At 40.7% G+C, this 60,948-nt stretch overlaps 2 protein-coding genes across 2 annotated transcripts; one reads left to right on the top strand and one right to left on the bottom strand.

The window, feature by feature from the left end:
• Positions 1-37,905: 37,905 nt before the first annotated feature.
• LOC311040634 (putative ATP-dependent RNA helicase DDX4) lies at positions 37,906-43,387 on the bottom strand (the record flags this gene model as incomplete). The annotated part of the gene is made up of 17 exons (XM_084050963.1): positions 37,906-38,184; positions 39,031-39,138; positions 39,233-39,503; positions 39,581-39,680; positions 39,836-39,981; positions 40,071-40,237; positions 40,435-40,564; positions 40,741-40,895; positions 41,063-41,215; positions 41,305-41,447; positions 41,530-41,569; positions 41,770-41,796; positions 42,130-42,174; positions 42,356-42,406; positions 42,520-42,636; positions 42,800-42,856; positions 43,367-43,387. The coding sequence occupies 17 exons, from the start codon at positions 43,385-43,387 to the stop codon at positions 37,906-37,908; spliced, it is 2,010 nt and encodes a 669-aa protein (XP_083907089.1).
• An 8,214-nt stretch (positions 43,388-51,601) lies between these two features.
• Positions 51,602-55,255, top strand: LOC311040635 (G2/mitotic-specific cyclin-B2-like; the record flags this gene model as incomplete). The annotated part of the gene is made up of 9 exons (XM_084050964.1): positions 51,602-51,667; positions 52,012-52,122; positions 52,300-52,641; positions 52,757-52,957; positions 53,217-53,375; positions 53,478-53,723; positions 54,254-54,394; positions 54,538-54,648; positions 55,148-55,255. 9 exons carry the CDS (start codon positions 51,602-51,604, stop codon positions 55,253-55,255), a joined length of 1,485 nt encoding a protein of 494 aa, XP_083907090.1.
• Positions 55,256-60,948: the final 5,693 nt, after the last annotated feature.

A 60,948-nucleotide genomic window follows, 5' to 3' on the forward strand; every position in this document is an offset into this window, starting at 1 on the left:
CTTCTGCATTATGTGGATGCAGTAAAGGATGCAGTCAAGTCTGTTAAGATTAGGCTGCACAGTAAAAATGTTGAATAAGATCTGAGTGTAAAATTGGATACAATAAGATTGGGGCCAATTGTAAAATGTATTTGTAACGTTTTCCTATACAACCAACCGACTCCTTGGTTTTGGCATTTTAATATAATAAACAATTCTAAACACTAGCTACCATTAAAATATGTTCACTGAGATGGATAAGACCATAATATTGAATTTAATGCAGGGTGCATTGGTGGAGGCAATAATAAGTCACATTATAGCTGCAAGTGGCAATTGGAATAAAATATCTTTCATACAAAGTCAAAGAGTGCAAAGACTAAAAATGAAGAAAATAGACGTGAATAAAACTCAACAATTTATTTTATAATTCAAACATCATGAAATAGCATTATATACAAAGTTAAGATGATTTATAACAATATAAAAGTGGTAAAAAACTTTATTGACCAGCAGATCATTGTATGAACTTCAGTAGAATCACGTCCCTAAATTACATTGACATTTATAAAAGTGGGTGTTAACACTTCTTCCTTATTTATTTTTTTAAACTTTCTTTTTATTCTTTTTTTTAGAGCAAGGTAGGAACACTTCTTCCTTATTAATGTATATTGTGTCATACGACCTGCACATAAGTCAGTCACCATAGTTCAGCCTTATTTTTATGATTCTCGAATATTTAATGTTTAATCATAGTGGCAATTCATAGATTGTCGACCTCTCGTGGTAGTATCCTCGTGGTAGAGGTGAAGGTCAGCTCAATGTTCAGACCCACAAACTGTTAGAATCCTCTGCTCTGAAAACTGGTCCCACACACTGACCTTATCGAAGTCAGTGCAGCTTCTGAGATTATTGTGGGGGTCTGGATCTCCACAAAGCCCTTGTTGAAGAGCAGGCACACTCCTGATGGCTGGCGAGAGATGGCCTTGGCTTGTTCATGTGAGAACGCAGGATGTTAGCCTGCTTTTTGAAGCTTCTTTAAGTCTGCACCGTCACAGATCCCACTACCCCTCTCCAGGTTGTCCTTTGCCTTGGCCAGTGCCAGGTTGTAGTTGTGTATGAAGTCTTGCAGCTGCTGCTCTTCTCTGTTTCTCCACTGTGGTGTAGAGCTGCTGCATCTGACACACAAAATGCGTTCTGTCTCAGATCCCACTTCTGCCTCTCCAGCTTGTCCTTTTCCTCCACCAGGGGTATGAAGTCTCGCAGCTGCTCATCTTTACTCTCCAGTGTGATGTCCACTGTGATGCACTTATTCCTCATCTGACACACCTTTTCCTCAACTTGTAGAGTTTCCATGGCTTGGCTTTCATGGCTTGCAGCTTTCTCCAGGGCTTTCTTTGGTTGAGAAAGCTCTGTTGTCTTTATCTCGTTGTTGTTTCTCATTTTGTGCTTCTGCTGCTGCTCTGTAGAGAAAGACGTTTGTGACAACACCTCCTTTTCTCTGATAATCAGTCGGAGTCTCTCCTCTTCTTCCGCCCATTTATTCCTCTCCTTCTTCATCTGTTCCTCTACAGATCTTTTCTCTGCTTCATCCGACCTCTTTTCCATTTCCATGGCTTTAATCTTCCTTCTCATGCTGAAGATCTTGGCATCGGTGGTCAGCATCTCTTTCTCCATGTCTTTAATCTTGTCTGCTTGCCTTTCAAACATTTTGACTCTCATCTCCTCCCACGGGTCGGTTGTTGCATGAGCTGATACAGTGAGCTTGGATACTTCTTCCTCAGTGCGCTTGGATACTTCTTCCTCACCACTGAACGCATGTTCTCTTGCAATGTGCCCTCTCCTCCATCCAGCAGCAGCATGCCTGAATCTGTTCACCAGATGCAGGGATGCAGGGATGCTGATGTTGCAGGCTATCCTATTTTTTGCAAACCTCCGAGGAGTTTTCTCTGAGGTGAAGGTGCCTGCAGCTTCAGCCTGTGGTTCATCCTGAGCTGGAGGTGATGGAGGTGGTGTAGTGATGTTTTGAATCTCCTCTGAGGTGAAGGTGCTTGCAGCTTCAGCCTGTGGTTCATCCTGAGCTGGAGGTGATGGAGGTGGTGTAGTGATGTTTTGAATATCCTCAGAGGTAAAGGTGCTTGCAGCTTCAGCCTGTGGTTCATCCTGAGCTGAAGGTGATGGAGGTGGTGTAGTAGTGATGTTTTGAATCTCCTCAGAGGTGAAGGTGCTTGCAGCTTCAGCCTGTGGTTCATCCTGAGCTGAAGGTGATGGAGGTGGTGTAGTAGTGATGTTTTGAATCTCCTCAGAGGTGAAGGTGCTTGCAGCTTCAGCCTGTGGTTCATCCTGAGCTGAAGGTGATGGAGGTGGTGTAGTAGTGATGTTTTGAATCTCTTCTGAGGTGAAGGTGCTTGCAGCTTCAGCCTGTGGTTCATCCTGAGCTGAAGGTGATGGAGGTGGCGTAGTGATGTTTTGAATCTCCTCTGAGGTGAAGGTGCTTGTAGCTTCAGCCTGTGGTTCATCCTGAGCTGAAGGTGAGGTGGTGATATTTGAATCAGCTGTACTCTTTGATTTGCCAAAGAAACGCTTCACCGCCTTCAGGAAACGGGCTGCTTTTCCTGTCCTCCCCTTGCTGGATCCAGGAGCAGCGACAGTGCTGTTCTCCATTCTGAAGGATTCCATGTCAGTTGTTTCTACCATTATGGACATCTGTTAGGCAAGTGTTGGTAAAACTCCTAATGACACTATTCTGCTCTCTAGTACTAGTAGTCACGATCGGATTTCCAGTTTCACACTGGCAGCTGTCTGTCTGTGCCAGCCTTTTATAGTCCAAATCTGGTCCAATTTCAACAAAGTACGCCATCGCTGCTACCATGGTTACAGCAAGCTCCACCTTTCTGTCAACGCAGCAACGTCACCGCTACCGCTATGTCACAAGACACCACGTGACAACCAACACGCGACGCTCGCGCTGGTCCAAATAACGCGTTACCATGGTTACAGCAAGCAAGGTCACTCAATCACCTGGATTCAACGCTACGTGGACGTGGTACGTACGTCACAAGAGACCACGTGTCAACCAACAACGTTTGAATGTTCTGCAGAACGGTAGTAGTGGAGTAAAAGTACAATATTTGCCAATGAGATGTAGTACTTGTGGAGTAGAAGTAAAAGTATTAAATATTGGAGATACTCTAGTAAAGTAAAAAAATACCTCAACATTTAACAGTACTTGAGTAAATGCACTTAGTTACTTTACACCACTGATATAACGCAACTTACGCAAGTGGTTTTCATCATTTTTCATCATCAAGGGTTAAAACAAGGTGCCCGAAATACCCTGAAATCTATCCCCAGACATCAGATTAACATCGAGATCATGGTAAGGAAACAACACAATGCAGGCATTGCAAGACCATTGTGACCAGTTGTTAATATTTAACTTATTTATGGACGTGAATTTTTTTTTTTATGGAATGGACGTCGGCACAGCCAGAATCCGTACCGTTTCCAGTGGTGGAAAAAGTACTACATTTTTTAAATAAGTAAAAGTAGTAATATTGCAATATAAAAATACTCTGTTACAAGTAAAAGTCCAATTGTGTTCAAAATGTTACTTGAGTAAAAGTACAAAAGTATTGGCATCAAAATATACTTAAAGTACCAAAAGTAAAAATACTAAAATGTTTGAAAATAGTAGATCTACAAGCTCACACAACGCCTTGTGAGCTTTTCAAATAGCCTATGTATAAAATAGTGCTGAAGTGGTTAATGTATGTTTTATGATATAATCATTTATATCTGCAAAGTAACTAACTTAAGTTTTCAAATAATTGTAGTGGAGTAAAAGTACAATATTTGCCTCGAGATGTAGTGGTGTAGAAGTAAAAGTACTGAAAATGTAAAATATTCCAGTAAAGTAAAAAATACCTCAAAATGTTACTTAAGTACAGTATCTTGAGTAAATGTACTTAGTTACTTTACACCACTGACCATTTCTCGTGTAGAATGGGCACCCTTCGTGGACTGCTTGTGGGCATGAGGAGGGTGGGCAAGCAGCTTATCAAGTCGCAGGTATGCAATGTCCCCACGAGCGCCACCACGGGTAGCTTTCATGGCAGGCAAAAGTTCCTTACGTCGAAGCCTCACTGCCTCGGTGTAATCCTCCTTGATAAACATATAATTCGATTTTTGTTTTGTTTTGCCTTCTCCACAATGGCAAGCTTGTCCTGGAATTTGAGTAGTTTGACGACAATCGGTCTTGCTCAATATCTCCATTTGTTGATCGTTTCCCCCATCCTACTCACGTTCCATCTCCATGGCACGGTGGTCAAGTAGCTTTCTCTGACTGAGATTAGTTTCCGTACCTTCTCCTCGGACCCCGACCAGTTTCTGGGATACCATGGTCCCCCATGGTGAGGAGCTTCCTCACGGGAGGTTTCAGTCAGTGTTGCCATGTCCGTTTATTATAAGCGACCTTTTTAAATGCTTTTATTCCGTTAAATTGCTTGTAAATATTAGTAGGTTGAAGATTTTTAAATAGCCCATGTATAGCCCATGTTTAAAGTGCTCTCGTGGCCGCTTCTTTTGGGCTTGTCTTCCTAGACATAGTTGCTTATTTCTCTTTCAATCTGGCAACACTGGTTTCAGTGTGGAGGGAGGGGAGCTGGGGAGCGACAGGGGGTCTAGTAAAGTTCCTTCATAGATAGGAGGAGGGAGCATTGCAGTGGTGACAAAAGTGGGCTAAAAGTATCAAAAACTGCAATGTAGAAATACTCAAAATTTACTTGAGTAAAAGTACAAAAGTATTGGTATCAAAATGTACTCGTTAGTAGTACCAGAAGATGTTGGACAGTGCTTTGTGACCTGAGCTGATAAGTTCAGCATGTATGTGAGTTACTGCAAGAACAAACCTGTCTCCAGTCAACTTATTCTGGAACAGGCTGGAAGCTACTTTGACCACATCCGTCAATTAAAGCATTGGTTCTCAAAGTGGGGTCCGGGGACCCCCAGGGGTACTTGAGGGAGTTCCAGGGGGTCCCCAGCTAAATGATGGATAGTTATATTATACCATATGGACCCTTATGGGTCTGTAACTCAGAGAGTGTACAAATGGAACCAAATGGACCCGTTAGGGTCCATTTGATTCCTTTTGTACACTCTGAGTTAAATTAACATTGATTTTACAATATAAATTGGAGTCCCAGAGATAGAAATGCCATTCAATGGGGCTCCTTAACCTAATGCATGTCAAACTGGGGGTCCTTGAAATTAAAATGGTTGAGAATCACTGCTAGAGCCGTACAAATCTTCTCTTATGGGGTCATATCTGGCATATCTTTTCAAATGGGGGTCCGCAGGCTAATAAGTGTCAATTTGGGGGTCCTTGACATAAAAAAGTTTGAGAACCACTGAATTAAAGACACTTTGACCACATCCGTCAAAAGACATGGTCTGGGCCTGGCCAGTTACATTACATTAAATTACATTACATTACATCTGTTACAATTCCAAACATGCAAACATGACCCGCTTACATTACTATGTCTATATTATAGTAGCTTAATGACTAGTATTTAAATATTATTGTCTTTTTTAGGTCCAATGTATTTGTATTTAAGTTCATAAAGTTGACATAAGTATAACTAAATGCATTTGAAATTAAATTAAAAAAATGTAACTTTTCAGGATTCAAATAAATAGCTAAAATAAATCAGGATTCCAATTCAACAGTAGAAAAAATAGCTGATCTAGACGCGTTTTGAGCTTGTAGACTATTTATGCTACTTGTGTGACATATGGCCCGACAGTATATGCATTGTGGCCCTCTGGAGTGAGTGTGGAAGCTGTGAGTACCTTTTCCACCACTGGTTAAATAAACAGATTGACAAATATATCCTACAGAAGACAACATTTTTTAAAGCAGCATGTTCACAGGCCTGGATTACAAGTAGAATGAATGGCGATATACATGGCTCTGTCGGCAGACAGATATTGCAGCACAAGGCAACTTTTTCTCTGTCAATACAAGTAGTCAGATACACACACGCTATATATCATATGCATCTATATATGTATAGCATATGTGTGTGTATGTATATATAGTGTGTGTACACACACACACACATAGATATGCACAATAGTGTATGCACATATGATACGTATACATATCATATGCATGATATGTAGCATAATATCTATCTATCTATCTATATATGTGTATGACGTCACCCCATTGAAAGTAATAGCTAAAAAGATGGCGCCACCTGTCCATTGAACTCCCATTGAATACTCAAGCTATATTGTGATGTGATCATGTTCAATCTTTTTTTTTTTTTAAGTGTGCTGCTTGGCTCTGTAATACAAACATAAGGTTTTCACATAGCAGCTCTTAGACACTTCACAAGCATGCCATAAAAAACATGACTGTAAAATCCTTTCTTAATTTAAGAGGAAACAAGAGCAGACTAAGTACAAAGCCAACTCAGGTATGTTTTACTAAGTATAGAGGGTTTAAGTGGTTCACTTTTTCACTGTGAAACACAGCTGACCCTCTTCTGTTCCTCTGCTCGTGTCTGTATAGCCTTGAATCGGCCTCCTGCGGTTAACTGTCCTCGGTTAACAGTTTCACACCACCCTGGCTGGCAACCCCCTGCGAAGATATCTGAACTACCGTGACATTACAACCTATGGGGACACCTGACCCTGACTCAATAGACAGAGACACCTCTACTAGGCGCCATGTCCTCCTGATGGGGGCTCCTCAATGGCAGGTGAGCCAGTAGTAGCACTGGCAACACATAGTGGGGAGTGTTAATTGACATGAGGGGTAAAAAGAATTGTTGCTCTAAATAAAATGTATTGTATGATTCCATCATACATGTGACAATGGCTTTGTTCCACAACACAGACACCGTCTCATCTTTCTTACTGCTTAACAACCCAGGTAATTAAAAGTCACGTTCACCACTTAAACTGTATAAATTAACACCATAGGTATTAGATAAATACAAAAAAAAAAACACCACTTCAGTATTACCAAGAAATATTATTTTTTGAACCTTGAAAACCTTTTGTAAATCGCTAATGTTTGTTTACAATTTAACAGCCTTGCTCCACCCCTGCTTAAATAATTTGTAAAACTGCAATGCTAGCTCAACAAGATCCTCGACTAGAGGGCAGACTATTGTCGGACTTTTTTATTGCTTTGTTTTGCTTTTTACCTGTACAGCACTTTGGTTGACCTGGTCATGTTAAATGTGCTATATAAATAAACTTTGATTTGATTGTCAATATTCAGGGTTAGGGTGTAGGTAGGCCATGGTGTAGTCTGTCTGCATTATTTGCGTTTCAATAAAAGGTTACCATTTATGTACCTAAGGGTTTCTGCGGCTCTGCCTCCTTTACTGGTGTTCACTGTATACGTGCTGCCTTTACTGGTGTTCACTGTATACATGCTGTTCTGTGGCCAGGATCTCTACATTCTCTTATGAGACAAGGTTTCTTACAGAGTTTTTGTTGAAGATGATCTTTGATAAATATGTGTGAATGAGGTAGATTTGTTTCCCATGTATGAGAGGTTTTGTTCAAATACTGAATATTCTTTCCTTCTTTTGATCGATGGTTGGTGTCATTGAAGTCTGGCAACTAAGCTACCAGGAAGGGTTGTCTCGAAATATCTAGACATACACTTTTTCAAAACAACTAGACTACTAGGGTAGCTAATGAATTTTAACATCACCACTTGGATTTTTTCCACACACAGACACACACACACACACACACACACACACACACACACACACACACACACACACACACACACACACACACACACACACACACACACACACACACACACACACACACAGTAGTGCAACAAACACAACAAGCATCTCCACTGTTTAAACACCTAAATTACTGGATATACTGTAATTCCAACATTTTGCTGGTATTGCCACCCCGTATGCTGACTACGGTCTTAGGTTTCTTAGCACCATCTAATCTGACTAAATCTGTAAAATCACAACTCATTACATCACTGAATATACTTTTACCATTAATACATAACAATCAACAGGCCACACCATCATCCATGGAGCCACCACAGGACAAACTACTAAAGGGCTCATCCTCAAACACTCTTTTGCGATGTCACTGAAAATCATTTGAGATACTTCCCATGGTCAAAATAACTTCTGCAACACTCCCTTTGTCATTTCATTGTCCCTGTGATTAGAGATTAGGATTCAGCCAAGCTGATTCCTTAATTCCAGCAACATTTCTCCCATTCCGACCTTCAGGGCAGGTCTTGGCAATGTTTTAAAAGTCTCACTGCACACCCTCAATGCCTGCATCACATCAAACTGCCTTAAGGGAACCGTCTGCTAACCTAACATTAATCAAAAACAAACCTCATCAGCACCATAATCTGAGCAACTTGCTGCCCATTCCCTACTAGTCAACATGCCATCACATTATTAATTTCTTGCCTTTTTACTACCGTTCCTAGCCATCTTGACTTCTGTTTCAGCTAGCGAAGAAAGCTGCAGGACTCTAGTTCACTTCTAACACCGATGGAGCTATCACACTGCAAGAAGTCTGCAAGAATAGGGATGCCATGGTTAAAGTGGTTGAGTACACAGGCATATATGCATACCCTTTTTGCATCTTCGTTAACTTTAACAAGGCAACCAACTAAAGACTGTCAGGTTTTCTAAAACATTTTAACGTCCAAAGAACTAGCTGCTAGATGGCCACAGCAGGCATATTGAATTTCAAATAAATACACTGAAAATAAATTGAATTCTGCATGTGTTTTTTTTAAAGAAAGATTTTCAAACAAAGTTTTTCAAACTAAAATACAGCAAACAAAATGCAAAAACAACTTATTGTGAAAACAACAGAACAGCTTCATGCATTAAACTTAACACCATGCAAATTATTAAACTTAACACCATGCAAATTAATGTTTTAACAAACTAAAAATAAAAATGAAGATTGCTGGATAGTGGCAATCTATTCCCAGTCATCATCTCCAGCCTGAGCAGCCATTTGTGGCTGGCTGATTGCAGTTTTGTCAGTGTTGAAAGTTCCCCCCTAAGGACCAAAAAAACAAACAAAAAAACACATGTGAGAATGTTGACTTCACACATTGTCCCACATAGGAAAAGCTAAGCTTAGCTCTATTGCACTCGTTGTAGTGACTTACAGACACATTACTGTAGTGAGATCTTTGAGGCAATCCCAGTATCTGTAACATAATCTTGTAAATATACTTAATCATTCTAAAGCTGCTAGATAATGTAATTTGGGATGTATTTTTCTAAACCGACCATGCTGGTCACTGTATGACCAGCATGCAATCTGTATGTTCGCATCCAGCCTTGTCGAGCTTGCCTTGCTAGTTGCTATCAATCGTGACTCCTATTTTCCAGCTACATGTATATGACCTCTGCACATATACATATACGCTTAATTATTTTTAAATAAAAAAAACTTTAGCACATGCTGTGAAAGAAGTCTACAATTGACAACAATTACCTTCCTAGAGTCGGAGGAAGCAAAGGTGTTCCCTCCTGGGTTGAATGCTGTAGTTCCAGTGGCGCCCATCGCTGAATCCTCAAGCCATGAGGGAACCTCCTGCTGGGCCTATCAATCACAGTCAAACCAAAGGAACCATTAGGTTTTAATGTTGTGCTTTAAAAGGTGTTGTCAGAGCAGTCCTGCTCAGGATCATAAAAGGAAATGGCCTTTCCAGTGTTGCCACAACGACCGGTCCTCCCAATGCGGTGGACGTATTCGTCAATGCCTTTGGGGAGGTCAAAGTTGACCACGTGCTGCACATCTTGTATATCCAGACCTCGTGCAGCCACAGAGGTAGCCACCAGCACGGGACATTTTCCAGAGCGGAAGTCGTGTAGTGCCTGCTCTCGCTCACGCTGCTCACGGTCGCTGTCAGAAGACACGGTACAGGTTCAAATTCTGGAAAAAAGAAAAGAACCGAACCATTCTATCAAGCTCCCACTTACCCGTGGATGCTAGTAGTAGGAACCTTCTCCTGACACAAGAATGTTGCAATGAAATCAGCTTGTCTCTTTGTCTCCACGAACACAGTTCCTGCATCACAATATTGTGTTGTTAGTTACAGAGAAGAAAGCTTAAGACTTTTCCCCACAATAGCTGCCATTGTTTCTTTTTCAAGCATGTTCAGGTTATTTATTTCAAATGGCTAAACTGCTGAGACTTGGAGGTAGTGAGGTTAGAGACGTTACCTGTGGTCTTGAGGACATCAATTAGTTGTCCTCTCTTTGAAAACTTGGTGACCTCAATCAACTTCTGCTCCACGTCACTGCACGCTCCGCCCACCACACCCACAGCCAGGAACAAGTAGTCAGCCTTCAGGAAGTCAGCAGACAGCCTGTAACATCCACCACCATGCAGATAAATGTATATAGTAAGTGTATATAGCCTACAGCATTGGTTCTCAAAGTGGGGTCCGGGGACCCCCAGGGGTCCTTGAGGGAGTTCCAGGGGGTCCCCAGCTAAATGATAGATTAGGCACCAAATGGACCCTTATGGGTCTGTAACTCTGAGAGTGTCCTAACGGGTCCATTTGGTTCCATTTGTACACTCTCAGAGTTACAATGACATAGATTTTACAATATAAATTGCGGTCCAAGTGATAGAAATGCCATTAAATGGGGTTCTGTAGCCCTAATGCATGTCAAACTGGTGATCCTTGAAATTAAAATGGTTGAGTATCACTGCTAAAGCCGTAAAAAAAATCTTCTCTTATGGGGGTCCCTGGCATATCATTTGAAATGGGGGTCCGCGGGCTAATAAGTGTCAATTTGGGAGTCCTTGACATGAAAAAGTTTGAGAACCACTGGCCTACAGGCAGTGTTCATCAACAAATTAGAATACTTTGAGTAATGTCAAAGAATTCGCATGTCTCAGTAAAGCATCCATAGACCGCCTCCAATTAATCCAAAATGCTGCTGCCAGACTGCTAACCAGGTCCAGGCGAAGGTGTCACATCACTCCAATTCTGGCCTCCCTGCATTGGCTTCCTGTTGCCTTCAGGGTTAATTTCAAGGTCCTTATACTTACGTATAGAGCTCTGCATGGTCAAGCACCAGCATATTTAACCAACCTGCTAGAACGACATGTGCCGAGTAGGACCCTTAAGGTCAGCCGACCAGGGTCTGTTGGTCATCCCCCGAACCAACTTTATAACCAGGACAGAGCTTTTCAGGCCGTTGCTCCCAGACTCTGGAATGCTCTACCACAGGCACTGAGAGCTGCAGCGTCTGTAGGCATCTTTAAGAACCACTTGAAAACCTTTCTGTTTGGTCATGCTTTTTTCGGAATATCTTTGATTTTCTTTTTTATTTTATTTCTTGTAATATGTCTTCTGTTTTTGCATTATATTGTACTGTTTTGCTGCTGTTTTTGGTTACATTTGTTGGTATGTAAAGCACTTTGTGAGTTTTCTCTGTGAGAAGTGCTATATAAATAAAACTTACTTACTTACTTAAAACACAGCTTTACCTTCATGAGACATCCAGCAAAGTGAGAAGAGGTCTGAGCTACAAGGCTCTTTCTGAATTAGCCATCAGCAACCACAGTGAGTGCAGCATGGACTTCCTAGAGAAGACAGAAGACGAGGTCAGAATAAGAATCAACTTTATTATCATCTCATCACAGGTTTACAGGTGCAAAGGAAGTGGGTGAAAATTGTTTTGTTTTATCTTCAAGTTCAAGAGCTTATGTCAATCATTCACACATTCTGTGTTTACTTCTTGCCTGGAGATGTCTATCATGCTGCTGCAATGCCTGTTAGGGGAGACATGTTGATCACCAAGGACGTTCACCCAGAGCGAGGCATAGCCATTGCACTCAGGCCACGCTGACCACTGTGAATCCCTCAAATAGAGGGATCTTGACTGCATCATTTCTGGCTCTTCCCCTTTATTTGTTCGGGTGGCCATTGCTGAGTGGGTTGAGAGGCCGACTGTAAATCAGAAAGTCCCCCGTTCGCCCCCTGGCCCTGGTGTACACTACAGCAGGGGTCTTCAACAGGGGGTCCGGGACCCCAAGGGGGTCCTCAGAGCTGCTATAGGGGGTCCGCCAAATTTTTGTGTGATAGGATTTCGTTTTTACATTAACCACTTGAACCCTAGAATTCCTTTTCTGAGGGGAACATTAGCCGAAAATAGCAGATCTACAAGCTCTCAACGCCTTGCAGCGAGAGGTGTTGTTGAGAGCTTGTAGATCGGCTATGTTTGGCAAAGAGGCTATAGGTGTAGCGGGAAAAAAGAGCAGACTAAGTAAAATCTGTAATCTGAAACACAATTTTATACAACATAGAGTAGGGGGTCCCTGCTTCATCTCTTTCTCAGCTAGGGGGTCCTTGGCCTGAAAACGTTGAAGACCCCTGCACTACAGTATGTGTCGAAGTGTCCCTGAGCAAGACAATTAAACCCTAGCTGCTCCTCAGGCGCTGTATTAATAGCACCCACTGCTCCTAATAGCTAGGATAGGACTTTTCCCAATTCCACTCTGGACCTCTTCAGGCACGTTTGCTTCTTTATAATATAGTTTTACACTAGCATTCTGGCTGTAAGAGTGATGTGAAGACAGCATGCTATAAGTTTCCTCCACTCACTTTAATGACTCCAGTTTCCTTATCCTTGCACTGGACTAAGGTCACACATCCTCCTCTTCTAAGCTGGTCACGATGCCTTCTACTGACACTAGGTGGGAGTAAAGCGCTATAGTAAGGAATATTCCCCCTTATTGGAGAGGGTTTCCAAAGGGAAACAGTCAGATAACAGATATACAATTGTAATATATGGCATTTAACCACAGTGATGTCAGTCTATGGACCAACTTTCCACCCAATATGAAAGCAATACTTACCTGTCAGTTCATGAGACATCTTCCTCTAAATCATCACCTTCACTTTGGTTCAGCTAGAGCAGCTCTCCTCAAAGCATCCGTGACGTCCACCCTCCACACCGGAGGTGTTTGTCTTCCTGAGGGTAGGGAGTGGACTCTCCACCTCTCTGCTACTCTCCATGTCGGGGGTCATATAGCCGTTCACTAGGTGGGCATCCAGAACCTCCACCGTACCTGAAGAAAACATCTGCTTCACAATGTTCATTCAGAAAACATTGAAGTTGAGGCATAAAGACAAAAAGAAAAACATGGAAGATGACTAGAGGCATTTAACACTCATATTAATATTTCAGACTTATTTTACTTATTTTTTGAGTTTGGCACTTAAATTGATTTTGTATGGATATGCCTTGAGAGTCTGACTTGCCCTTTGGTAGCTGAAGTATTTGTTATATAGATTAAAGGATAAAAGCAATTAGAATACATAGTATGAACAAACTTTTCTGTTTGTATGTGCTTCTCACTCACAAATAAATGTATATTGTAGTCTCCATGCAGATAACATAATTTACCCTCCTTGGTGATTAGATCTAACATGACAGATAAGGCATCAGAGAAGTTATCAATGTCAGTATCAGGGGACCACACACAACCAATAATCACATTTTTACCACCAAAATAAAAGCAAGATGAGAGTTCCACAAAGACAGACTCTATACTACCCTGCCGCTCTATTAGTGAATTGAATACTATTATGTAAAAACCAAAAAAAGCGATACACCACCTATTTTCTCCCTATGAAAGTGAACACCAGTATAGTTATTCAGTGTATAGAGGGACTCTAGTTCTTTGGGCAGCCAGGTTTTAGTAAGTGCAATACGAAGTTATGTATCAAGTCAACAAAAAATATTTAATTTCCCTATCCTATTTCTTGTAAGTCTTGCAAGACTCTTGTCCTTTGTGTTTTCATTTGAGGGGGAAAAAACTAAAGTAACTTTTTCTGTTTTCTTGATTGGGCTATATATGAGGCAATGCAATGGTATATGTTTTTGATATGCATGCAAGAAATGCTTCAGTCAAAATCCAATAAACAAATGTTTAAAAAATAAAAAATATATTTAATTTCCCATGGTTTTGGGGGAGACTAGGTATATGTAGGTGAAAAGAGGAAAATAACTCAGTTAGAACTCAGCTAGTATTCAGTTTATAGACCCATTTAGGGCTTGATTAAACTTTTTTTGATTCAGCATCAAAGCAGCAACTATAACCAGTGGTGGAAGAAGTACTCACATGTTCTACTTAAGTAAAAGTATCAATACTCTGTTACAACTTGTACACTTTTGGACACAGGCCTGTTACTTGTAACTTACAAGTAAAAGGCCTGTGTTCAAAATGTTACTTGAGTAAAAGTACAAAATTATTGGCAACAAAATATACTTAAAGTACCAAAAGTAAAAGTACTAAAATATTTGAAAATAGCAGATCTACAAGCTCACAGTGAGCTTGTAGATCAGCTATTTTAAAATAGCCTATAATATAGGGCTAAAGTGGTTAATGTATGTTTTATAATATAAAAATGTCTATTTGTTACTATTTGCAAAGTAACTAGTAACTAAAGTTTCAAATAATGTTTGCTTGGAACGTGTGACAGGTGGTAATTGGTCTAAACAAAGTCTTTTAAAAAAGGTGTGGCATCAACTTCCACTTGAGTAGACTGTAAAGTAATTAAATTCAACACTGACCTTTTGATTTCTTGCAAAGCTTGACCTATTCATGCACTATGAAATCTGCGTGTAGTTTCTAAGCTGTAGTTGTAAATTTGATGCATACAGTACATATATCAGTGTACAATAGCATTACAGTTTCTTCTTTATCTTCATCTTGAGTTAGGGCTTATTCTACCATCATGACATTCTGCTGGACTGTTGACCAGCCCTATTAACCTGTGGTAGGATATATAGTTCATGTAAAGATTATACTGCCATCTAGTGATGATGATGATTCATTCATTCAGTACTTTACTGAACCAAATGTGTGTGAATGAAGCCATTCCAGTCTTCAGGTTTTTGCTCATGAATAACAATTTGAGTCTAGGAAGGAAAGATTATCACGCTGCTATTGTGCTCATTCGCCTTTGACAGTGAGACATAATGTATATACTGTAGGTATAGGAGACTATTTGAATGAAACAAATACAGATCGTACAGTTCCTACAGGGACAATATGAACACTTTACTGTTTAAAAGTGTGAACAGATCTGTTTAAAAGTGTGAACAGATTGGTAGTAAGTCTGTCTGAAATCTATACATAGTTTCTTTTCATCATCTTGCTGACAAGACACCTTCTGCATTATGTGGATGCAGTAAAGGATGCAGTCAAGTCTGTTAAGATTAGGCTGCACAGTAAAATGTTGAATAAGATCTGAGTGTAAAATTAGATACAATAAGATTGGGGCCAATTGTAAAATGTATTTGTAACGTTTTCCTATACAACCAACCGACTCCTTGGTTTTGGCATTTTAATATAATAAACAATTCTGAACACTAGCTACCATTAAAATATGTTCACTGAGATGGATAAGACCATAATATTGAATTTAATGCAGGGTGCATTGGTGGAGGCAATAATAAGTCACATTATAGCTGCAAGTGGCAATTGGAATAAAATATCTTTCATACAAAGTCAAAGAGTGCAAAGACTAAAAATGAAGAAAATAGACGTGAATAAAACTCAACAATTTATTTTATAATTCAAACATCATGAAATAGCATTATATACAAAGTTAAGATGATTTATAACAATATAAAAGTGGTAAAAAACAGATTAGATTTATTGACCAGCAGATCATTGTATGTGCTTCAGTAGAATCACGTCCCTAAATTACATTGACATTTATAAAAGTGGGTGTTAACACTTCTTCCTTATTTATTTTTTTAAACTTTCTTTTTATTCTTTTTTTTAGAGCAAGGTAGGAACACTTCTTCCTTATTAATGTATTTTGTGTCATACGACCTGCACATAAGTCAGTCACCATAGTTCAGCCTTATTTTTATGATTATTGAATATTAATGTTTAATCATAGTGGCAATTCATAGATTGTCGACCTCTCGTGGTAGTATCCTCGTTGTAGAGGTGAAGGTCAGCTCAATGTTCAGACCCACAAACTGTTAGAATCCTCTGCTCTGAAAACTGGTCCCACACACTGACCTTATCGAAGTCAGATCTCCACAAAGCCCTTGTTGAAGAGCAGGCACACTCCTGATTGCTGGCGAGAGATGGCCTTGGCTTGTTCATGTGAGAACGCAGGATGTTAGCCTGCTTTTTGAAGCTTCTTTAAGTCTGCACCGTCACAGATCCCACTACCCCTCTCCAGGTTGTCCTTTGCCTTGGCCAGTGCCAGTTTGTAGTTGTGTATGAAGTCTTGCAGCTGCTGCTCTTCTCTGTTTCTCCACTGTGGTGTAGAGCTGCTGCATCTGACACACAAAATGCGTTCTGTCTCAGATCCCACTTCTGCCTCTCCAGCTTGTCCTTTTCCTCCACCAGGGGTATGAAGTCTCGCAGCTGCTCATCTTTACTCTCCAGTGTGATGTCCACTGTGATGCACTTATTCCTCATCTGACACACCTTTTCCTCAACTTGTAGAGTTTCCATGGCTTGGCTTTCATGGCTTGCAGCTTTCTCCAGGGCTTTCTTTGGTTGAGAAAGCTCTGTTGTCTTTATCTCGTTGTTGTTTCTCATTTTGTGCTTCTGCTGCTGCTCTGTAGAGAAAGACGTTTGTGACAACACCTCCTTTTCTCTGATGATCAGTCGGAGTCTCTCCTCTTCTTCCGCCCATTTATTCCTCTCCTTCTTCATCTGTTCCTCTACAGATCTTTTCTCTGCTTAATCCGACCTCTTTTCCATTTCCATGGCTTTAATCTTCCTTCTCATGCTGAAGATCTTGGCATCGGCGGTCAGCATCTCTTTCTCCATGTCTTTAATCTTGTCTGCTTGCCTTTCAAACATTTTGACTCTCATCTCCTCCCACGGGTCGGTTGTTGCATGAGCTGATACAGTGAGCTTGGATACTTCTTCCTCAGTGCGCTTGGATACTTCTTCCTCACCACTGAACACATTTTCTCTTGCAATGTGCCCTCTCCTCCATCCAGCAGCAGCATGCCTGAATCTGTTCACCAGATGCAGGGATGCAGGGATGCTGATGTTGCAGGCTATCCTATTTTTTGCAAACCTCCGAGGAGTTTTCTCTGAGGTGAAGGTGCCTGCAGCTTCAGCCTGTGGTTCATCCTGAGCTGGAGGTGATGGAGGTGGTGTAGTGATGTTTTGAATATCCTCTGAGGTGAAGGTGCTTGCAGCTTCAGCCTGTGGTTCATCCTGAGCTGGAGGTGATGGAGGTGGTGTAGTAGTGATGTTTTGAATCTCCTCAGAGGTGAAGGTGCTTGCAGCTTCAGCCTGTGGTTCATCCTGAGCTGGAGGTGATGGAGGTGGTGTAGTAGTGATGTTTTGAATCTCCTCAGAGGTGAAGGTGCTTGCAGCTTCAGCCTGTGGTTCATCCTGAGCTGAAGGTGATGGAGGTGGTGTAGTAGTGATGTTTTGAATCTCCTCTGAGGTGAAGGTGCTTGCAGCTTCAGCCTGTGGTTCATCCTGAGCTGAAGGTGATGGAGGTGGCGTAGTGATGTTTTGAATCTCCTCTGAGGTGAAGGTGCTTGTAGCTTCAGCCTGTGGTTCATCCTGAGCTGAAGGTGAGGTGGTGATATTTGAATCAGCTGTACTCTTTGATTTGCCAAAGAAACGCTTCACCGCCTTCAGGAAACGGGCTGCTTTTCCTGTCCTCCCCTTGCTGGATCCAGGAGCAGTGACAGTGCTGTTCTCCATTCTGAAGGATTCCATGTCAGTTGTTTCTACCATTATGGACATCTGTTAGGCAAGTGTTGGTAAAACTCCTAATGACACTATTCTGCTCTCTAGTACTAGTAGTCACGATCGGATTTCCAGTTTCACACTGGCAGCTGTCTGTCTGTGCCAGCCTTTTATAGTCCAAATCTGGTCCAATTTCAACAAAGTACGCCATCGCTGCTACCATGGTTACAGCTAGCTCCACCTTTCTGTCAACGCAGCAACGTCACCGCTACCGCTATGTCACAAGACACCACGTGACAACCAACACGCGACGCTCGCGCTGGTCCAAATAACGCGTTACCATGGTTACAGCAAGCTCCGTCAGCGTAGCAAGGTCACTCAATCACCTGGGTTCAACGCTACGTGGACGTGGTACGTACGTCACAAGAGACCACGTGTCAACCAACAACGTTTGAATGCTCTGCCCCTAAAACCGAAATAAAGTTTAAAAAAAAATTAACTTTATCCGCGGGAAACCCGAAAAAAATCGCGCGCGCGTGCATGTGTCCCGTTTCTCCAGTTCTGGATGTTGGCAACCCTAGTTCTGCAGAACGGTAGTGGAGTAAAAGTACAATATTTGCCAATGAGATGTAGTACTTGTGGAGTAGAAGTAAAAGTATTAAATATTGGAAATACTCTAGTAAAGTAAAAAATACCTCAACATTTAACAGTACTTGAGTAAATGCACTTAGTTACTTTACACCACTGATATAACGCAAGTGGTTTTCATCATTTTTCATCATCAAGCGTTAAAACAAGGTGCCCGAAAATACCCTGAAATCTATCCCCAGACATCAGATTAACATCGAGATCATGGTAAGGAAACAACACAATGCAGGCATTGCAAGACCATTGTGACCAGTTGTTAATATTTAACTTATTTATGGACGTGCATTTTTTTTGTTTATGGAATGGACGTCGGCACAGCCAGAATCCGTACCGTTTCCAGTGGTGGAAAAAGTACTACATTTTTTAAATAAGTAAAAGTAGTAATATTGCAATATAAAAATACTCTGTTACAAGTAAAAGTCCAATTGTGTTCAAAATGTTACTTGAGTAAAAGTACAAAAGTATTGGCATCAAAATATACTTAAAGTACCAAAAGTAAAAGTACTAAAATGTTTGAAAATAGCAGATCTACAAGCTCACACAACGCTTTTCAAATAGCCTATGTATAAAATAGTGCTGAAGTGGTTAATGTATGTTTTATGATATAACAATTTATATATGCAAAGTAACTAACTTAAGTTTTCAAATAATTGTAGTGGAGTAAAAGTACAATATTTGCCTCGAGATGTAGTGGTGTAGAAGTAAAAGTACTGAAAATGTAAAATATTCCAGTAAAGTAAAAAATACCTCAAAATGTTACTTAAGTACAGTATCTTGAGTAAATGTACTTAGTTACTTTACACCACTGACCATTTCTCGTGTAGAATGGGCACCCTTCGTGGACTGCTTGTGGGCAGGAGGAGGGTGGGCAAGCAGCTTATCAAGTCGCAGGTATGCAATGTCCCCACCACGAGCGCCACCACGGGTAGCTTTCATGGCAGGCAAAAGTTCCTTACGTCGAAGCCTCACTGCCTCGGTGTAATCCTCCTTGATAAACATATAATTCGATTTTTGTTTTGTTTTGCCTTCTCCACAATGGCAAGCTTGTCCTGGAATTTGAGTAGTTTGACGACAATCGGTCTTGGTCAATATCTCCATTTGTTGATCGTTTCCCCCATCCTACTCACGTTCCATCTCCATGGCACGGTGGTCAAGTAGCTTTCTCTGACTGAGATTTTTTCCGTACGAGATAGTTTCCGTACCTTCTCCTCGGACCCCGACCAGTTTCTGGGATACCATGGTCCCCCATGGTGAGGAGCTTCCTCACGGGAGGTTTCAGTCAGTGTTGCCATGTCCGTTTATTATAAGCGACCCTTTTAAATGCTTTTATTCCGTTAAATTGCTTGTAAATATTAGTAGGTTGAAGATTTTTAAATAGCCCATGTATAGCCCATGTTTAAAGTGCTCTCGTGGCCGCTTCTTTTGGGCTTGTCTTCCTAGACATGGTTGCTTATTTCTCTTTCAATCTGGCAACACTGGTTTCAGTGTGGAGGGAGGGGAGCTGGGGAGCGACAGGGGGTCTAGTTGCAGACTGCTCTTAGAACACATTTGGGCCCTTATAAGTCACATCTGCGGGTCTAGTTCCTTCATAGATAGGAGGAGGGAGCATTGCAGTGGTGACAAAAGTGGGCTAAAAGTATCAAAAACTGCAATGTAGAAATACTCAAAATGTACTTGAGTAAAAGTACAAAAGTATTGGTATCAAAATGTACTCGTTAGTAAGGAGTCGTTACGCAGACTGTCGGTAGCTGACAGTTGGTCAACTGTCAGCTACCAGAAGATGTTGGACAGTGCTTTGTGACCTGGGTTGATAAGTTCAGCATGTATGTGAGTTACTGCAAGAACAAACCTGTCTCCAGTCAACTTATTCTGGAACAGGCTGGAAGCTACTTTGACCACATCCGTCAATTAAAGCATTGGTTCTCAAAGTGGGGTCCGGGGACCCCCAGGGGTACTTGAGGGAGTTCCAGGGGGTCCCCAGCTAAATGATGGATAGTTAACCATATGGACCCTTATGGGTCTGTAACTCAGAGAGTGTACAAATGGAACCAAATGGACCCTAACGGGTCCATTTGATTCCTTTTGTACACTCTGAGTTAAATTAACATTGATTTTACAATATAAATTGGAGTCCCAGAGAAATGCCCCATAGAAATGCCATTCAATGGGGCTCCTTAACCTAATGCATGTCAAACTGGGGGTCCTTGAAATTAAAATGGTTGAGAATCACTGCTAGAGCCGTAAAAATCTTCCCTTATGGGGTCATATCTGGCATATCTTTTCAAATGGGGGTCCGCAGGCTAATAAGTGTCAATTTGGGGGTCCTTGACATTAAAAAGTTTGAGAACCACTTAAGACACTTTGACCACATCCGTCAAAAGACATGGTCTGGGCCTGGCCAGTTAGATTACATTAAATTACATTACATTACATTACATCTGTTACAATTTCAAACATGACCCGCTTACATTACTATGTCTATATTATAGTAGCTTAATGACTAGTATTTAAATATAAGGCTGCTGTGAAAAAGGTCTATTGTTGAACATCTTTAACTTGCAAGGACTTAAAGCTATCACATAATATGTGAGAAATACAAACTGCCACAAAATAAACTTACTCTATAAAATATTATATATAAAATATACTAGCATTTTAATTTATTCATGGCTTGTAGCCTTTTGCAAAGCATCCCATGCTGGCTAGAGAGTGGAAAAGTTACAGAGCAATCAGATTCTCAACTGTCACATGCCCCAAACCTCAAGGAAACAGTACCAGATCTTAAGAATTCTGAAATCAGAGTTTTACCAGGGGTTGAAAGATGTAGTGTGCCACCATGTGGCCAGTGTGGGTATTGCCAAAACCAATGACTATAAACCTATAAACACAATGTTGGAGTTGACTTGTCGTCTCACTCGTCTTAGCACAAAACATTACTCCTGTCCATCTGGGTCTCTCAAAGAGCACTTCTCAGTACACCACCACGTACTTGAGTTCAGAGTAGATGAGGGGGAACATGGCTGTGAAAGCACGGTACAGGATGGCTCCGCTTTTGTAAGGCTCAAGGTTTTGTGTTCCAGGACTCAGACTTGAAGTTGAAGTAAATAGCATGCAAGGCCACAGCAAACAAGTGTCCGATAAGAGTCATCGGTTTGGGCGACAACCTGGTAAAGGTAAAGAAAAAATCATGGTGTCATTCATTAGAATTTTGATGCAAACTACGTAACTGACCTGATAGGAGGGGGAGGCAGGGGGCAAGAGGAGTCAGAGCAGGGACAGTGCATTATAAACTTATGGGGGTTTTCTTTTGTGTGTGTGCCTGATAATTAATTATTTCTTGGCTTTAGTATTACAGAATTGTTGGATTGAATATAATATATAGTCTGCACACACAGGTATATAAAAAGTAAGCATAAGCAGTTTGAGTTAGATCATTTCAAATACTTATAGCGAACAGTGTTACATCCCCTGTTTCTCTACTGTTGTGTCATGTAATAGCTAAGCTATGTAAAAACTGATTTGAATAAAACCCTGAACGATATCCTGGTGCAACAATCATGCGCTAAAATTAGCGCATGATGGAGATTTGAGTTAGTACACAGACACCCAGACACGCACAGATGGAATTAAAAACTTTAAGGTTTAACTTTGAATCTGACTCATAACCTGTGCTGAATGCTACCCCCTCTTTGACTCTTCTACACAGAAAATCCTGTGTAGAAGTGTGGGTATTATACAATATACACACATACACGCATTGATGCGTCTGGTGTAGCCCCAGCATTTGGGTTCGTATTGAGTCAGTTAGTTTGCATTCACATGGATTTCCATGAGCAGCTGAAAGTTGCATCTCTTTTACCTAGCAGCTGAGGGTACACCCTCTCAGTGTGTATAGAGCAGTGGTTCTCAAACTTTTTCATGTCAAGGACCCCCAAATTGACACTTATTAGCCTGCGGACCCCCATTTGAAAAGATATGCCAGATATGACCCCATAAGAGAAGATTTTTACGGCTCTAGCAGTGATTCTCAACCATTTTAATTTCAAGGACCCCCAGTTTGGTTAAGGAGCCCCATTGAATGGCATTTCTATCTCTGGGACTCCAATTTATATTGTAAAATCAATGTTAATTTAACTCTGAGTTACAGACCCATAAGGGTCCATATGGTTAACTATCCATCATTTAGCTGGGGACCCCCTGGAACTCCCTCAAGTACCCCTGGGGGTCCCCGGACCCCACTTTGAGAACAAATGGTATAGAGTGAGGTTTCGTGGCATCTCCCGCCTGACTTCAAATAATGCTCTGGTGTCAGAGGAAGATATCTGGTAGATAAGATCCAGGACTAACTCAGCATAGAGGACTTTGAACTGGGGAGCATCCTTGGGGCCAGAAAATAGAGCAGGTGGTTTGTGTCTACATTTGTATGTAAAGTGTATATAGCCTACAGCATTGGTTCTCAAAGTGGGGTCCGGGGACCCCCAGGGGTCCTTGAGGGAGTTCCAGGGGGTCCCCAGCTAAATGATAGATGAGGCACCAAATGGACCCTTATGGGTCTGTAACTCTGAGAGTGTACAAATGGAACCAAATGGACCCTAACGGGTCCATTTGGTTCCATTTGTACACTCTCAGAGTTACAATGACATAGATTTTACAATATAAATTGCGGTCCAAGTGATAGAAATGCCATTAAATGGGGTTCTGTAGCCCTAATGCATGTCAAACGATGTCAAATGATCCTTGAAATTAAAATGGTTGAGTATCACTGCTAAAGCCGTAAAAAAAATCTTCTCTTATGGGGGTCCCTGGCATATCATTTGAAATGGGGGTCCGCGGGCTAATAAGTGTCAATTTGGGGGTCCTTGACATGAAAAAGTTTGAGAACCACTGGCCTACAGGCAGTGTTCATCAACAAATTAGAATACTTTGAGTAAAACACAGCTTTACCTTCATGAGACATCCAGCAAAGTGAGAAGAGGTCTGAGCTACAAGGCTCTTTCTGAATTAGCCATCAGCAACCACAGTGAGTGCAGCATGGACTTCCTAGAGAAGACAGAAGACGAGGTCAGAATAAGAATCAACTTTATTATCATCTCATCACAGGTTTACAGGTGCAAAGGAAGTGGGTGAAAATTGTTTTGTTTTATCTTCAAGTTCAAGAGCTTATGTCAATCATTCATACATTCTGTGTTTACTTCTTGCCTGGAGATGTCTATCATGCTGCTGCAATGCCTGTTAGGGGAGACATGTTGATCACCAAGGACGTTCACCAAGAGCGAGGCATAGCCATTGCACTCAGGCCACGCTGACCACTGTGAATCCCTCAAATAGAGGGATCTTGACTGCATCATTTCTGGCTCTTCCCCTTTATTTGTTCGGGTGGCCATTGCTGAGTGGGTTGAGAGGCCGACTGTAAATCAGAAAGTCCCCCGTTCGCCCCCTGGCCCTGGTGTACACTACAGCAGGGGTCTTCAACAGGGGGTCCGCCAAATTTTTGTGTGATAGGATTTCTTTTTTTTTACATTAACCACTTGAACCCTAGAATTCCTTTTCTGAGGGGAACATTAGCCGAAAATAGCAGATCTACAAGCTCTCAACGCCTCGCAGCGCGAGGTGTTGAGAGCTTGTAGATCGGCCATGTTTGGCAAAGAGGCTATAGGTGTAGCGGGAAAAAAGAGCAGACTAAGTAAAATCTGTAATCTGAAACACAATTTTATACAATATAGAGTAGGGGGTCCCTGCTTCATCTCTTTCTCAGCTAGGGGGTCCTGAAGGTGAACGTTGAAGACCCCTGCACTACAGTATGTGTCGAAGTGTCCCTGAGCAAGACAATTAAACCCTAGCTGCTCCTCAGGCGCTGTATTAATAGCACCCACTGCTCCTAATAGCTAGGATAGGACTTTTCCCAATTCCACTCTGGACCTCTTCAGGCACGTTTGCTTCTTTATAATATAGTTTTACACTAGCATTCTGGCTGTAAGAGTGATGTAATGACAGCATGCTATAAGTTTCCTCCACTCACTTTAATGACTCCAGTTTCCTTATCCTTGCACTGGACTAAGGTCACACATCCTCCTCTTCTAAGCTGGTCACGATGCCTTCTACTGACACTAGGTGGGAGTAAAGCGCTATAGTAAGGAATATTCCCCCTTATTGGAGAAGGTTTCCAAAGGGAAACAGATAACAGATATACAATTGTAATATACTGTATGGCATTTAACCACAGTGATGTCAGTCTATGGACCAACTTTCCACCCAATATGAAAGAAATACTTACCTGTCAGTTCATGAGACATCTTCCTCTAAATCATCACCTTCACTTTGGTTCAGCTAGAGCAGCTCTCCTCAAAGCATCCGTGACGTCCACCCTCCACACCGGAGGTGTCTTCCTGAGGGTAGGGAGTGGACTCTCCACCTCTCTGCTACTCTCCATGTCGGGGGTCATATAGCCGTTCACTAGGTGGGCATCCAGAACCTCCACCGTACCTGAAGAAAACATCTGCTTCACAATGTTCATTCAGAAAACATTGAAGTTGAGGCATAAAGACAAAAAGAAAAACATGGAAGATGACTAGAGGCATTTAACACTCATATTAATATTTCAGATTTTATAGCGATGGAATATGACTTATTTTATTCTATAATCTTGAGTTTGGCACTTAAATTGATTTTGTATGGATATGCCTTGAGAGTCTGACTTGCCCTTTGGTAGCTGAAGTATTTGTTATATAGATTAAAGGATAAAAGCAATTAGAATACATAGTATGAACAAACTTTTCTGTTTGTATGTGCTTCTCACTCACAAATAAATGTATATTGTAGTCTCCATGCAGATAACATAATTTACCCTCCTTGGTGATTAGATCTAACATGACAGATAAGGCATCAGAGAAGTTTTCAATGTCAGTATCAGGGGACCACACACAACCAATAATCACATTTTTACCACCAAAATAAAAGCAAGATGAGAGTTCCACAAAGACAGACTCTATACTAGCCTGCCGCTCTATTAGTGAATTGAATACTATTATGTAAAAACCCAAAAAAGCGATACACCACCTCTTTTCTCCCTATGAAAGTGAACACCAGTATAGTTATTCAGTCAGTGTATAGAGGGACTCTAGTTCTTTGGGCAGCCAGGTTTCAGTAATGCAATACGAAGTTATGTATCAAGTCAACAAAAAATATTTAATTTCCCTATCCTATTTCTTGTAAGTCTTGCAAGACTCTTGTCCTTTGTGTTTTCATTTGAGGGGGAAAAAACGAAAGTAACTTTTTCTCTTTTCTTGATTGGGCTATATATGAGGCAATGCAATGGTATATGTTTTTGATATGCATGCAAGAAATGCTTCAGTCAAAATCCAATAAACAAATGTTTAAAAAATAAAAAATATATTTAATTTCCCATGGTTTTGGGGGAGACTAGGTATATGTAGGTGAAAAGAGGAAAATAACTCAGTTAGTATTCAGTTTAAAGACCCATTTAGGGCTTGATTAAACTTTTTTTGATTCAGCATCAAAGCAGCAACTATAACCAGTGGTGGAAGAAAAGAAAAGTACTAAAATATTTGAAAATAGCAGATCTACAAGCTCACAGTGAGCTTGTAGATCGGCTATTTTAAAATAGCCTATAATATAGGGCTAAAGTGGTGGATAATGTATGTTTTATAATATAAAAAATGTATATTTGTTACTATTTGCCAAGTAATTAGTAACTAAAGTTTCAAATAATGTTTGCTTGGAACGTGTGACAGGTGGTAATTGGTCTAAACAAAGTCTTTTAAAAAGGTGTGGCATCTACTTTGTGGCATCAACTTCCACTTGAGTAGATTGTAAAGTAATTAAATTCAACACTGACCTTTTGATTTCTTGCAAAGCTTGACCTATTCATGCACTATGAAATCTGCGTGTAGTTTCTAAGCCCAGTTTATGACATTGTAAATTTGATGCATACATATATCAGTGTACAATAGCATTAAAGTTTCTTCTTTATCTTCATCTTGAGTTAGGGCTTATTCTACCGTCATGACATTCTGCTGGACTGTTGACCAGCCCTGCAACATGCACCTATTAACCTGTGGTAGGATATATAGTTCATGTAAAGATTATACTGCCATCTAGTGATGATGATGATTCATTCATTCAGTACTTTACTGAACCAAATGTGTGTGAATGAAGCCATTCCAGTCTTCAGGTTTTTGCTCATGAATAACAATTTGAGTCTAGGAAGGAAAGATTATCTAGCTGCTATTTGAATGAAACAAATACAGATCGTACAGTTCCTACAGGGACAATATGAACACTTTACTGTTTAAAAGTGTGAACAGATTGGTAGTAAGTCTGTCTGAAATCTATATATAGTTTCTTTTCATCATCTTGCTGACAAGACACCTTCTGCATTATGTGGATGCAGTAAAGGATGCAGTCAAGTCTGTTAAGATTAGGCTGCACAGTAAAATGTTGAATAAGATCTGAGTGTAAAATTGGATACAATAAGATTGGGGCCAATTGTAAAATGTATTTGTAACGTTTTCCTATACAACCAACCGACTCCTTGGTTTTGGCATTTTAATATAATAAACAATTCTGAACACTAGCTACCATATTGAATTTAATGCAGGGTGCATTGGTGGAGGCAATAATAAGTCACATTATAGCTGCAAGTGGCAATTGGAATAAAATATCTTTCATACAAAGTCAAATAGTGCAAAGACTAAAAATGAAGAAAATAGACGTGAATAAAACTCAACAATTTATTTTATAATTCAAACATCATGAAATAGCATTATATACAAAGTTAAGATGATTTATAACAATATAAAAGTGGTAAAAAACAGGTTAGATTTATTGACCAGCAGATCATTGTATGTGCTTCAGTAGAATCACGTCCCTAAATTACATTGACATTTATAAAAGTGGGTGTTAACACTTCTTCCTTATTTATTTTTTTAAACTTTCTTTTTATTCTTTTTTTTAGAGCAAGGTAGGAACACTTCTTCCTTATTAATGTATTTTGTGTCATACGACCTGCACATAAGTCAGTCACCATAGTTCAGCCTTATTTCTATGATTCTCGAATATTAATGTTTAATCATAGTGGCAATTCATAGATTGTCGACCTCTCGTGGTAGTATCCTCGTTGTAGAGGTGAAGGTCAGCTCAATGTTCAGACCCACAAACTGTTAGAATCCTCTGCTCTGAAAACTGGTCCCACACACTGACCTTATCGAAGTCAGTGCAGCTTCTGAGATTATTGTGGGGGTCTGGATCTCCACAAAGCCCTTGTTGAAGAGCAGGCACACTCCTGATTGCTGGCGAGAGATGGCCTTGGCTTGTTCATGTGAGAACGCAGGATGTTAGCCTGCTTTTTGAAGCTTCTTTAAGTCTGCACCGTCACAGATCCCACTACCCCTCTCCAGGTTGTCCTTTGCCTTGGCCAGTGCCAGGTTGTAGTTGTGTATGAAGTCTTGCAGCTGCTGCTCTTCTCTGTTTCTCCACTGTGGTGTAGAGCTGCTGCATCTGACACACAAAATGCGTTCTGTCTCAGATCCCACTTCTGCCTCTCCAGCTTGTCCTTTTCCTCCACCAGGGGTATGAAGTCTCGCAGCTGCTCATCTTTACTCTCCAGTGTGATGTCCACTGTGATGCACTTATTCCTCATCTGACACACCTTTTCCTCAACTTGTAGGGTTTCCATGGCTTGGCTTTCATGCCTTGCAGCTTTCTCCAGGGCTTTCTTTGGTTGAGAAAGCTCTGTTGTCTTTATCTCGTTGTTGTTTCTCATTTTGTGCTTCTGCTGCTGCTCTGTAGAGAAAGACGTTTGTGACAACACCTCCTTTTCTCTGATGATCAGTCGGAGTCTCTCCTCTTCTTCCGCCCATTTATTCCTCTCCTTCTTCATCTGTTCCTCTACAGATCTTTTCTCTGCTTCATCCGACCTCTTTTCCATTTCCATGGCTTTAATCTTCCTTCTCATGCTGAAGATCTTGGCATCGGCGGTCAGCATCTCTTTCTCCATGTCTTTAATCTTGTCTGCTTGCCTTTCAAACATTTTGACTCTCATCTCCTCCCACGGGTCGGTTGTTGCATGAGCTGATACAGTGAGCTTGGATACTTCTTCCTCACCACTGAACGCATTTTCTCTTGCAATGTGCCCTCTCCTCCATCCAGCAGCAGCATGCCTGAATCTGTTCACCAGATGCAGGGATGCAGGGATGCTGATGTTGCAGGCTATCCTATTTTTTGCAAACCTCCGAGGAGTTTTCTCTGAGGTGAAGGTGCCTGCAGCTTCAGCCTGTGGTTCATCCTGAGCTGGAGGTGATGGAGGTGGTGTAGTGATGTTTTGAATATCCTCTGAGGTGAAGGTGCTTGCAGCTTCAGCCTGTGGTTCATCCTGAGCTGAAGGTGATGAAGGTGGTGTAGTAGTGATGTTTTCAATCTCTTCAGAGGTGAAGGTGCTTGCAGCTTCAGCCTGTGGTTCATCCTGAGCTGAAGGTGATGGAGGTGGTGTAGTAGTGATGTTTTGAATCTCCTCAGAGGTGAAGGTGCTTGCAGCTTCAGCCTGTGGTTCATCCTGAGCTGAAGGTGATGGAGGTGGTGTAGTGATGTTTTGAATCTCCTCTGAGGTGAAGGTGCTTGCAGCTTCAGCCTGTGGTTCATCCTGAGCTGAAGGTGATGGAGGTGGCGTAGTGATGTTTTGAATCTCCTCTGAGGTGAAGGTGCTTGTAGCTTCAGCCTGTGGTTCATCCTGAGCTGAAGGTGAGGTGGTGATATTTGAATCAGCTGTACTCTTTGATTTGCCAAAGAAACGCTTCACCGCCTTCAGGAAACGGGCTGCTTTTCCTGTCCTCCCCTTGCTGGATCCAGGAGCAGTGACAGTGCTGTTCTCGAATACAAGAAGACTCACCTCAAGACAAACTCACCTCAACTGAAAAAGGAATACTCACCTCGGGGGTAGGAACAGTCACCCCGGGGGGTGGGTAAACTCACCTCAGGACCTGAGAAAACTCACCTCGGAACACTCACCCCGGGGGTAGGAACACTCACCCCGGGGGTAGGAAAACTCACCCAGAAAAACTCAATGGTGTAATGTACAGTGAGTTTTTGTTTTGTGGGTGGGTTTAACCTTTCCCCTCTACACCAAGTCTGTATGTTTAAAAAAGGCACATCTACCGGCTTGTGAGCTTTCCTTTTTCACAGAATGCTTTCATAATGAGACACGTTTAATCCATACTGGATTAAATTCTGTCTTTGAAGGTATAGAATTACCAAATTATGTTGTTGAATGATATATTTGTGTTTAAAATACACACACACACACACACACACACACACACACACACACACACACACACACACACACACACACACACACACACACACACACACACACACACACACACACACACACACACACACACACACACACACACACACACACACACACACACACACAAAGAGTAAGGCATCAAAATGTACCAAAAGTAATATTTCTAAAAACTAAAGTTCTCAAACAATGCATGTGTGCAATGCAATGTTCTATGCTGTTATCATTTATACCAGCAAAGTAGTAGGTAACTAAATATCCTAGGTAAAAATAGGGAAAAGTGTTTAATGCATGTTTTACAATAGTGAAATGTATATCTAATAGTAACTAAAGTTCAATAATGCTTACTATAGTGAAATGTATATCTAATAGTACCTAAAGTTCAATAATGCTTACAATAGTGAAATGTATATCTAATAGTAACTAAAGTAACTAAAGTTCAATAATGCTTACCAAAAGCTTTTCTCACAAATGTGTTCACACAGAAAACAAAACATTATACCTGTGTTTTACCTTCACTGGAGTTTTTCTTCATTTTTCTTTGTTAAGTAAGTATTTGTTTGCATTATACACATTGGAATGTTCACTTTTCTGATGAAATCTACCTTGTATTTAAAGCACTTTAATTAGCTACATGTAATTTAACAACATACATTGACATTGGAATGTTCCTTTCTCTGGGTTCCTACCTTTGTTTGTTTGTTTGTTTGTTTGATGGGGGCACAGGAGTGAAGGGGGGTTGACCACTTAACACTAATATCCCATTCCACTTAATGATTCATTGTTTGATATCTAATAGGTGGATGGGGCAAGGTGTGGAGCTGGAGACACATAGCAAATGACCATGCTATTTGCTATTTGCATTCCTTGTTCACTTTTCTGATGAAATCTACCTTTCATTCATTCTGTGAAAATGGAAAGCTCACAAGCCGGTAGATCTACCTTTTTACCTTTTCTGATGAAATCTACCTTGTATTTAAAGCACTATTTAAAGCACTTTATTAATTCTATACCTTCAAAGAAAGAATTTAATCCAGATATGGATTAATCCAGATATGGATTAAACATCATTATGAAAGCATTCTGTGAAAATGGAAAGCTCACATTATGAAAGCATTCTGTGAAAATGGAAAGCTCACCAGCCGGTAGATCTACCTTTTTTTAAACATTGGGGTGAGTATTCCTACCTCTGAGGTGAGTCTTCCGAGGTGAGTTTTCTCAGGTCATGGGGTGAGTGTTCCTACCCCCCGAAAATCTTGGGGGTGAGTATTCCTACCTCTGAGGTGAGTCTTCCGGGGTGAGTATTCCTACCTCTGAGGTGAGTTGGTTTTGAGGTGAGTCTTCTTGATACCCTGTTCTCCATTCTGAAGGATTCCATGTCAGTTGTTTCTACCATTATGGACATCTGTTAGGCAAGTGTTGGTAAAACTCCTAATGACACAATTCTGCTCTCTAGTACTAGTAGTCACGATCGGATTTCCAGTTTCACACTGGCAGCTGTCTGTCTGTGCCAGCCTTTTATAGTCCAAATCTGGTCCAATTTCAACAAAGTACGCCATCGCTGCTACCATGGTTACAGCTAGCTCCACCTTTCTGTCAACGCAGCGACGTCAGTCACAAGACACCACGTGACAACCAACACGCGACGCTCGCGCTGGTCCAAATAACGCGTTACCATGGTTACAGCAAGCTCCGTCAGCGTAGCAAGGTCACTCAATCACCTGGGTTCAACGCTACGTGGACGTGGTACGTACGTCACAAGAGACCACGTGTCAACCAACAACGTTTGAATGTTCTGCAGAACGGTAGTGGAGTAAAAGTACAATATTTGCCAATGAGATGTAGTACTTGTGGAGTAGAAGTAAAAGTATTAAATATTGGAAATACTCTAGTAAAGTAAAAAATACCTCAACATTTAACAGTACTTGAGTAAATGCACTTAGTTACTTTACACCACTGATATAACGCAAGTGGTTTTCATCATTTTTCATCATCAAGCGTTAAAACAAGGTGCCCGAAAATACCCTGAAATCTATCCTCAGACATCAGATTAACATCGAGATCATGGTAAGGAAACAACACAATGCAGGCATTGCAAGACCATTGTGACCAGTTGTTAATATTTAACTTATTTATGGACGTGCATTTTTTTTTATGGAATGGACGTCGGCACAGCCAGAATCCGTACCGTTTCCAGTGGTGGAAAAAGTACTACATTTTTTAAATAAGTAAAAGTAGTAATATTGCAATATAAAAATACTCTGTTACAAGTAAAAGTCCAATTGTGTTCAAAATGTTACTTGAGTAAAAGTACAAAAGTATTGGCATCAAAATATACTTAAAGTACCAAAAGTAAAAATACTAAAATGTTTGAAAATAGCAGATCTACAAGCTCACACAACGCCTTGTGAGCTTTTCAAATAGCCTATGTATAAAATAGTGCTGAAGTGGTTAATGTATGTTTTATGATATAACAATTTATATCTGCAAAGTAACTAACTTAAGTTTTCAAATAATTGTAGTGGAGTAAAAGTACAATATTTGCCTCGAGATGTAGTGGTGTAGAAGTAAAAGTACTGAAAATGTAAAATATTCCAGTAAAGTAAAAAATACCTCAAAATGTTACTTAAGTACCGTATCTTGAGTAAATGTACAGTAAAAAGTAAAAGTTACTTTACACCACTGACCATTTCTCGTGTACAATGGGCACCCTTCGTGGACTGCTTGTGGGGAGGAGGAGGGTGGGCAAGCAGCTTATCAAGTCGCAGGTATGCAATGTCCCCACGAGCGCCACCACGGGTAGCTTTCATGGCAGGCAAAAGTTCCTTACGTCGAAGCCTCACTGCCTCGGTGTAACTGTAATCCTCATTGATAATCATATAATTCGATTTTTGTTTTGTTTTACCTTCTCCACAATGGCAAGCTTGTCCTGGCATTTGAGTAATTTGACGACAATCGGTCTTGGTCAATATCTCCATTTGTTGATCGTTTCCCCCATCCTACTCACGTTCCATCTCCATGGCACGGTGGCCAAGTAGCTTTCTCTGACTGAGATTAGTTTCCGTACCTTCTCCTCGGACCCCGACCAGTTTCTGGGATACCATGGTCCCCCATGGTGAGGAGCTTCCTCACGGGAGGTTTCAGTCAGTGTTGCCATGTCCGTTTATTATAAGCGACCCTTTTAAATGCTTTTATTCCGTTAAAGTGCTTGTAAATATTAGTAGGTTGAAGATTTTTAAATAGCCCATGTATAGCCCATGTTTAAAGTGCTCTCGTGGCCGCTTCTTTTGGGCTTGTCTTCCTAGACATGGTTGCTTATTTCTCTTTCAATCTGGCAACACTTGTTTCAGTGTGGAGGGAGGGGAGCTGGGGAGCGACAGGGGGTATAGTTCCTTCATAGATAGGAGGAGGGAGCATTGCAGTGGTGACAAAAGTGGGCTAAAAGTATCAAAAACTGCAATGTAGAAATACTCAAAATGTACTTGAGTAAAAGTACAAAAGTATTGGTATCAAAATGTACTCGTTAGTAAGGAGTCGTTACGCAGACTGTCGGTAGCTGTCAGCTACCAGAAGATGTTGGACAGTGCTTTGTGACCTGGGTTGATAAGTTCAGCATGTATGTGAGTTACTGCAAGAACAAACCTGTCTCCAGTCAACTTATTCTGGAACAGGCTGGAAGCTACTTTGACCACATCCGTCAATTAAAGCATTGGTTCTCAAAGTGGGGTCCGGGGACCCCCAGGGGTACTTGAGGGAGTTCCAGGGGGTCCCCAGCTAAATGATGGATAGTTAACCATATGGACCCTTATGGGTCTGTAACTCAGAGAGTGTACAAATGGAACCAAATGGACCCTAACGGGTCCATTTGATTCCTTTTGTACACTCTGAGTTAAATTAACATTGATTTTACAATATAAATTGGAGTCCCAGAGAAATGCCCCATAGAAATGCCATTCAAACTGGGGGTGTCAAACTGGGGGTCCTTGAAATTAAAATGGTTGAGAATCACTGCTAGAGCCGTAAAAATCTTCTCTTATGGGGTCATATCTGGCATATCTTTTCAAATGGGGGTCCGCAGGCTAATAAGTGTCAATTTGGGGGTCCTTGACATTAAAAAGTTTGAGAACCACTGAATTAAAGACACTTTGACCACATCCGTCAAAAGACATGGTCTGGGCCTGGCCAGTTACATTACATTACATTACATTACATTACATCTGTTACAATTCCAAACATGCAAACATGACCCGCTTACATTACTATGTCTATATTATAGTAGCTTAATGACTAGTATTTAAATATTATTGTCTTTTTTAGGTCCAATGTATTTGTATTTAAGTTCATAAAGTTGACATAAGTATAACTAAATGCATTTGAAATTAAATAAAAAATGTAACTTTTCAGGATTCAAATAAATAGCTAAAATAAATCAGGATTCCAATTCAACAGTAGAAAAAATAGCAGATCTAGACGCGTTTTGAGCCTGTAGATCGGCTATTTATGCTACTTGTGTGACATATGGCCCGACAGTATGCATTGTGGCCCTCTGGAGTGAGTGTGGAAGCTGTGAGTACCTTTTCCACCACTGGTTAAATAAACAGATTGACAAATATATCCTACAGAAGACAACATTTTTTAAAGCAGCATGTTCACAGGCCTGGATTACAAGTAGAATGAATGGCGATATACATGGCTCTGTCGGCAGACAGATATTGCAGCACAAGGCAACTTTTTCTCTGTCAATACAAGTAGTCAGATACACACACGCTATATATCATATGCATCTATATATATGTATAGCATATGTGTGTGTATGTATATATAGTGTGTGTACACGCACACACACACACATAGATATGCACACAATACATACTGTATGCACATATGATACGTAAATATAGATATGCATGATATGTAGCATAATATCTATCTATCTATCTATATATATATATGTGTATGACGTCACCCCATTGAAAGTAATAGCTAAAAAGATGGCACCACCTGTCCATTGAACTCCCATTGAATACTCAAGCTATATTGTGATGTAATCATGTTCAATCTTTAAAAAAAAAAAAGTGTGCTGCCCTGTAAAACAAACATAAGGTTTTCACATAGCAGCTCCTAGACACTTAACAAGCATGCCATAAAAACCATGACTGTAAAATCTTTTTAGGAAATAAGAGCAGACTAAGTACAAAGCCAACTCATGTATGTTTTACTAAGTATAGAGGGTTTAAGTGGTTCACTTTTTCACTGTGAAACACAGCTGACCCTCTTCTCTGTTCCTCTGCTCGTGTCTGTAGCCTTGAATCGGCCTCCTGCGGTTAACTGTCCTCCGTTAACAGTTTCACACTACCCTGGCTGGCAACCCCCTGCGAAGATATCTGAACTACCGTGACATTACAACCTATGGGGACACCTGACCCTGACTCAATAGACAGAGACACCTCTACTAGGCGCCATGTCCTCCTGATGGGGGCTCCTCAATGGCAGGTGAGCCAGTAGTAGCACTGGCAACACATAGTGGGGAGTGTTAATTGACATGGGGGTAAAAAGAATTGTTGCTCTAAATAAAATGTATTGTATGATTCCATCATACATGTGACAATGGCTTTGTTCCACAACACAGACACCGTCTCATCTTTCTTACTGCTTAACAACCCAGGTAATTAAAAGTCACGTTCACCACTTAAACTGTATAAATTAACACCATAGGTATTAGATAAATACAAAAAAAACCTACCACTTCAGTATTACCAAGAAATATAATTTTTTGAACCTTAAAAACCTTTTGTAAATCGCTAATGTTTGTTTACAATTTAACAGCCTTGCTCCACCCCTGCTTAAATAATTTGTAAAACTGCAATGCTAGCTCAACAAGATCCTCGACTAGAGGGCAGACTATTGTCGGACTTTTTTTCTTTTTTTTTGCTTGGTTTTGCTTTTTACCTGTACAGCACTTTGGTTGACCTGGTCATGTTAAATGTGCTATATAAATAAACTTTGATTTGATTGTCAATATTCAGGGTTAGGGTGTAGGTAGGCCATGGTGTAGTCTGTATGCATTATTTGCGTTTCAATAAAAGGTTACCATTTATGTACCTGAGGGTTTCTGCGGCTCTGCCTCCTTTACTGGTGTTCACTGTATACGTGCTGCCTTTACTGGTGTTCACTGTATACATGCTGTTCTGTGGCCAGGATCTCTACATTCTCTTATGAGACAAGGTTTCTTACAGAGTTTTTGTTGAAGATGATCTTTGGTTAAATATGTGTGAATGAGGTAGATTTGTTTCCCATGTATGAGAGGTTTTGTTCAAATACTGAATATTCTTTCCTTCTTTTGATCGATGGTTGGTGTCATTGAAGTCTGGCAACTAAGCTACCAGGAAGGGTTGTCTCGAAATATCTAGACATACACTTTTTCAAAACAACTACAGTAGACTACTAGGGTAGCTAATGAATTTTAACATCACCACTTGGATTTTTTCCACACACACACACACACACACACACAGAGAGTAGTGCAACAAACACAACAAGCATCTCCACTGTTTAAACACCTAAATTACTGGATATACTGTAATTTCAACATTTTGCTGGTATTGCCACCCCGTATGCTGACTACGGTCTTAGGTTTCTTAGCACCATCTAATCTGACTAAATCTGTAAAATCACAACTCATTACATCACTGAATATACTTTTACCATTAACACATAACAATCAACAGGCCACACCATCATCCATGGAGCCACCACAGGACAAACTACTAAAGGGCTCATCCTCAAACACTCTTTTGCGATGTCACTGAAAATCATTTGAGATACTTCCCATGGTCAAAATAACTTCTGCAACACTCCCTTTGTCATGTCATTGTCCCTGTGATTAGAGATTAGGATTCAGCCAAGCTGATTCCTTAATTTCAGCAACATTTCTCCCATTCCGACCTGCAGGGCAGGTCTTGGCAATGTTTTAAAAGTCTCACTGCACACCCTCAATGCCTGCATCACATCAAACTGCCTTAAGGGAACCGTCTGCTAACCTAACATTAATCAAAAACAAACCTCATCAGCACCACATTCTGAGCAACTTGCTGCCCATTCCCTACTAGTCAACATGCCATCACATTATTAATTTATTGCCTTTTTACTACCGTTCCTAGCCATCTTGACTTCTGTTTCAGCTAGCGAAGAAAGCTGCAGGACTCTAGTTCACTTCTAACACCGATGGAGCTATCACACTGCAAGAAGTCTGCAAGAATAGAGATGCCATGGTTAAAGTGGTTGAGTACACAGGCATGTATGCATACCCTTTTTGCATCTTCGTTAACTTTAACAAGACAACCAACTAAACACTGTCAGGTTTTCTAATGACCTTTCCATGACCTACCTGATACAGCATCCAGAAAGTATGGCTATGCAGACGATCTTGCCATCATGCTGAGCCGACCAACGTGGAAGGCGATGGAAGAGGGTCTTAACGAAGACATGGGCACACTGGTAGCATACCTTCGAAGGTGGCGTCTACAGCTCAGCGTCGGAAAGACAGTCGCAGCGGCATACCACCTTAGCACCAGAGAAGCCAGGAGGGAACTTGAGGTGCGCGTCGACAACAAATGTCTGGAGGTCCAGCAAGCCCCGAAGTACCTTGGAGTGCGTCTGGATCGGACATTATCCTTCAAACAACATCTGGAAGAAGTCAAGGCCAAGGTGACATCCAGGGTCGCGCTGATCCGCCGCCTCGCTGGAACAACCTGGGGAGCCTCCGCTAAGACGCTGCGAATATCCACCCAAGCCCTGGTCTTCTCTGCAGCGGAATACTGCGCCCCAGTGTGGAGCAGAAGCCCACATGCGAGAAAGGTCGACGTGGCTATCAATACCTCACTCCGAATTATAACTGGATGCTTAAAGCCTACCCCTGTGTCCCTCTTGCCAGTCCTCGCGGGAATAGCACCGGCCGGCCTCCGACGGGAGGCTGCCACCCTCGCCCTGGCCAGGAAGGCACAAAAGTATGACTGGCACATCCTGCACAACACCACAATAACACCAGCACCTCCAAGCAGACTCAAGTCCCGCCACCCCTACAACAAGGCAGCACAAGAGATGCTCAACTCCACCTCTGAGGACATCTCCAGAGATGCATGATTGGCAGCAGCTTGGAAGGAGGAGTGGGAGTCAGCCGGGCCCTCCCGAATCCACCGTTACATCTGGGACCCAGGAGATGGCGCCATTGGAGGAGATGACCTACCACGGCGGCAATGGACCACACTGAACCGTCTACGAACTGGGGTCGGTCGCTTTAAAACATCAATGAAGACGTGGGGCTTGGCGGACAGTGCGGCATGCGAGTGCGGTGACCCTGAGCAGACCGCCGACCATATAATCACCATCTGCCCCTTATATAGACCACCCTCGGAAGCCAGCCTCTTTGACCTAGGACCAGAGATGCGGGCATGGCTACACGACACCGAGTTGGACCTCTGACGTTACACGAAAGAAGAAGAAGGTTTTCTAAAACATTTTAACGTCCAAAGAACTAGCTGCTAGATGGCCACAGCAGGCATATTGAATTTCAAATGAATACACTGAAAATATATTGAATTCTGCATGTGTTTTTTTTAAAGAAAGATTTTCAAACAAAGTTTTTCAAACTAAAATACAGCAAACAAAATGCAAAAACAACTTATTGTGAAAACAACAGAACAGCTTCATGCATTAAACTTAACACCATGCAAATTATTAAACTTAACACCATGCAAATTAATGTTTTAACAAACTAAAAATAAAAATGAAGATTGCTGGATAGTGGCAATTTATTCCCAGTCATCATCTCCAGCCTGAGCAGACATTTGTGGCTGGCTGATTGCAGTTTTGTCAGTGTTGAAAGTTCCCCCCTAAGGACCAAAAAAAAAAAAAACACATGTGAGAATGTTGACTTCACACATTGTCCCACATAGGAAAAGCTAAGCTTAGCTCTATTGCACTCGTTGTAGTGACTTACAGACACATTACTGTAGTGAGATATTTGAGGCAATCCCAGTATCTGTAACATAATCTTGTAAATATACTTAATCATTCTAAAGCTGCTAGATACTGTAATTTGGGATGTATTTTTCTAAACCGACCATGCTGGTCACTGTATGACCAGCATGCAATCTGTATGTTCGCATCCAGCCTTGTCGAGCTTGCCTTGCTATCAATCGTGACTCCTATTTTCCAGCTACATGTATATGACCTCTGCACATATACATATACGCTTAATTATTTTTAAATAAAAAAAACTTTAGCACATGCTGTGAAAGAAGTCTACAATTGACAACAATTACCTTCCTAGAGTCGGAGGAAGCAAAGGTGTTCCCTCCTGGGTTGAATGCTGTAGTTCCAGTGGCGCCCATCGCTGAATCCTCAAGCCATGAGGGAACCTCCTGCTGGGCCTATCAATCACAGTCAAACCAAAGGAACCATTAGGTTTTAATGTTGTGCTTTAAAAGGTGTTGTCAGAGCAGTGCATCGAGTCAGGTCACCTACACTAGAGAGAATTTTAACCAGAGAGCGAGCCAGTTGGTTGTCCTGCTCAGGATCATAAAAGGAAATGGCCTTTCCAGTGTTGCCACAACGACCGGTCCTCCCAATGCGGTGGACGTATTCGTCAATGCCTTTGGGGAGGTCAAAGTTGACCACGTGCTGCACATCTTGTATATCCAGACCTCGTGCAGCCACAGAGGTAGCCACCAGCACGGGACATTTTCCAGAGCGGAAGTCGTGTAGTGCCTGCTCTCGCTCACGCTGCTCACGGTCGCTGTCAGAAGACACGGTACAGGTTCAAATTCTGGAAAAAAGAAAAGAACCGAACCATTCTATCAAGCTCCCACTTACCCGTGGATGCTAGTAGTAGGAACCTTCTCCTGACACAAGAATGTTGCAATGAAATCAGCTTGTCTCTTTGTCTCCACGAACACCATGGTACGCTCAGTTCCTGCATCACAATATTGTGTTGTTAGTTACAGAGAAGAAAGCTTAAGACTTTTCCCCACAATAGCTGCCATTGTTTCTTTTTCAAGCATGTTCAGGTTATTTATTTCAAATGGCTAAACAGCTGAGACTTGGAGGTAGTGAGGTTAGAGACGTTACCTGTGGTCTTGAGGACATCAATTAGTTGTCCTCTCTTTGAAAACTTGGTGACCTCAATCAACTTCTGCTCCACGTCACTGCACGCTCCGCCCACCACACCCACAGCCAGGAACAAGTAGTCAGCCTTCAGGAAGTCAGCAGACAGCCTGTAACATCCACCACCATGCAGATAAATGAAGTATTGAGGAGTTTCACATAAATACAACCTTTATTAGATACAGTACATAAAGTGTACCTTTGGATGTCCTCAGGGAAGGTGGCACTAAACATAAGGGTCTGACGCTCCTCTTTTGTTGGCATGCCAGGAGAGCCCACCAACTTGCGCATGTCAGGTTCAAAGCCCATATCCAACATCCTGTCTGCTTCATCCAACACCAGGTAACGCAACTTGCTGAGACCCACCTTGAGGGCACATCAGTAATAGCTAGATTAAACTTTTATTTTCCCTAGGGGGAAATTCAGATGTTTAGCCATGAGTAGAAACATAGATATACACACACACACAGCGCCTCTCAACAAGTATATAATAAGCTTTGAACCAAGTCAGCTGGAAAGGTTCACCACCATCATAACTGAACTACTGGCAAGGGCTTAATTACCAGTCCTCTTTGAATCATATCTAATAGCCTTCCTGGAGTCCCGCACAACACGTTGCATCCCCTCAGGAGGTCTCTGATTTGGTGTCCAGTAGCGATTCCACCGTACACCACAACAGGACGCACACATGTCCTACACAGATCAGAAGAGAAGAATGTGAACATTCACAGCATGTTCAAAATGCATACACCATAATCTAATGTAGTTTCTTTCAATTGCCAGTATGTATTTTAGTCATTTTACAGACTAAAATAATTATTTTTCATGTGCTGCAACAGAACAAACTATTCATTTGTGACAATACACACCCATGGGCAAACTTTCTAGCCTCCATGTAGATCTGGTTGATAAGTTCTCTGGTTGGAGCAACAATCACCACCTCAGGTTCCTGCTGCTCACTGAACTGACTGGCAGCCACTCCGTCTGTCATCAGCTGCTGGAGGATTGGCAGCAGGAAGGCAGCCTGTGGGGAGGAAAATACATGAACCAAGCTCACCTCAACTTCCTGATCTTCAGAGGAAATGTACAGTAGTAGTTTATTTGCACCACCTGTACTGACAAAAGTGTAAAGTCCTGAACCAAAAGTCATTCTAGAATCTAGATACTGTAAAAGCACCGGCTGAAGCTCACTGTTTTGCCTGATCCAGTCTGGGCACAGGCCATGAGATCTCTGCCCGCTGTGATAATAGGGATGGCATGCTTCTGCACTGGAGTTGGCTTCACATAGCCAGACTTGCTCACGTTCCTTTTCAGGGACTCGCAGAATTGGGCCTCCTCGAATGTCTAAAGATGGAGAAAAACTGTTCATTGCTGTCCAAGTAAATTACCCTTTAACTATTGAACAGATGAGAATTCTGCCAACAGATCCATACCATGATGGCCTTTGGTGGGTTGTTGCCGCTAACATTCACCATGATCTGATCATACTTGTCAAAGTTAATTCCAGATTCATAGTGGGAAAAAATAGATTCTTCATCCTCAGGGAGGGCTGGAGGAATATAGGTCACCCTCGGTCCTGGGGAAGAGGTTAGACAGACTTAACAAAAGCATACTAGAAAATACCAACTTTAACGTGTGTTCAGAATAGATACTTTTACTTACTCTCATCACCTCCATCTTCCAAGTTTTCCGTTTGACCTGTCACAGATACACAGAATTACATCTTCACGCAAGCTGACCAAATCAAACATCATACCTGATTCACACAAATATCCAACTCAAAGATGGAACCTGATTCACACCAATATTACCTTTAGAGAAGACTTCATCTTTGCTTAAGTTGACTTAACTCATGATTCACTATTTCAGTTTATAGTTATGTACGATGGTGCACGTACCTTCTCCAGAACTTTCTCTTCCATCTTCTGTTCCAATAACAAAAATTAAAAATGTCATTATGTGTCAATACACCTTTACTCCCAGCTAAAATATACCTTGGGATTCTGACAACAGTGAGGCAATTTCACATATGTAAGAAAAACAATTAGTCCTTGCATCTCTTTTTTTAAAGATAAAAAAATTAATATATATATATATATATATATATATATATATATATATATATATATATATATATATATATATATATATATATTTGTTTTGTTTGCTTAACAAACCTTTCAAAATAGAATTGCTTAGCATATTAGGAAAGAACTGAAGTTTGTTAAGTGGTAGTTGGCTTTTTAGTAAAAACATACCTTGACGAAAGCCCCCCCGGCCTCCACGACTACCTCCTCCAAACCCTGTGAAGAAATACAATAAAGGCTTACATTTTTCTGCAAGAGTGCCTTGGTCGAACATTCCTGGACAATTTGCCAATCACATAATACAGTCAAGAATAAAATGTGTATTATTTATGGTTAACAGACATGATCCACTGCCACAGTAACCCAGCCAGTTCATCCGACCTCTCCCCTCCATTACCTTCTCTGGATCCACCATCATCACCATCATTCCTACTTCCTCTACTGCCACCTGTGAAGTAACAATATCACTCTCAGAACCACTGATTTCAATGGATGCCTTGGTTAATGCACGTTTGCATAACCATTTTTACATCGATTTCATTTAAAATTAACCTGTCTCACCTCGGCCTCCTCGTCCTCTGAAGCTCTGCTCTCCTCCTCCACTGGTCCAGCTGCTTCCTTCTCCATTTGTCGAGCTGCTGCCTCCTTCTCCACTGGTCCAACTGCTGCCTCCTCCATCTAAAAGAAACAAACCACACAATTCAACAACTAGAGTGCATAAGGGGTTCATGATATTCAGTACAAAGATTATGCGATGATGTCCCCCGAATGGCAACCGACAAAATTGATCATGCGCAGGAATGTCAATAGTATACCATAACACATAATTAGGTTTGCTTACCTGAAGACATTTCACTCCTAAATCCTCCCCCCCTTCCTCTTCCTCTTCCTCCACGACCTGTAGAAGACATGTACAACCTCCACTTGAAACATATCAAAGACAATGGTTCTTGTTACAGTGGCTCCCAAGGTAAATCAAGTCATCCCCATTAAGTCAAAACTTGACACATTGAATGACACAAAAACAAAAAATATATAAAGAATGACACAAGATTCCTCAACTTAGGTTGCCGTTTCGAACATCTTATGACCCCAATTCACATCCGGGCCACTGGTAGCCCTAGAATGGCTGACCATACATTGCATGCATTCCACATACAGCCACAGAACACAATCAAAGCAATGCATTCTCATGGAGGGATTCACCTCAATGGCATTCTATTTTGTTGTGCTCTTATGTGTACTCAGAAAATGTATATTTAGTTAGTTATATCCACAAGATTCATACAGAACACATTCTCTGTACTCAACGGCATTCACAGCAGCACTAAACATTTGTAAACTTCCTTCAATGAGCACATTATGGGACAGGTGCTTTGCAGTTGGTGAAGGGCAATTGTAATCGCACCTGCACATTTGTGTGCCCCATACATACGTTACGTGCTTATTGAAGGAAGTTGACCTGCGTTTAGTGCTGCTGTGTGAATGTTAAGACTGTGGTCCATGTGAATCTTGTGGCAAAGTGCAATTTGACCAAATGTATGTTTTCTGTCAAAACTCAAATTGATTTGATATCAGAAGAGCTTAATGACAGTCGGAACAACTTTCCATTGGGTGAGTACACAGAGCATGACAAATTAGAACGCTGTGGAATTGAAAACCTCTACGAAAACGTAGGCTAGAAAGTTTGCCCATGGGTGTGTATTGTCACAAATGAATAGTTTGTTCTGTTGCAGCACATGAAAAGTAATTATTTTAGTCTGTAAAATGACTAAAATACATACTGGCAATTGAAAGAAACTACATTAGATTATGGTGTATGCATTTTGAACATGCTGTGAATGTTCACATTCTTCTCTTCTGATCTGTGTAGGACATGTGTGCGTCCTGTTGTGGTGTACGGTGGAATCGCTACTGGACACCAAATCAGAGACCTCCTGAGGGGATGCAACGTGTTGTGCGGGACTCCAGGTTTTGAGACCTTTAGATCCTGTGTCTAAGTTTGACACGACCTTTGAGATGATCCATTTGACACAAAGTTTGACCTGATGGTCAAAATTCAATTTCTCCCCTGAGCAAGCAGGCAGGCTCTATTAGCTCAGTGGTAAAAATGTCGGCAGCTGCGCAGGAGACCTTGATTCAACTCCGGGGTGGAACAGGAAAGTTACATGGTGCAGCTTTAAGATATTATTTGAATTCAAATTGAGTATTTGAATTGGTCAAACCAGCAGTAGATTACATGTTCAGAAGCATCCTCTTCCAAACTCCAGTGGTCTTGTATATTTCATAAAAGCAAAGGTTAAAGCCTCAATCTGTGATTTCTTCAACTGGTTGGCTGTATGTGGAATAGCAGAAACATAGGTTTTGAATGACGAAAACACAATAATTGTGTATGTGGAACAGCAGAAATGGCTTTACAACAATGATTCCAAAACATCATCATTTTACATATTGTGCTAATTGCTTATTTTTGTGTAGATGGAAAAACAACTTCGGAAGGATAGTCCCAGAGGACCCCAGTCAATGAAGTGTATATACTGTAGGGTTTCAGTGGTTGAGCTTAAGACTTTGTACAAATGCAAGGGTTATACAATTATTTCAAGCTGTATTACTTCACATTGTGTGAACTTGTCAAGGTTGTATATTTATAGACTGTAAATATAGTGTACCACTACCATAATCATCCATGGTGAGATCATAGCTTAAGCAAAAATAGTGCAAGAAAAGGGTTCTAAGCATCTGCTGTGTTGTGCAACAACTGCATACAGTACACTTGAGGTGTGTTTGTGTGTGTATAGCCTTGCTTAGTATTTCAGTTGCAATGTGTGTTTTCTTTTTTTTTTCCTTTTAGATGGGAGAATGGATGGGGCAGTGAAGCATGGAGCCACCACAGATGATTCCTTCATTAAGGTAATAATGGTCATGTTTCTGTTGCTATTTTTACAGCTTTGAGTGCAAGGACAAACCATAGTCACTTTATTGGCACAGTTTTGTTTGCATGAAGAATGTGACTTGATGGGTTACCAACTTGAACTAGGGTAGACCAGGGTTTCCCAAACGCACTTCTGGCAGCACACCCGTGTGCTGCGAGATCAGCCTTGGGATTTTGACAACCATACCTTATTGCAATATATAAAACTACCGTATACAACGTTATGAATTCAAATGTACTATACCAGTACTTGAGTGCCCTCTTTTCCTAATTCTGTACCTCTACAAATATAGAACCACTTTTCAACCTGTTGTCCCTATATTGGGCATGTCATTGTAGGTTACATTTTATTTACTCTTATTATTATTTTTATTTTCACATGTACTGAAAATGGCAGATATTATGATTAAAATATGTGACTGTATTAAATAGGGCATATGATGTTCAACTTTATTCGACATTGGTAAATAAAAGTTTACAGAGTTAAAAAAAATGAGTTCTAGAGGCTATTTTGCACACATATGAAAACAGGTGTGCCTTGAATTCTTTTACATGTCCATTGGTGTGCCTTGGGCACAAAAAGGACCACAGTGATCTTGCCAAACTTTGCACAAACGTTTTCTACTTTTCCTTTTCTTCCCCTTCAGGATGCTGCTGCTGTGTGTCGCGAATTTATGGAACGGGAGAAGGGCGAAGTCCGTTTCTCTGCGGTGGCACTCTGCCACAGTTAGACATCCCCAACAGGTAGAATACTTAACCACGATAGAAACCAAATTACTGTTGAGAGCTCACACACAGACATCCCCAGGCATTGCATAATGTCCTGTACACACATACTACATCTGCAGACACTTTGCACTATATAGCACACATTGTTACACAGAGCACACCCACAACTTGCCAACAAAGCGTTATTTGCTTGCGCGTGTGTCTGTGACATCTACACATGCTCAGTGAGTCCTCTTTTCGATGCATGTTCGATACAAGCTCGCCCAAGCCCTTAATGTGATGTTACTTAGCACTGGAATTTTGTTATATTAATATTTCTACTGTTTTCTGAACTTTTATTGAGATCAGACAAACATCACTGCCTGTGAACGTGTGTGAATTTGTCTGTTGTGCCTTTTGTGTGTATGTTAATACTTCATAGTTTGTGCATTTGGAATAGTTTTCATAGTTTGAGAATCTGGATTTAGAGGAGTGCCTTCAGTGGCAACTGATGATTGAAAGTGGATGAGAAGAATGGGTTTTATTGGTAGAGGCCCTTGTTCAGTGAGAGGGAAGAGACTGGCCTGTGTCTTTTTTACATGCCAGTCGCTGCTGTGTGAAGTCATGCATCTCAAAAAAGACAGAGGTAGTCTTCATAAGATGGAAAGTTCTGAATTCAGATGCTTGTGGGCACCTTAACATGATACTGCCGGTGTTACAATCCTTTGCCTTTCCCCATGTTATGTTTTTTGAAAGAATGTTTAATTTGTAATGACGCTTGTTAATTTGCACTTTTTATTTGGGTGAGGTTTCAGTCCATGTTCTAGAAACTGTAAAGCTGTCATTTACACTGTTGGTGGGCAAAGGTCTAGAAGCCTGTTAAAAAAAAAGTGTCCATTTGAAAGAATTGTAGTTTTTGGGGGGATGACACTATAGGCTTTGTTCCAAACCTTTTGCCTTTTGGAAGCTTCCCAATCTGTTCTATTGACACTGCAGCTGTGTTCCAGTCAATAAAAAGCAACCTTTAACCTGACCCACCTCACCTTAAGTGAGAAAATATGTCTGTTTCCTTGTCACAGCTAATCAATGGCCTGTATGTTTTTGAAGTGTGTCAAAGTATCAGTAGGCAGTGAGCAGGATAAAAACTAAGCAATCGAACTCAAAACCCTTATCAAGGAGCCTCCAGGCTTGACTGAATCCTTAGTTTGACTTGGAAGGCTTTTGAAGCTGGGCGCTTCAGCACCATGGACAGCGACTGATCCAGAGCTCAAAGCAGCACTGGATGTGACAACACAATGTCCAATAGACTTGCATGTTAGTTTACAGCTGTACTTTCCTAAATATTGAAGTCAAACAAATGCCCTTAGCCACAAACGGACACTCTGTGTTTTAATTTTCATACGTCATTTTGTGTGTTAAATCACTGAACTGCACCGGTTCGGTCTTGGTCATCTGCATTTGTGCCCTTCTTCTGTATTCCTGTGATACCCACCCTGCAAAATGACACAGAACTTTCCTTTTATTCTTGAGTTTCCCGGTTCTGTGTTTTTTTTTTTACTGGCACTCCTTAAAATGTTTATTTCCTCCACCATGTCTTAGCTTGTTTAGTTTTCATCTGTGTTCCACAGAGGTAAAATTCACAACTCACACTCACTACACAAGTGTAATTATCTTTAATGGCACATCAACGGCCTCAAACTCACTTAAGCCAAATGGTTATGGAAAGTAAGGTTGAGTCATATCAGCGACCTGGTTTTGCACAAACTGCCTCCAAAGCAGCACTTGTCGACTCAAAATAATTTGTGTCGATATGCCCAAATGTGATGACTGACGTCAGTTCTTGTTCTATATACAGTATCTTCAGACTGTCTTTGCAGTTCATTGAAAGGAGATGGGCACAGACTTTGGGGGGGAGGATCCTCCCTGGCTGGATGGGTTCGATGCGGTTGGGTCTTTCCAGAGAGCCATAACCCTCATCTTTAAAGAGGTCCAGGTAGTCAGTGTGGTGGTTGGAGGAATTCACCTGGACATCATACAGAATATTGTTAACCATTATTTAATATTGATCTCAGATTAACTTCATTTAAAACCAAACCATAGTTCTTTTAATATAGAGCAGGTATTTAAAAATACATGGTTACAAAACTTACCTCGTCTTCAGAGTCACCCAGGTAGTCTGTCTGTTGGGTGGAGGATTTCACCTGGAAATCGACCTGGAAATTAAACAGAATATTGTTAACCATTATTTAAATATTTATCTCAGATTAACTTTGATTACTCGTCACTCTTGATAACAATCTAATTACATCAGCTAAATGTCTACAATGTTATGGTGACATGTTAATAGGCACACTAATACTAGATTGTATCCAGGCCTATAGTGTTAAAGCAAGATTACATTTTGGCAGAGGTTTGGTTAGGTTACCTTGCCATGATGCAACTTCGAATGGTGAAAAACAAAACGGGTTTCGTAACGTCACTTATCAGAATCCACTTTGCATTTGTTCTAGAAGACTGACTTTGAGACCTGTTTCACCATGAAATTAAGTCGAAGGGGAGAATATTTTCATGTTTTAATCAACAGAGCAACTACTGAAGATGTCATCAATATTTGGAGTTACATAATCCTCACAAGAGGCACCTACACAAACCTTTACCAAAGTGTAATTTTGCCTTAACGTGCTAATGAACATGTCCATGTAACGTTATAGTGAATACATTACAGTGCATTCATTGTAATTTCTTTGTCAAACTAAACGGGTCAACACTTACCTCTGCAAAAGGTTGCGGTGAGTCTCTGACAGGCTTAAAAGTAGACCAGCACTTAGTGGTCTCCACTGAACAACCAGGGGCTGTAAACACTGGCCGTTGCATGATGCCAGTGTGGTTCTTGTAGGGCTGGAGGATGTAGCACATTCCTGAACCTCGTTAAACAGCTCCTCAAACGCCGGCGTCAGATGTCCGTACACCTGCCTCCTAGTCTCCTCATCTGCCCTGAAGCTCCTACAGGCTGAGCTGCACAGATGTTGAGTAAAGGATCTATGGGGAGAGGGGAAATGGAGGGGAGAAAAGAGGAAAAGAGAAATCATTAAACCTTCTTCACCACTTCAGAAACATATCATCACCATCATCATCGTGTTTTCTGTTATGATTACCATCATCTGAATGTTTAAAGCCTCCTGACACTCTTCTTGCTCTGAGCGCTTCCTGGAAGGAGTCTGTCCTTTTTGCTCCGGATCTGCTGTCGCACTCTCTGGACAGGTCAAGTTCACACAGAAAGTCTGTGCAGAACTAGCCTCACTACCAGCTTGGCTGCTTGATGAGGATAATGTACTATCATGAGCCAAGTCCATTGAACTAAAACGTGTGTCTAGTGAAGCAATGCCAGGAGAGGCTAGAGACTCTGGTAAACCATCCTGTTTACAAAAGAAAATCAATGTTACACAGTGACGGTATATAGGGCGGTATATACACCATAAGATCTGTCCAGCAAATTCAGTATAATACATACATGATCTAACATGGATTCAGGCGCCTCAACCTCCCTTTCATTTGTGTACATCTCCAGGCTAGTTGATGCAAACATACATCTTAGAACACATCATATGGAGATATACTTCAATAAAAGAGACATTTAAAATAAAATGGAGTGCATCTATATTGCCAGCATAGAATTCAAAAATACCTTCGCTTAGTGAGCTTTGCTGACACCGTAGTAGTATGTCCCAGATATGGATTGACATGGACGTGCCATTGATGAAGGAATGTCTTTTTCTGCAGGACTCATAATCGAGGCCAAAGTAGGAACATGTGTTTTCAGAACCAGGGATTTCCTGAAATAAACAGAGGATGGGTTACCTACATTAGGACAAACTGTACTGTATTGCAGTGGTTCTCAAAGTGGGGTCTGGGGACCCCCAGGGGTCTTTGAGGGGTGTTCCAGGGGGTGAAATTAGTTAATATATGCAAATCTGTTTAACCACTTTAACTCTATATGGTTGGCTGTTTCAGATGAACAAGCTCACAACACATTGTGAGCTTGTAGATCGGCCTTTTTCAAAAATATCTTAAACATTTGACAAATTAAGAATATTTTTAACACAAATCTTGTATGGGGTCCTTGTCTCCTTGAACCAGCTCAAATGAACAAAGATCATAGCTGAGTACAATATAATGACAAATGTCAACTGGAAGGGAACTACGGTTCATTATTTATTTACTACAAACTATATGCTACTATTAGCATGTTAGCTAGTCATGGATCACACGACGCTCGTCCCTCACGGTGGTCATGGCTGAACTTCAACCTGGTATTTGCACGTTCTCCATTTACCTCCCGTACATCTACATAAACGTTCAGAGTACTCGCATCTTCCGTATTGTTCAATAAAAAGCATTTGAATCCAATCGGTGGCCATTCTTTTCATATGCTTTCAACTGCGCGACCCTATCGGTTGAAAGGTGTATTGCACTCTGATACATTATAACTCTATGAGAAAATGGCCACCGATCGGATTAACATGTTTCTTATTGAACAATACGGAAGATACGGGTACTTATACCCACCCGACGTGAATTTAAACATTCATGGCCATGGGGTAAGCACTTTATATTTGAAATCTGAACGTTTATGTAGATGTACGGGCCGTAAACGGAGAAAGAGCAAAAAACAGGTTGAAGTTTCGTCATGTCTGTAGCGATCAACCATAACTTCCACAACTCTTTATTCTCGAAAGGAAAAAGATGTAAAATGTTGTCTCCACAAAAAATCACGAGTCCACAAACTTGCCTAAAGACACTAAAGTTAGTGTAGGTAGGCTGCTTGCTGTGGGTGTGTCTTTGAGTCAGGGAACAGCGTGGTGACTTTGTTTATAAACCAAACCTCGCGAGATGTGAAACGTGTCCCCCGCGAGAGTTGAGGCCGCAGCTATCATTATATGATTTATGTTTTTAATTATAACTTTTTTAATCATAAAGTTGTCAAAAACTCGTTTATACGCAAATACAATAGCCTAATATAGGTATATTTAATACAACATACATTCTTGTTTGTATTTTATTTTTGAAGTTTAAACCTACTGTATTGTGCGTATAACATTGTTAAATAAAGTTATAACCTCTAACATGCCACGGTTTCGTTGTGTGCGGGAAAGTTGCTGATCTACAAGCTCACGACATGACTCTGACATAGTGCTTTGTGAGCTTGTAGATCGGCTATTTTCCCACACGCAAACGCACGCACCTTCAAATGACGCAACGTGCATCCCTTCAACCAATGAGCGGCGTGCATTCGGCGGGCAGCCGGCCAATCAGAGGAGTCACGTGCGGTCTGTGGGCGTTGAGGTAGGTAGCCGCTGAGAGAGAGATTCAGTCAGTGTTTGATGCTTCAACGGACGACATCTGACTCAACTGAAGACTACAGACATCAGATTTATTGACAGTTTCTTTCAGTTTTATCGTATCGTCGGTGGAGTTTTGCATTATGGTGAGTACAGTAATTATGAAAAATAACTAGAGTTAAGCTTGTTATTCTCCCGTTACTAGGCTAAACGTTAACGTTTGGTGTTGTTGTCGCTCGCCGAACTGATCTTCCAAGCTTATAACCGACGCTTTGTCAGCTTGAAGATCTGTTCTCTGCTGGTCGACAAGCGACGTGCATTGAGTTTTAGTCTTTTGTTTTGTGGTGTTTCTGGCTTATTTAACGTTATTTGGTTGTGTCTGTGCTGTTTTGGTTGCTGTTTGGTTATGTTTGCTGGTTCAACGGCTTTAAAACGTTGGTTGTTGAGAGAATTTTGAATGTTGTGAACGTTGGTGAAGTGTGTTTTGATTCTTTTGAACCATCTAAACGTAAAGTATAGTTTGATCGTTGCTTTTTAACTAAATTCAGAATTGAACGGTTTGATCGTATCTTCGGTGGAGTTCAGCGTTATGGTGAGTAAAATAATTGTGAAAAATAACTAGAGTTAAGCTTGTTATTCTCCCGTTAGGCTAAACGTTGACGTTATGGTGTTGGTGTCGCTCGCCGAACTGATCTTCCAAGCTTATAACGGACGCTTTGTCAGCTTGAATGTCTGTTTTGGTTGCTGTTTGGTGATGTTTGCTGGTTCAACGGCTTTTACACAGTTGGTTGTTGAGTGAATTTTGAATGTTGTGAACGTTGGTGAATTGTGTTATGAACCTTCTAAACGTAATACAGTTTGAACGTTGCTTTTTAACTAAACACGTTGTTTTTAGTGTCTGTTCTGGTCGGCAAGCGACATGAATTGAGATTGAGTCTTTTGGGTGTTAATATGTGGCTTAATTTATGTTTTATTTGATCCAGTTTTGGTTGTGCATTGGTCTTTGGTGAATCTTTTAAACCTCAAGTGCATTTTTAACATTGTTCTTTTTGTAACGGTTTTTGGATGTTACAGTTTCAACAGTGGATGAACGTGCAGAACCCTCCATACATGGTGGAGACCAACGGTGCTCCTAAGAGAGCTGCTCTTGGAGACCTTTCCAACTTTGCCAACAAGGCTACCAAGGTAATATTTAAACCCCTGATTCTCAACCTTTACAATTTCACAGTCCCCAATTTGATACTTTTTTTCAGATCCCTACTCTGAAATCCTTTTGTTAATTTAAACTGACTGTTAATTTAAACAATTATTTTGTTTACATTTATATACCTCTAATGTAAGGTTCCCTTTGTACACTCTCAGTTCAAGACAGTACAACAGGACAAGGCCCTGCATGGTGTCTACACAAGAATCCTACAGAGGATCCCTGATGTACCATGGGTGAACGTGGACCACATCAGAAATGTGGACCTCTGCAGAGGCCTCCCGAGAGTAGCAGACAAGTTCAGGGAGAGAACGGTGGCTGGGCATTGTGGCAGGCACGTGAAACTGATGGCCAACAAACTGACACAAGGCACAGCTAGGAGGGGAGAGAGGCGCACCACCTATGTAGACACACTGCAGCGTAACAGCAGAGCTAGCAGCACTGCAGAGCTCCTGATGGGGGACAGGAAGGTGTGGAGAGCGTCCATCCTGGAATCCCGAGTAAGTTTTTGCTAGTCTGCACTGTAGCATATGTACAAGAAACAAATTACCTACAGTTTAACTTCAAAGAAGAATGTGTTTTGAATGTATTTTTTTATTCTTTTATCCTTCTCAGAGGACTGGAGTTGCCAGAGTTCAGGTACCTCCTCAAGTGTCTCCCTCCACTGGCCCAGAACAAGCTGCAGATGTTTCCATGAAGGAGGCCTTCCCTGACCCGCTCCTCACAGTAGAGGACATTGACGCAGGAGACTCACAGATGTCCCTCCTATGTTCTGAATATGTCAAAGACATATATGCACATCTAATGGATCTAGAGGTATGTGATGCCAGAGGCGTGTTTTCTTTACTACATGATGTGACTAGGGTTGTCATACAATCATCACTTTTTACTTGACGATGATGCATTGTGAACTTGTAGACCTATAGTATTTACACTTTTTTTGAACATTTTTGAACATAGATATTATGGTGATAATGTAAAATAATTGCAATCATGCGATTATGTAATAATTGTGACAGGCTTAGATGTGACCTGGTGTCTTGCAGCGATGTAATGAAGTCTTTTGTTTGTACAGGTAAAGCAGGCTGTGCGACCCGGGTTCTTGAAGGGCTTCGACATAACGGCACAGAATCGAGCTAAGCTAATCGACTGGCTGATCCAGGTTCATTTAAGTTTCCAGCTGCGGCAGGAGACACTCTATCTCACAGTTGCCATCTTGGATCGTTTTCTGCAAGTAAGGGCAACTTACAAATTATTTTACCATTTGATCTGCTCTTGTCTTTCTTTCTTTTCTTTTCCTTTTCCTTTTTTAATGAGCTGTTGTGATGTATTACAGGTTCGGTCAGTTTCACCAAAGAAGCTCCAGCTTGTTGGTGTCACTGCCATGCTGGTGGCCTCAAAGTACGAGGAGATGAGACAAATCGGTGCCCCAGGGATCCAGGACTTTGCCGACATCACAGACAACGCCTTCACAATCACTCAGATTAAACAGATGGAGCGTGTAATGCTGAGGTACCTCAACTATGAGCTGGGGTTCCCGCTGCCCTTGCACTTCCTCAGGAGAGCATCCAAGGCTGCAAACGTGAGTCACTGTTCATATGGTTCACTAACATACAAGGTGTAGTGATCAGACTTGACCCTCTGCACCAAGGCTTTGTCCAGACTGCAGGCAAAATCTGATCTTTAGGACTGACTGTCATCACTGTTATTTGCAAGTGGTTAGTTTGGATTTGTGTAGAAAATAGCAGATCTACATGTCACAGTTTGACATGTAAGCTTGTGGATCGTCTATTTCCCACGAGCTCCAAGGTCGTTTGCAGTGTCAGTGTTCAGAATGAAACAAACATTTAGAAAACATATTTGAATGATATTTCAATCCACCTAGGAATGTGGTTCAAATCTGATCAGATTTCCATGAGGTTTTTATGCTGTTCAGACTTGATAAAACAACTCTGATTTCCAATCAGGTTAGGACAATTATCAGAGTTGGGCTGACGGTGTGAACGTAGTCTAAATGAACATAGGTGATGACTGGTCAAATGTGTAGCAGAGTATTTTGAATTGTATATGCAAGCATGATTTTTAATAGTGTTGTTTGTTTGTTTGTTCTAGTGTACTGTGGAGAGACACATGCTGGCCATGTATCTCATGGAGTTGACACTCCTTGACTACGACATGGTTCACTACCGGCCCTCTGAGATTGCTGCTGCTTCACTGTGCCTCTCTCAGCTGCTGCAGGGTGGCCTGCCATGGGTGAGTTCTATAGAATCAATGTATATGTTGGCTTATTATTAGTACAGATGACTAGCTTGACATTTTGTCTTTGATTCTAGTTTGATTCTAGCAGTGTTGCACCACATATGATGATCCTAACGATTGTTTTTCATGTGTTGCAGACTCCTACAGAGCAGCACTACACCAGGTATGACGAGGCTCACCTGAAGCCCATAATGCAGCACATGGCAAAGAATGTCGTTGCTGTCAATGAGGGGAAAACAAAGTTCCAGGTGAGTTGGCAAACAAAGGCATTTGGAAGTTGATGGAGTAAGATGTGGATGTTTGAATAGATGAATACTAATGCTAAGATTCCCTCTCCACTAGGGTTGGCGTTAGGATAAATGTAGGTTAGCATGTTATTTAGACAGATGCTAGGTTTGTGTGTTTATCTGGCGTCCTATAGTTTCAATGTACAGATTATTTACGTTTTTAGACTGATGCTAGGTTCTTAGTTTTCCTATGCTCCTAAATTGCTAAGCCACTACACTGTCTCTCTGCATGTGATGTGTTGTACAGTGTGTTTACCTGGCTTAATTGTAAGTTGTAGTATAGTATAATGGAGTATACTATGATAAAGGAATAATAGGGATGTTTGCATAGATGAATAGTGAAGTACTAATATAAATGTTCCCTCTCCATTAGGGTTAGTATAATGTAGTATAATATAATGGAGTGAGATGGGGATGTTTAAATAGATTAATACTAATGCTAGTTTTCCCTCTCCACTAGGCTGTCAAGACGAAGTTTTCCGAGATCAAGCTGAATGTCACTCAACTCTCTGAGCAGCAGTCCTCCGTAGTAAAGAGCCTGGCTGCTCCCCTGGCTGCTCCCCCCTGAATTCTAGCCTGGCGTAGCTAGACTATATCACTGCGTGGATATGAGTCTGGTGCTTCCATGAGGACGGTTTGTTTCCTAAGGGGCGGGATCAAAACAATGTCCCTCGACGCAATTGGTTAGACCTACAACCAACTACCAATTACAGTCGCCCATATTCGAATACTGGGCCCTGATTGGTGCCCCACGTCTTCTGGAACAGGAAATGGATTCTCTATGGAGCGGTGCCAGACCCAAATCGCAGAGTGCAATTTATTTTTGCACTCGCAGATTCGTCTGGTCCCAGGCTACCTGAATTCAGCTAACAGTCTTTGACACTAACATACTAATCAGTAATTCTGTTGACTGTTGTGTATGTATGTACAGTATGTTTAGGAGCCAGGGAATTGTGTGTGTGTGTGTGTGTGTGTGTGTGTGTGTGTGTGTGTGTGTGTGTGTGTGTGTGTGAAAACCAAGAAAGTGTGTAAATATGTTTGTATATATCCATGTAAATATCTATGAATTATGTAAATATCATTAATATAATAAAAATGATCAGTTTGAACCATGAGAATTGTTGGTCTGACTCTTGAATTGGAGTTCTAATCTCCTTTCAGTAGCATGGTAATGTTTATTATGTTGAATTAAAAGAAAGTTATGGCACTAGGTGTAATTCTCACGCCCATGAAACCTCCACCTGGTTTACTATGTACTTTTTCATTTGTCTAAGAAATTAATTGAATAGACAAGTGGTTCCTATTGGTGTGCCTTGGGATTGTGTGACAGACAAGCATTATTTCAAATATACAGTATAATATACAACTATACCATTTCTTTTGGGTATATAGTATTTTGTGCACACCATTTACCAAATACAGAGGCAAATGATATGATATACTCACTAAGAATATTTTCACCACTTTAAACCTGGTGTCCTTATTAAGGCATTTCTTTATATGCTCTAAGCTATATATTTTTTCCCAGACAAAAAACAAGCTCATATTGTGCCATACTGAGCTTGTAGATCGGCTATTTTCGCTATGAATACAGGTGTGCCTTGACTTTGACCTGTCTGTTGGTGTTGGGCACAAAAAGTGTGAAAAGCTTTGGAATAGACAGCAGTGGGGAACCGAATATGTGGTATACTGTCTATACCACCGTGCTGTATAGTAATAGGCTACACTGGTTCTCAACGTTGGGTTCTGAGCCCACCAGGGGTCCAATAAATGAACCCTTACCAAATGCATAAATGGAAAGTTCAGACTGGGGTCCCAGAGATAACACATTGTATCAATGGGGGTCTGTGGCCTAATGCATATCAAACTGGAGGTCCTTGAAATGGAAAAAGGTTTAAGAATCAGTGGTATAGAATATCTGCCATAATCTGCAAGAAACCCCATTGGTTTTAGTGCAAAGTTTGAAGGCAAGACACCAGACTGCTCCTCAAGGGAATTTAGATGTTCACTGTCTTAATGACCGCATTCAGTGTCTTGGAATCAATACAGTTCCTTTATATTTGCCTTTGCAACACCAAACCCATTCCTAAATGTAAACATTTTCTTATGTGGGCAAACCTATGTGTAGTGGTAGTACACTGCCACCCAAAATACACCTCCTTGGTGTTACAAGAACTATTGCTGCACTATTATCGTAACACGCAGTACAGAAATCAGTGCTACTGTAACTGTACATGTTGATGTTAGTTAAAAGATTAATATTTGTATCTAATTCCTGTTCTTCAAATCTCACTTAATGATCGGAAAGAGTGTTTTCTTTTGAATAATCAGAGGTGACATCATCATCAGTAGATCATGCCTCTATATTTTTTCATATCTCCTAAACATTCCTTCAACAAATCCTGAACAGAAATCATCAATTTTGACACTTGCTTTCACTGCAAATGTTTATCTGTACAATGATGACTCCTCTATTCAGAAGATGCTTCATCTTGCATGGGCCTAGAATCTGTATGCTATATGCTTTAAGTATGAGGGAAACATTTAGCAGCTGGTGATGACAAGGGGTACTAAACACAACTAGCTGTTCTGTGGTAAAATGTATCACTGGTAAATTCCATCATAAAGGGGTCACTAAATGTTACTGCTGCAATGGCGCCCTGGTACAACTTCCACTGCAAATACAGAGTACCGGTACATAAATTGCCTCAATATTATTTAGATTCATTAAGTGACATGTTAAGTTGAGAAAAAACACAGAATCCAACCGTGTGCGCAAACGAGATAAAATGTCTAAAAAAAGCATGCTGAAGGTGCTTCTAGGATCAGGAGGCATGCAGGCTTAAAAATAAGAGGAGATCCGAGCACTCAAAAAAGTTGAGGAGACCAGTTATGGTCTTCTTCAGTTCTCGCCCTGTTTAAGACCGTAACTGGTCGAAACATGTTGGCATTTTAACTCCATATCCTCTCCACTTTTTTGAGTGCTCAGATCTCCTCTTTGACATGTTAAGTTATTGTTTGTAAAAGTTCAGACAAACTCACTTAAGCCAAACATGGTTCAGAGTCATATCAGCGATCTGGTTTTGAACAAAGAGCCTCCAAAGCAACACTTGCAAACAAAACATTATTGTCACTGTTAAATCTATCAACTCTTAATAACCTTGCTACCTAATGTATGTGATTACAAAATGTAGATTGTAGGTGTAGGACAACTTGACTCTTGAGTCCTGTTCCAGGTCCAGGACATGGAAACTTTGTCCATGTTGTTCTGCAAACAGCTTCAATCTCCACTCCACTGGAACCTGAAGGACATCTCTTAGTTGTGACTTGTGATGATTGTAGACTTATGACTGAATTGTAGAAAAGTGTGTCTTGCCTTCCTGTGCGTCTGTCTAGCGTCTCTTTCCCTCCGTCTCAGGCAATTTGCTAAAATGTGTGCATGCGTTTCTATTTAGGTGCCAAATGTGTCAAATATATAAAATAATAAAAATGCCAAACTGAACGCCTGAGCTGCCATTAGAAGTTATGTTCTTAAAAATATTCGGTTTAAGATGTTGTTTTATGGGGTTAAATAGACCATACAGTATCTCTCCATTATTTACTGGCACTCCTTAAAATGTTTATTTCCTCCACCATGTCTTACCTTGTTTAGTTTTCATCTGTGTTCCACTTCCACATAAGAGGTTAAATACACAACCCACACTCTACCCAAGTGTAATTGATCTTTAATCAATGGCCTCAAATGGCCTCAAACTCACTTAAGCCAAACATGGTTAAGGAAAGTAAAGTTCAGAGTCATACAAGTGATCTGGTTTTGAACAAACCGCCTCCAAAGCACCACTTGTCGGCTCAAAATTAATAATTTGTGTGTCGATATGCCCAAATGTGATGACTGACATCGGTTCTTGTGCTATATACAGTATCTTCAGACTGTCTTTGCAGTTCAGAATCTTGGTATGAAGACAGACTCTATACTAGCCTGCCGCTCTATTAGTGAATTGAATACTATTATGTAAAAACCAAAAAAAGCGATACACCACCTATTTTCTCCCTATGAAAGTGAACACCAGTATAGTTATTCAGTGTATAGAGGGACTCTAGTTCTTTGGGCAGCCAGGTTTCAGTAAGTGCAATACGAAGTTATGTATCAAGTCAACAAAAAATATTTAATTTCCCTATCCTATTTCTTGTAAGTCTTGCAAGACTCTTGTCCTTTGTGTTTTCATTTGAGGGGGAAAAAACTAAAGTAACTTTTTCTCTTTTCTTGATTGGGCTATATATGAGGCAATGCAATGGTATATGTTTTTGATATGCATGCAAGAAATGCTTCAGTCAAAATCCAATAAACAAATGTTTAAAAAATAAAAAATATATTTAATTTCCCATATGGTTTTGGGGGAGACTAGGTATATGTAGGTGAAAAGAGGAAAATAACTCAGTTAGAACTCAGTTAGTATTCAGTTTATAGACCCATTTAGGGCTTGATTAAACTTTTTTTGATTCAGCATCAAAGCAGAAACTATATAACCAGTGGTGGAAGAAGTACTCACATGTTCTACTTAAGTAAAAGTATCAATACTCTGTTACAACTTGTACACTTTTGGACACAGGCCTGTTACTTGTAACTTACAAGTAAAAGGCCTGTGTTCAAAATGTTACTTGAGTAAAAGTACAAAAGTATTGGCAACAAAATATACTTAAAGTACCAAAAGTAAAAGTACTAAAATATTTGAAAATAGCAGATCTACAAGCTCACAGTGAGCTTGTAGATCAGCTATTTTAAAATAGCCTATAATATAGGGCTAAAGTGGTTAATGTATGTTTTATAATATAAAAATGTATATTTGTTACTATTTGCAAAGTAACTAGTAACTAAAGTTTCAAATAATGTTTGCTTGGAACGTGTGACAGGTGGTAATTGGTCTAAACAAAGTCTTTTAAAAAAGGTGTGGCATCAACTTCCACTTGAGTAGACTGTAAAGTAATTAAATTCAACACTGACCTTTTGATTTCTTGCAAAGCTTGACCTATTCGTGCACTATGAAATCTGCGTGTAGTTTCTAAGCTGTAGTTGTAAATTTGATGCATACAGTACATATATCAGTGTACAATAGCATTACAGTTTCTTCTTTATCTTCATCTTGAGTTAGGGCTTATTCTACCATCATGACATTCTGCTGGACTGTTGACCAGCCCTATTAACCTGTGGTAGGATATATAGTTCATGTAAAGATTATACTGCCATCTAGTGATAATGATGATTCATTCATTCAGTACTTTACTGAACCAAATGTGTGTGAATGAAGCCATTCAAGTCTTCAGGTTTTTGCTCATGAATAACAATTTGAGTCTAGGAAGGAAAGATTATCACGCTGCTATTGTGCTCATTCGCCTTTGACAGTGAGACATAATGTATATACTGTAGGTATAGGAGACTATTTGAATGAAACAAATACAGATCGTACAGTTCCTACAGGGACAATATGAACACTTTACTGTTTAAAAGTGTGAACAGATCTGTTTAAAAGTGTGAACAGATTGGTAGTAAGTCTGTCTGAAATCTATACATAGTTTCTTTTCATCATCTTGCTGACAAGACACCTTCTGCATTATGTGGATGCAGTAAAGGATGCAGTCAAGTCTGTTAAGATTAGGCTGCACAGTAAAAATGTTGAATAAGATCTGAGTGTAAAATTGGATACAATAAGATTGGGGCCAATTGTAAAATGTATTTGTAACGTTTTCCTATACAACCAACCGACTCCTTGGTTTTGGCATTTTAATATAATAAACAATTCTGAACACTAGCTACCATTAAAATATGTTCACTGAGATGGATAAGACCATGATATTGAATTTAATGCAGGGTGCATTGGTGGAGGCAATAATAAGTCACATTATAGCTGCAAGTGGCAATTGGAATAAAATATCTTTCATACAAAGTCAAAGAGTGCAAAGACTAAAAATGAAGAAAATAGACGTGAATAAAACTCAACAATTTATTTTATAATGCAAACATCATGAAATAGCATTATATACAAAGTTAAGATGATTTATAACAATATAAAAGTGGTAAAAAACAGATTAGATTTATTGACCAGCAGATCATTGTATGTGCTTCAGTAGAATCACGTCCCTAAATTACATTGACATTTATAAAAGTGGGTGTTAACACTTCTTCCTTATTTATTTTTTTAAACTTTATTTTTATTCTTTTTTTTAGAGCTTCCTTATTAATGTATTTTGTGTCATACGACCTGC

This window comes from Gymnoscopelus microlampas, assembly GCF_963454915.1.
Source record: "Gymnoscopelus microlampas genome assembly, chromosome: 24".
NCBI classification, from domain to species: Eukaryota; Metazoa; Chordata; class Actinopteri; order Myctophiformes; family Myctophidae; genus Gymnoscopelus; species Gymnoscopelus microlampas.